The sequence below is a fragment of the Pelodiscus sinensis genome, unplaced genomic scaffold, assembly GCF_049634645.1.
Source record: "Pelodiscus sinensis isolate JC-2024 unplaced genomic scaffold, ASM4963464v1 ctg47, whole genome shotgun sequence".
Lineage (NCBI taxonomy): Eukaryota > Metazoa > Chordata > Testudines > Trionychidae > Pelodiscus > Pelodiscus sinensis.
Window position 1 is genome coordinate 338,698 of NW_027465886.1, and position 66,907 is coordinate 405,604.

The 66,907-nt window shown below is 64.3% G+C and overlaps 3 protein-coding genes across 8 annotated transcripts; 1 reads left to right on the top strand and 2 right to left on the bottom strand.

Annotated features, from left to right (window-relative positions):
* The first annotated feature begins 4,318 nt into the window (after window positions 1-4,318).
* On the top strand, window positions 4,319-39,891 carry EPS8L3 (EPS8 signaling adaptor L3). The gene is made up of 21 exons (XM_075916013.1): window positions 4,319-4,447; window positions 4,836-4,971; window positions 9,510-9,571; window positions 9,703-9,776; window positions 11,184-11,248; window positions 17,778-17,936; window positions 18,079-18,228; window positions 18,497-18,573; window positions 18,990-19,165; window positions 19,433-19,518; window positions 19,999-20,110; window positions 22,208-22,272; window positions 22,984-23,058; window positions 30,020-30,168; window positions 30,829-30,937; window positions 31,974-32,008; window positions 37,196-37,292; window positions 37,502-37,621; window positions 38,182-38,267; window positions 38,497-38,627; window positions 39,360-39,891. The coding sequence occupies exons 3-20, from the start codon at window positions 9,525-9,527 to the stop codon at window positions 38,612-38,614; spliced, it is 1,800 nt and encodes a 599-aa protein (XP_075772128.1). The 5' UTR covers window positions 4,319-4,447; window positions 4,836-4,971; window positions 9,510-9,524; the 3' UTR covers window positions 38,615-38,627; window positions 39,360-39,891.
* Window positions 39,892-40,091: 200 nt separating this feature from the next.
* On the bottom strand, window positions 40,092-50,436 carry LOC102459991 (glutathione S-transferase Mu 1). 3 transcript variants are annotated; one of them, XM_075916020.1, is made up of 8 exons: window positions 50,284-50,436; window positions 48,911-48,986; window positions 46,905-46,969; window positions 46,600-46,681; window positions 46,424-46,524; window positions 45,898-45,993; window positions 45,706-45,816; window positions 40,092-42,875 (listed from the first exon to the last, which is right to left on the bottom strand). In XM_075916020.1, exons 1-8 carry the CDS (start codon window positions 50,317-50,319, stop codon window positions 42,783-42,785), a joined length of 660 nt encoding a protein of 219 aa, XP_075772135.1. In that variant the 5' UTR covers window positions 50,320-50,436; the 3' UTR covers window positions 40,092-42,782. The 3 variants fall into 3 exon arrangements, with proteins under 3 accessions (XP_075772135.1, XP_075772136.1, XP_075772137.1); XM_075916021.1 differs by lacking the exons at window positions 48,911-48,986; window positions 50,284-50,436 and adding an exon at window positions 47,245-47,428; XM_075916022.1 differs by lacking the exons at window positions 48,911-48,986; window positions 50,284-50,436 and adding an exon at window positions 47,048-47,187.
* A 1,325-nt stretch (window positions 50,437-51,761) lies between these two features.
* LOC102460239 (glutathione S-transferase 2-like) lies at window positions 51,762-60,730 on the bottom strand. 4 transcript variants are annotated; one of them, XM_075916015.1, is made up of 8 exons: window positions 60,501-60,725; window positions 58,023-58,101; window positions 54,963-55,027; window positions 54,520-54,601; window positions 53,801-53,901; window positions 53,138-53,233; window positions 52,920-53,030; window positions 51,762-52,063 (listed from the first exon to the last, which is right to left on the bottom strand). In XM_075916015.1, exons 1-8 carry the CDS (start codon window positions 60,534-60,536, stop codon window positions 51,968-51,970), a joined length of 666 nt encoding a protein of 221 aa, XP_075772130.1. In that variant the 5' UTR covers window positions 60,537-60,725; the 3' UTR covers window positions 51,762-51,967. The 4 variants fall into 4 exon arrangements, with proteins under 4 accessions (XP_075772130.1, XP_075772129.1, XP_075772131.1 ...); XM_075916014.1 differs by lacking the exon at window positions 60,501-60,725 and adding an exon at window positions 58,971-59,111; XM_075916016.1 differs by lacking the exon at window positions 54,963-55,027 and having other exon boundaries at window positions 60,501-60,730.
* Between the last annotated feature and the right edge of the window lie 6,177 nt (window positions 60,731-66,907).

The following is a 66,907-nucleotide window of genomic DNA, read 5'->3' on the forward strand; positions in this document are numbered from 1 at the left end:
CACCCAGTGACCTAGGAAATCCACAGCCCACCCCCGGGCGCCTCTGGGAGGCCATGCTTGGCATTGATTTTGGGAGAACACACAGAGCTTCTCACCACAGCCATGAATAGAAGTCCTGCCCCATCTTCTCCACCTCTAGAAAGAGCTTTGCCCCATCCCTCCACCCCCATGCATAGGACCCCACTGGCTCTGCCAAGGGCTCTCCCATCTTCACTTCTGGGACTCTGGGGAGAAATGGGACCAGGGCTGTGATGCTGGCTGCAAGGACTGGCTGGTACCTACCGGAGCTCTTCCTAGGGCTGGCCAGGCAAAGCGACATCCCCGTGGACCTGGTGTTCCGCACCAGCCACAGCTGCTCTGTGACTACTGCCCCGACAAAACTTCCTTTGAACTAGTTGTCACATTACTGGATTTTAAGGAGAGCAGCCAGGTCATTGCTGCACCCATGGGGGGAGGGGTGCCCATAAGTCTGTACAAAGGAGGCCATGTGAAGTGTCAAATTAAAGCGTATGTTCTACTGATTCTATATGTGCTACTCATATAATGGCATGATGTCTGTATGTGGAGTTATGAAGATGGGCTCTGTGCTGTTGATGGAACGTTCTCTGCCTGAGATAGAGAGGTGGGCCAGGCCTGCCTGGCCCGAAGAAGGAATGTCCAGTCAATGACTGTGCTAATTAGCACAGCTCCAGGGACAATGGCTCTCAAGGTGGCCAATCCACACCTGAGGAATGTGTCTGGAACCTGCAAACCAGCCAATACCATGGCTGCTGACATGGGACACAGGGATAGGTCACTGGGCCATGTGACCCACTCCAGCTTGGAAGGTACCAGGAATGGATCTAAAGTGCCATGAGGCAAACTCCATCTTGTCTGCAATTCTGCTCCTGATCCCAGATGCAGCCTAGTGAAGGACAGCGAGCCGGGAAGAAGCACGGACCCATCCTGACATAGGATGTACACCAGAGACTTTTAAGCCAGCAGTTTGTAACATCTCTGCTGAGAGCCTGCATTGAGAACTGGGTGATTGGTGCATGTCATGTATTTTCTTTAACAACCTCACTCTCCACCTTTTCTTTCTTTTAGTAATAAACCTGTGGGCTGTGTCTACACTGGGCCACTTATTCCGGAAAAGCAGCTGCTTGCTTTTCCAGAAAAGCAATAACAATCTACTGTAAAATTGTCAGTGTTTTTCTGGAAAAACTGCTGCTCCCATTCGGGCAAAAGTCTTTTTCCAGAAAAACTGTTCCGGAAAAGGGCCAATGTAGACAGCACAGTAGTCTTTTCCGCAAAAAAGCCCCGATCGCGAAAATGACGATTGGGGCTTTTTTCCGGAAAAGCACGTCTACATTGGCCACGGACACTTTTCCGGAAAAAGTGCTTTTCCAGAAAAGCAGCCTGCCAATGTAGACGCGCTTTTTCCGGAAATACTTATAACAGAAAACTGTTCCGTTTTAAGCATTTCCGGAAAAGGGTGCCAGTGTAGAGACAGCCTTAGATTTTAGATTCTAAAGGATTAGCCCAGCGTGCTCTCATGGGTGAGATCCAAAGTGTAAATTGACTGGGAACTGTGGCTGGTCTTTTGGGACCACGAGGATCCATTCAGGATAGATGAGATTGGATTCTATAACCCCTTACCTGCGTGTTGGGCCCAGGGCTTGTTGTGGCACAGGGAGGGCTTAGGTGTCTGAGGGGTTTTGCTCATGTGGCTTGCTGGCTGGATTGTCAGCTGGAGTGTTCGGTGGGACTGGTTTGAGGCCTATTTGGGAAAGGCCTCCAGTCAGGGGCTGTAAGGAGCCCTGAGTTTGAGCAATTCACTCTGAGCGGACGCCCTCAATGGTGCCCAGACTCAGCCCGGTCCATCACACTAGCCAGCCCTCAGACTGATCAGGCCTTTGCTGAAAGGCTTTCCCTCTTCAAACTCAGAGGAAACAAACAGCTCGTAAAAGAGCCATGAACGGGACACCCACGCTTCTGGCAAGGTTTGGAAGAAACTAATTTCCATGAGCACTTCCCTGTCTCCTAGGCAGGCAGGCAGCCAGGAGAGGAGATAAGAATCCTGGAAGTTCAGATGTTACCTGGTTTTAACAGTTCACTTCTGCCCTGTTGCGGGAGGTACAGCCCCATTGTTTACTGCTGCTTTTGGCTGCACGTGTAGCCAACACACGGTTAAATACCAATCCAAGTGTATTCTGTCTGGTTTGAAAACATTCGCCCACTTTAAAACAGGGTTGGAAAAACACAATACTGCACAGAGGCCTATTTAACAAATATTAGACTGAGCAGCTAACCCGTGTTAGCGTTGCCCTCCCCTGGAATACATCAGAACTGCTCACTTGTAATCCGGATGTAGAGCCTTGTGCAGATACAACATTTGTATCCACAAAAATGAGCCGTGACTGTCTGCACCCACCTCCACAGATGCAGGGACCGCTGGCTATCAAGTGGCTACCCGTGGATTTGCTGGTGCTAGGGACAGGTTCTGCATAGCATCCCAATAGTTTCACAGGGCTTCTCTGTTGGCTCAGGTGGTGCGAGGGACCTGTGGTTTTGGAGCACGAGGATCAGGATTTATTCTTGCTGTCCTCCTCAATGCCAAGGGATGGGATGATTCACTTTGACCCTTCCACACAGACTGTCTGGGGACATCACAGCACAGGGCCATGCAGAGAAAGTTTCTAGAATGATTTCCGAGGGGGGTTGAAAAGTGCCTCGCCACACAACAACCACGGGAAAACTAGGCCACATTTTTTTTGTTTTGTTTATCAAAAAATGTAATTTCTGGCAAACAAACCCATATTCAAATGTTTGGTGGTGGGGAGAAGAGGTGAAGGATTTTTTTCCCATAGACAATTGCTACATCAACAATATGTCTTGAACACTTATGCCTTTACTGCGTTATTGGTGATTCTAGCATTTCCATCTAGTAATGGACTAATACCACTGTCAGCAATTTTTTCTTCCTAACTTAAGGACAATAAGGAGTTTTAAAAACAATGCTGCCGGCCGTAGTTTTTTCCTTGTGTCCCTTGGCTTCCCAAATCAATTTTCTACAATTTCTAACTTCTAGTTTATATTTCTTACTGTCGACTCCTCTTTTCTTCCACTTGTTGTGTTTTATTTTAATGTTTACAGCTGCCTCTCTTATCCTCTACACCAGCAGTTTTCTTCCTCAGATGTGGGATTGTGGCTTTTGGGGCATCTAGTAAGGTATCATTAAATTATTTACGATCAGTCACATTTTCTGATTACATTCTTCCTCCCAGCTGATGTAGCTCATAACTTTAAAATACCAGGCATATATATCACTGATCTGACTTTTATTCTGGTGATACATTTTAAATGTTAACAAGTCATGATCACTTGTACCTACACGATTGTTATCTCTTAGTTCTGTGAGCAGTTCCTCTTTATCTGTGAGGACAAGGTCTAATATAGAGCTGACTGCAACAGTCTTTGAGTTAGGAAATTGTCCTCTATAATATTTAGAAATTCAAAGATGGTTTAGTCCAGACACCATGCGACTGCAGCATATGTCATTCAAATTGAAGTCCCTATGGTTTCACAGGTTTTTTTCCTACACATTATAGATAGGGGTGTAAAGAGGCAGTCAACCTATTCCCTAGTAATTTTGAGGCTCTGTGGTAGACACCACTTAGTAACTCATCTTGCACGAGCTTCATACACATTCAGGATAACTCTCTTCCCAGGAATCAGTGACTGGAAACAGGTAATTCCATTTTTGACATCGCGTGCACTTCCCTCTCCATCTTTGCCTGCTCAGCCCTTCCTAAATAGGTGATAACAATTGGCTTCAACATTACAGCCATGTGACTCGTCCCGCCAGGACCTGGAAATGCGAACAAGGTGGAATTTATGCTCATAAATGAGCAATTCCCGTTCCCCATGCTTGTTACCTAGGCTCCTACATGGGCAGTTCAAGAATCTCTTTTCTTTTGCCCTGTGGCTCCTTAATTTTGTTTGCAACATCTTGATGTTTGTGCTGCGCACAGGTGAGGCGACAGACTCACTGGGCCACTGGGTAAGAGACCCAGTTCCATGTTGTTCCTGGAAGGGCTGAGCCCTGGGCAGTGGCAGGAGGGTGAAGGGGAAGGCTAGAGGAGCAGGTAAGCCTAGGAAGGGGAGGGGGAGGGTGGGCAGCAGGAGGAGAAGGGGAGGGCTTGGGAGGTGGTCTGCAGTCTGAGGCTAGCCCTCCCTCTACTCTGAGGCGCTGTGCAGCTCCCGACAGAGAAGCCAAGGCTGCTGCGTGCTCCTGGGACACTCCTCCGTTGCCCAGGTTGGTATTTGCTGGTTGTCAGGACAAGGCAGGTGCCGGCCTCCCCACCAACCCAGGAGCTCGGCCAAGGTCCAAGCCATCAGCAAGGGTGGAGAAGTGGCAGGGATGAGCCCTGGACAGCGCTGGAGGGGTGGAGACCCAGAACCACAGGTAAGCAGCGAGGAGGGGCAGAGCTGGAGACCCCGGGTTGCTGGGGGGCCACCAGGATGAGCGCAGTGAGGGGGGAGCTGTGGGGCTGGGAGAAGTGTGGGTCAAATGCTTGCCAGGAAGAGGGCAAAGTGGGTCCAGAGCCCAGCTCTGCAAGAGGAGGCATGAGGGTCCTGGCGGCAGATGAGGGGATCCCTTTGGGGGGCTGCCAGGGAGGGTGGTGGGGTGGGATAAAACCGGCAGGGGCGCTGCTGCGGGTGGGGGTTGCGGTGCCTCGGCAGAGGCCTGTGGGGTTGATGATTTCCCAGCACAAGAGACCAAAGAGCAGCAGGCGCGGTGCCTGCGTCACATGCCGGGCTGGCCACCCCCATTCTTACGCTTCACTCCGCAGGGCCAGTTACCAAGAGAGAGCCCGGCGCTGAGGAGATCAAAGTCTGCAGCGGGAGCCGGGGCTTGTCCAGGCCACAGCTGCTGGCCCTGGCGTTCCCCGAGGGAGAATGCCCCTGTGATCGCCCGGAGGAGAGTGGGTGAGCGCCGTCGCCCCGCCAGCCAGCCAGGTCACCCCCGTGCGGTGTCCCCTAGCAGGCAGGGCCGGGCTGGCCATGGCGCCCCGGGGAGACGGCTCCACAGGGCGCACTAGGAGAAGGGCCCGGCTGGGGGCCGAGGCTCAGGCACAGAGACTCTCCCTCCCCACCCAGGAGTGCGGCCTCCCCTCCCGCATTTCAAGCCCGGCAAGGAAAACGCCTGCTCTGGGCTTCCTGCAAACAAGATGGCCGACGCGCGCCGTGCGCTTCCGGTCTGTTTGCTGGACGGGGCTGGGAGGCGGCTGGCGGGGGGCTCGGCTGGACCGCGGCGCTTGTCTGATAACGGCCAGGGGCCGGGCCCAGCTACGGGCCGGATCAGGCGCAGGGTCAGCACAAGCCAAACGGTTGTGACACGAGCACGGGGCGGCCGCTGTGGGGCGGAGCAGGGGCCCCTCTGGCCTCGGCTCCCGGCTCCAGCTGCTTCCAAGGGAGGCGCGAGAATCCCTCCCTGCCCCAGCAGGCACTTGTGACATGTCCTGACCTCGGGAGTTGCGCCCTGACCCCCCGGCCGCGCGTTGCCAGCCTTGCCAAGTGCCCTGGGGGTTATTTCTGGGAGGGGAGGGGAGTCAGGCCGCTGGCCCAGTGTTGTCCCGGCCCTGTCGGGCGGACCCGAGGCGCAGGGGCTGGGGAACAAGACTGGGCCCCTCCGTGGGCTCCCCGGCCGTGGTTCCAGCCCCCAGCGCCCCGGGGCCTCCAGCCCTCGAGGGGCAGCCCTGCAGCAGCGCTGTGTCCGGGCAGGGCCAGGGTGTGCTGCGTCCAGAGGGCAGGGCAGGCGGAAGCAATGGCTGTGTGGGCATGGGTGCCGGCGAGGGGTCCCGCTGGGTTCTTCCACTGCTGCTGTGTAGGGCGGAAGGAAAACAGGCCCGAGCCCTCCTCCCCCCACGTGGGGCTGGCCGGGGCCGCTTGTCCGAGCCCCCCTTCCCCACGTGGGGCTGGCGTTTTGCTGACTGGAGCCCTGCCTGCCCCCCATGTGGGGCAGGGGCTGGTGTCTCTGTTTGCCGGAGCCCTGCCTCTCCCCTCTGTGTCCCCCCTGGTGTCCCCCCTCCGCCAGGCAGAGTCTTCTGCACCCCAAACCCTGTCCCCTTTGCTCTCGCCACCGGACCAATCGCAAGAGCTACCGGGACAGAGGCCCCCTCTTGCCAAGAGTCAGGCCGGCCAAGATGGGACTTAGAAGAGGGACTGCCCTGGCAATATTGGGACCTGCTGGTGCGGTGCCTCCGGGTGTGTGCGGTGGTCCGTTGTGCTGTGTGTGTGTGTGTGTGTGTGTGTGTGTGTGTGTGTGTGTGTCCCGTGGGTGTGTGTGTGTGTGTGTGTCCGTCCCGTGTGTGTGTGTGTGTGTGTGTCCGTCCGTCCCGTGTGTGTGTGTGTGTGTGTCCGTCCCGTGTGTGTGTGTGTGTGTGAGTGTCCGTCCAGTGTGTGTGTGTGTGTGTGTGTGTCCCGTGGGTGTGTGTGTGTGTGTGTGTGTCCGTCCCGTGGGTGTGTGTGTGTGTGTGTGTCCGTCCCGTGGGTGTGTGTGTGTGTGTCCATCCAGTGTGTGTGTGTGTGTGTGTGTGTGTGTGTCCGTCCCGTGTGTGTGTGTGTGTGTGTGTCCGTCCAGTGTGTGTGTGTGTGTGTGTGTGTGTCCGTCCCGTGTGTGTGTGTGTGTCCGTCCCGTGTGTGTGTGTGTGTCCGTCCTGTGTGTGTGTGTGTGTGTGTGTCCGTCCGTCCCGTGGGTGTGTGTGTGTGTCCGTCCCGTGGGGGTGTGTGTGTGTGTGTGTGTGTGTGTGTGTGTCCGTCCCATGTGTGTGTGTCCGTCCAGTGTGTGTCTGAGTGTGTGTGTGTGTGTGTATGTGTGTGTATCCCCGTCCCGTGTGTGTGTGTCTGTCCGTCCGTCCCGTGGGTGTGTGTGTGTGTGTGTGTCTGTGTGTGTGTGTCCGTCCCGTGGGTGTGTGTGTGTGTCCGTCCCGTGGGTGTGTGTGTGTGTGTCCGTCCGTCCCGTGGGTGTGTGTGTGTGTGTGTGTGTGTCCGTCCCGTGTGTGTGTGTGTGTGTCCGTCCATCCCGTGGGTGTGTGTGTGTGTGTCTGTATGTGTGTGTGTGTCCGTCCCGTGTGTGTGTGTGTCCGTCCGTCCGTCCCGTGTGTGTGTGTGTGTCTGTATGTGTGTGTGTGTCCATCCCGTGTGTGTGTGTGTGTGTGTCCGTCCCGTGTGTGTGTGTGTCCGTCCCGTGTGTGTGTGTGTCCGTCCGTCCGCCCGTCCCGTGGGTGTGTGTGTGTGTCCGTCCCGTGTGTGTGTCCGTCCGTCCATCCTGTGGGTGTGTGTGTGTGTGTGTCTGTATGTGTGTGTGTGTGTCCGTCCCGTGTGTGTGTGTGTGTGTGTGTCCGTCCCGTGGGTGTGTGTGTCCGTCCCGTGGGTGTGTGTGTGTCCGTCCGTCCGTCCCGTGTGTGTGTGTCCGTCCCGTGGGTGTGTGTGTGTGTGTCCGTCCCGTGTGTGTGTGTGTGTGTGTGTGTCCTTCCCATGTGTGTGTGTGTGTGTCCATCCCATGTGTGTCTGTGGGTGTGTGTTTGTGTCTGTCCCGTGGGTGTGTGGGTGTCCGTCCGTCCCGTGTGTGTGTGTGTCCGCCCCGTCGGTGTGTGTGTGTGTGTGTGTGTGTGTGTGTGTGTCCGTCCCATGGGTATGTGTGTCCGTCCATCCCGTGGGTGTGTGTGTGTGTCTGTGTCCGTCCCATGGGGGTGTGTGTGTGTGTGTGTGTGTGTGTCCGTCCCATGGGTGTGTGTGTGTGTGTCCATCCCGTGGGGGTGTGTCTGTGTGTGTGTGTGTGTCTGTGTGTGTGTGTGTGTGTCCGTCCCGTGTGTGTGTGTGTGTGTCTGTCCCGTGGGTATGTGTCCCCGTCCCGTGTGTGTGTGTGTGTGTGTCCCCGTCCCATGGATGTGTGTGTGTGTGTGTGTCCATCCCGTGGGTGTGTGTGTGTGTGTGTCCGTCCCGTGGGCGTGTGTGTCCGTACCGTGTGTGTGTGTGTGTGTCCGTCCCGTGGGTGTGTGTGTCCGTCCCGTGGGTGTGTGTTTGTGTGTGTGTGTGTGTGTCCTCGTGCCATGGGTGTGTGTGTGTCCCTCCTGTGTGTGTATGTGTGTCCGACCCATGGGTGTGTGTGTCCGTCCTGTGTGTGTGTGTGTGTGTGTCCGTCCCATGTGTGTGTGTGTGTGTGTGTCCCCGTCCCGTGGGTGTGTGTGTCCGTCCCGTGTGTGTGTGTGTGTGTGTCTGTCCCGTGGGTGTGTGTGTCCGTCCCGTGTGTGTGTGTGTGTGTGTGTGTGTCCATCCCGTGGGTGGGTGTGTCCGTCCCGTGTGTGTGTATGTGTGTGTCTGTGTCCGTCCCGTGGGTGTGTGTGTCCGTCCCGTGGGTGTGTGTGTGTGTGTGTCCGTCCCGTGGGTGTGTGTCCGTCCCGTGGGTGTGTGTGTGTGAGTGTGTGTCCATCCCGTGGGTGTGTGTGTCCGTCCCGTGGGTGTGTGTGTCCGTCCCGTGGGTGTGTGTCCGTCCCGTGGGTGTGTGGGTGTGTGTCTGTGAGTCCCGTGGGTGTGTGTGTGTGTGTGTGAGAGTCCCGTGGGTGTGTGTCCGTCCCGTGGGTGTGTGTGTGTGTGTGTGTGAGTCCCGTGGGTGTGTGTCCGTCCCGTGGGTGTGTGTCCGTCCCGTGGGTGGGTGTGTGTGTGTGTCCGTCCCGTGGGTGTGTGTCCGTCCCGTGGGTGTGTGTGTCCGTCCCGTGGGTGTGTGTGTCCATCCCGTGGGTGTGTGTCCGTCCCGTGGGTGTGTGTGTCCATCCCGTGGGTGTGTGTCCGTCCCGTGGGTGTGTGTGTCCGTCCCGTGGGTGTGTGTGTGTGTGTGAGTCCCGTGGGTGTGTGTGTGTGTGTGTCCATCCCGTGGGTGTGTGTCCGTCCCGTGGGTGTGTGTGTCCGTCCCGTGGGTGTGTGTGTGTGTGTGTGTGAGTCCCGTGGGTGTGTGTGTGTGTGTGTGTGTCCGTCCCGTGGGTGTGTGTCCATCCCGTGGGTGTGTGTGTCCGTCCCGTGGGTGTGTGTCCGTCCCGTGGGTGTGTGTGTGTGTGTGAGTCCCGTGGGTGTGTGTGTGTGTGTGTGTGTGAGTCCCGTGGGTGTGTGTCCGTCCCGTGGGTGTGTGTGTCCGTCCCGTGGGTGTGTGTGTGTGTGTGTGTGAGTCCCGTGGGTGTGTGTCCGTCCCGTGGGTGTGTGTGTGTGTGTGTGTGTGAGTCCCGTGGGTGTGTGTGTGTGTGTGTGTGAGTCCCGTGGGTGTGTGTGTGTGTGTGTCCGTCCCGTGGGTGTGTGTCCGTCCCGTGGGTGTGTGTGTCCGTCCCGTGGGTGTGTGTGTGTGTGTGTGTGAGTCCCGTGGGTGTGTGTGTGTGTGTGTGTGAGTCCCGTGGGTGTGTGTGTCCGTCCCGTGGGTGTGTGTGTGTGTGTGTGTGAGTCCCGTGGGTGTGGGCTCGCATGTGCCTGTTTTGCAGGGCCTGCTCGCTGGCATGAGGATGACGGAGCCCTCAGGCTCTGGGATGGACTCTCAGAACAGGTGAGTGTCCGTCCCTCTGTGCTGAGCTCCGGGGAGCAAGGGCCTGAGCTGGCGGGAGGGGGAGGGGGAGGGGGGAGAGGCCTTGACAACCGGGCAGATCTCAGGGCCAGGCCTGTCTGTCCTCTCCGCAGTGAATTCAGCAATGGCAGCCCAGGCCTCCTCGGACCCAACAGCACGTCCAGGCCCAGCAGCAAAGTCATTTACAGTAAGTCCCCCCCCCCGCCCTCCGGCTGAGCAGCCCCCCCCCCCCGCCCTCCGGCTGAGCCGTCCCCCCCCCCGCCCTCCGGCTGAGCCGTCCCCTCCCCGCCCTCCGGCTGAGCCGCCCCCCCCCCGCCCCTCCGGCTGAGCCGCCCCCCCCCCCCCGCCCTCCGGCTGAGCCGCCCCCCCCCGCCCTCCGGCTGAGCCGCCCCCCCCCCCGCCCTCCGGCTGAGCCGTCCCCCCCCCCCCGCCCTCCGGCTGAGCCGTCCCCCCTCCCCCGCCCTCCGGCTGAGCCGTCCCCCTCCCCGCCCTCCGGCTGAGCCGTCCCCCCCCCCGCCCCTCCGGCTGAGCCGCCCCCCCCGCCCTCCGGCTGAGCCGCCCCCCCCCCCCGCCCTCCGGCTGAGCCGTCCCCCCTCCCCGCCCCTCCGGCTGAGCCGTCCCCTCCCCGCCCTCCGGCTGAGCCGTCCCCCCCCTCCGCCCTCCGGCTGAGCCGTCCCCCCCCCCCCCCCGCCCTCCGGCTGAGCCGTCCCCCCCCCCGCCCCTCCGGCTGAGCCGCCCCCCCCCGCCCTCCGGCTGAGCCGCCCCCCCCCCCGCCCTCCGGCTGAGCCGTCCCCCCTCCCCGCCCTCCGGCTGAGCCGTCCCCTCCCCGCCCTCCGGCTGAGCCGTCCCCCTCCGCCCTCCGGCTGAGCCGTCCCCCCTCCCCCCTCCGGCTGAGCCGTCCCCCCCCCCCCCGCCCTCTGGCTGAGCCGTCCCCCCACCTGCCCTCCGGCTGAGCCGTCCCCCCTCCCCGCCCTCCGGCTGAGCCGTCCCCCCACCCGCCCTCCGGCTGAGCCGTCCCCTCCCTGCCCTCCGGCTGAGCCGTCCCCCCCCTCCGCCCTCCGGCTGAGCCGTCCCCCCCTCCCCCCTCCGGCTGAGCCGTCCCCCCCCCCCCCCGCCCTCTGGCTGAGCCGTCCCCCCACCTGCCCTCCGGCTGAGCCGTCCCCCCTCCCCGCCCTCCGGCTGAGCCGTCCCCCCACCTGCCCTCCGGCTGAGTCGTCCCCCCCCCCGCCCTCTGGCTGAGCCGTCCCCTCCCCGCCCTCTGGCTGAGCCGTCCCCCCTCCCCGCCCCTCCGGCTGAGCCGTCCCCTCCCCGCCCTCCGGCTGAGCCGTCCCCCCCTCCCCTCCTCCGGCTGAGCCGTGCCCTCCCCACCCTCCGGCTGAGCCGTCCCCCCTCCCCGCCCTCCGGCTGAGCCGTGCCCTCCCCACCCTCCGGCTGAGCCGTCCCCCCCTCCCCGCCCCTCCGGCTGAGCCGTGCCCTCCCCACCCTCCGGCTGAGCCGTCCCCCTCCCCACCCTCCGGCTGAGCCGTCCCCTCCCCGCCCTCCTGCCTCCCCTCGACTGCCCCCATGTCACGTCTCGCGCCCCTCTCCCCTGCAGGCCAGCGCAAGAACTATGCCGTCACCCTGCTGAAGCAGCAAAGCAACTTCCAGCACCAGGTGGAGGTAGGAGAAGCCCCTGTGGCCAGTCCCCTCACCCCCGAGGAAGTACCCCCGCCCCCGTGGCCAGTCGCCCTACCCCTGAGAAAGTGCCCCCGCCCCCGTGGCCAGTCCCCCCACCCCTGAGGAAGTACCCCCGCCCCCATGGCCAGTCCCCCTGCCCCTGAGAAAGTGCCCCCCGCCCCCGTGGCCAGTCCCCCCTGCCCCTGAGAAAGTACCCCCGCCCCCATGGCCAGTCCCCCCACCCCTGAGGAAGTACCCCCCGCCACCGTGGCCAGTCCCCCACCCCCGAGGAAGTACCCCTGCCCCCATGGCCAGTCCCCCCCGCCCCTGAGAAAGTGCCCCCGCCCCCGTGGCCAGTCCCCCTGCGCCTGAGAAAGTACCCTCGCCCCCCGTGGCCGGTCCCCCCACCCCCGAGGAAGTACTCCTGCCCCCCGTGGCCAGTCCCCCCGCCCCTGAGAAAGTGCCCCCGCCCCCGTGGCCAGTCCCCCTGCGCCTGAGAAAGTACCCTCGCCCCCGTGGCCGGTCCCCCCACCCCGGAGGAAGTACTCCTGCCCCCGTGGCCAGTACCCCCCACCACCAAGAAAGTACCCCCACCCCTCTGACCAGTCTCCCTGCCCCCCGAGGAAGTACCCAGTGCACACGGGCCCACTGGAGCCTGGCTAGCTGCCTCCACACTGTCATTCTGCTCCCGGGGGAGGGTGGCTGGTGTGCCAGGACGGGCAGTGCTGATGCAGGCTGCTCAGGCTGGTCTCACACCCTGCCTGGGCTCCCCTTCTCCCGGCCTCAGCGCTGCTGCGCTGCCACCTCGCCCCTGTCCCGGTCAGGGGGTGCCTGCCCTGGGTTATAGACTCCTGGGGCTGGTAGGGACCTCGAGACCCAGTCCGGCCCCTGCCCTCACCCAGGACCAAGCTCTGTCTAGACCGGGCTGGGCAAGAACTTTTTGCCAGGGACCACTTCAGAAATTTGTGAAGTGGCTCAGAGCTGCTCTGGAAGGGGCGTGGCCTCAAGCAGAAGGGGCGTGGCCTCAAGCAGAAGGGGCGTGGCCAGGATACTTCCTGCTTCTCCACCCACAGACCAAGACTGGTCTAGGGGTGGGGGAGCACGGGAAGTCGTTGCCCCCCAGGGGTTCCCCTCAGGCGCCCATGGCCCTGGCGGTGGGAGGAAACCGCACGCGGGGCCGTCCCTAGGCATGCGCAGCGTGCGCGGCTGTGGGACCCCGCCGGGCCGGGGGAGGGGGAAGGGACAGCGGCACAGCCGCGGGAGGCGCGAGCATGCGCCGTCAACCCGGGCTGCGCCGGGGGCGGGGCCACGGCGGCGTGACGTTGCGGCTCCATGGGAAGGAGCCTCTCTCTCCGCCTTCCTGAGGCCCCACCTGTGCCCGGGCGCGGCTAGTGCAGGCTCCAGCCATGGCTGCGCTGGGGGAGATGCTGAGGAAGAGGAGGGGCCCCCCCAGGCACCCAGCCATGAGGAGGGGGAGCAGGTGCCCCCCCCACTTCCCGCTGCGCCCGGGCGCCTTCTGGCTGAGCAGGATTGTGCTGCTCTACTGAGTCTCTGCGCCCACCGCAAGCGCCGGCCGCGAGCAGCTCCCCCCCCCGAGTGCACGGGGGCGGGGGGTGTCCCGCAGGCCAGGCTGCCTGCTAGGAGGAGCCCTGCTGGCAATGCAGGGGCCGCCCCTTCCCAAGCACATGGGGGGAACTTTGCTCACCTGCGCCCTCTTGTTGGGGGGGGAGTCTCTGAACCCTGCTCTGTAGGTGCCCCCCATGTCTAGCCAGAAGTGCGGGGACTTCTGGGGCCCAATTGCAACAGACTCCAGCCCTGAAAACTGGAAGGCAAAAGGGGGGGTGCAGGAAAAATAGGGGGGAAAGGTGTGAGAGGAAGGGGCTTGTGCTGATGGGAGCGGGAGCAGGTCAGGAGAAGAAAGGGGCAGGCACCAAGGGACAGGGTGGAGGAGAGAGACAAATGGGGGGGCAAGTGGAGACAATGAGGAAAAGGGCAGGAGGGGAGGTGTCAGTGGGAGGGAACCAGGGTGATGCTGGGAGAGGAGAGGGGAAGGGCACTGGGGACTGGAGGGGGAGGTGCTGGGAGAAGGCTTGAAAGGGGTGGGCATGAGGAAGGCAGGGATGGAGCAAGGCATGTGTGAGGGCACAGGGGGCAGAGGGTGGGTATCAGGGAAAAAGAGGGCAAAGGAGGCAGGGGCAGTGAGGGAAGGGGGAGGCACCAGGAGGGTGCAGGGGTAAGGAGATTCTGGGGGTGGAGCAGGAGGGCAGACACCTGCAGGGGAGGGACCAGCACCAGAGGAGAGAGGCAGGGCAGGTGTGCAGAGGGAGGTGTTAGGAGAAGGGATGAGGAGGGGTAGCTCGCATGAACAGAGTGGGGCTACTGGTGGAATGGGCACGGGGGGAGAGAAGGGCTGGTGGGGGGCAGGTCGCAGGAGGGCTGAGGGCAGTGAGAAGGGCAGGAGTCAGGACAGCAGAGGAGGGTGAGGGGTTGGGGGGGGGCAGCCTGCCCTCTAGGGTGCGCAGGCTGGCCCCTGGGACACACGGCGCATGCACGGGCCGGTCGTAGGGAGTGGGCCTGCCCTCTAGGGTGCGCAGGCTGGCCCCTGGGACACACGGCGCATGCACGGGCCGGTCGTAGGGAGTGGGCCTGCCCTCTAGGGTGCGCAGGCTGGCCCCTGGGGCACACGGCGCATGCACGGGCCCGCTCGCAGGGAGTGGGCCTGCCCTCTAGGGTGCACAGGCTGGCCCCCGGGGCACACGGCGCATGCACGGGCCGCTCGTAGGGAGTGGGCCTGCCCTCTAGGGTGCGCAGGCTGGCCCCTGGGGCACACGGCGCATGCACGGGCCGGTCGTAGGGACTGGGCCTGCCCTCTAGGGTGCGCAGGCTGGCCCCTGGGACACACGGCGCATGCACGAGCCCGCTCGCAGGGAGTGGGCCTGCCCTCTAGGGTGCACAGGCTGGCCCCTGGGACACACGGCGCATGCACGGGCCGCTCGTAGGGAGTGGGCCTGCCCTCTAGGGTGCGCAGGCTGGCCCCTGGGACACACGGCGCATGCACGGGCCTGCTCGTAGGGAGTGGGCCTGCCCTCTAGGGTGCACAGGCTGGCCCCTGGGGCACACGGCGCATGCACGGGCCGGTCGTAGGGAGTGGGCCTGCCCTCTAGGGTGCACAGGCTGGCCCCTGGGACACACGGCGCATGCACGGGCCGCTCGTAGGGAGTGGGCCTGCCCTCTAGGGTGCACAGGCTGGCCCCTGGGGCACACGGCGCATGCACGGGCCGCTCGTAGGGAGTGGGCCTGCCCTCTAGGGTGCGCAGGCTGGCCCCTGGGACACACGGCGCATGCACGAGCCCGCTCGCAGGGAGTGGGCCTGCCCTCTAGGGTGCACAGGCTGGCCCCTGGGGCACACGGCGCATGCACGGGCCTGCTCGTAGGGAGTGGGCCTGCCCTCTAGGGTGCACAGGCTGGCCCCTGGGGCACACGGCGCATGCACGGGCCTGCTCGTAGGGAGTGGGCCTGCCCTCTAGGGTGCACAGGCTGGCCCCTGGGACACACGGCGCATGCACGGGCCGGTCGTAGGGAGTGGGCCTGCCCTCTAGGGTGCGCAGGCTGGCCCCTGGGACACACGGCGCATGCACGGGCCGGTCGTAGGGAGTGGGCCTGCCCTCTAGGGTGCACAGGCTGGCCCCTGGGGCACACGGCGCATGCACGGGCCTGCTCGTAGGGAGTGGGCCTGCCCTCTAGGGTGCACAGGCTGGCCCCTGGGGCACACGGCGCATGCACGGGCCTGCTCGTAGGGAGTGGGCCTGCCCTCTAGGGTGCGCAGGCTGGCCCCCGGGGCACACGGCGCATGCACGGGCCGGTCGTAGGGAGTGGGCCTGCCCTCTAGGGTGCGCAGGCTGGCCCCCGGGCACACGGCGCATGCACGGGCCGGTCGTAGGGAGTGGGCCTGCCCTCTAGGGTGCGCAGGCTGGCCCCCGGGGCACACGGCGCATGCACGGGCCGGTCGTAGGGAGTGGGCCTGCCCTCTAGGGTGCGCAGGCTGGACCCCGGGGCACACGGCGCATGCACGGGCCGCTCGTAGGGAGTGGGCCTGCCCTCTAGGGTGCGCAGGCTGGCCCCTGGGACACACGGCGCATGCACGGGCCCGGTCGTAGGGAGTGGGCCTGCCCTCTAGGGTGCACAGGCTGGCCCCCGGGGCACACGGCGCATGCACGGGCCTGCTCGTAGGGAGTGGGCCTGCCCTCTAGGGTGCGCAGGCTGGCCCCTGGGGCACACGGCGCATGCACGGGCCGCTCGTAGGGAGTGGGCCTGCCCTCTAGGGTGCGCAGGCTGGCCCCTGGGGCACACGGCGCATGCACGGGCCGGTCGTAGGGAGTGGGCCTGCCCTCTAGGGTGCGCAGGCTGGCCCCTGGGACACACGGCGCATGCACGGGCCGGTCGCAGGGAGTGGGCCTGCCCTCTAGGGTGCGCAGGCTGGCCCCTGGGACACACGGCGCATGCACGGGCCGGTCGCAGGGAGTGGGCCTGCCCTCTAGGGTGCGCAGGCTGGCCCCTGGGACACACGGCGCATGCACGGGCCTGCTCGTAGGGAGTGGGCCTGCCCTCTAGGGTGCGCAGGCTGGCCCCTGGGGCACACGGCGCATGCACGGGCCGGTCGCAGGGAGTGGGCCTGCCCTCTAGGGTGCGCAGGCTGGCCCCTGGGACACACGGCGCATGCACGGGCCTGCTCGTAGGGAGTGGGCCTGCCCTCTAGGGTGCACAGGCTGGCCCCTGGGGCACACGGCGCATGCACGGGCCGGTCGTAGGGAGTGGGCCTGCCCTCTAGGGTGCGCAGGCTGGCCCCTGGGGCACACGGCGCATGCACGGGCCTGCTCGTAGGGAGTGGGCCTGCCCTCTAGGGTGCGCAGGCTGGCCCCTGGGGCACACGGCGCATGCACGGGCCGGTCGTAGGGAGTGGGCCTGCCCTCTAGGGTGCGCAGGCTGGCCCCTGGGGCACACGGCGCATGCACGGGCCCGCTCGTAGGGAGTGGGCCTGCCCTCTAGGGTGCGCAGGCTGGCCCCTGGGGCACACGGCGCATGCACGGGCCGGTCGTAGGGAGTGGGCCTGCCCTCTAGGGTGCGCAGGCTGGCCCCTGGGGCACACGGCGCATGCACGGCCCGGCTAGGGCTGCTGGCGCGCAGCCCGGGGCTCACCACTAGGACGCACGACGCAAGCGCGGCCCAGTCCAGCCCAGTTGTTGCTGCTGGCCCCATGGCCATGGGGGGAAGGGCGTTGCTGGCCGGCGCCGCGGGGATGCGGGCAGGCAGGCACTGTAGGAGCTGCCGTCAGGCACCGCGCGCCCCTTATAGCTGCCATCAGGCGACCCCCATCCGTTGGCTCCCTGGGCAGCTGCCCGGCTCGCCCCTGCCTCCGTCCGGCCCTGACGGCCCTGTTTGCACACACCTCCTTCTGCCCCCAGGCCAATCAGGGCTCGGGGGCAGGTGAGTGTGCAAAGCCTCCTCCCACCCTGCCAGGAGCGTGTGGCACTTCTAAGCACCATGTGCTCCTTGTAGGGCGGGGGCAGGATGAAGGTAACTTTGTGCGCTTCCCCCTGCTCCCAGCCCCTGATTGGGCAGAGGCCCTTTTCCCCACCCCTGGTCTAGACCATCCCTGGTGGATGTCTGTCTAACCTACTCAGAAATATCCCCAGGGATGGAGATTCCACACCCCCCTGGCGATTTATTCCAGTGTTTGACCCCCCTGACAGGCAGGAAACTTCCTGATGTCCAACCTAAACCTCCCTGGCTGCAGTTTAAGCCCCTTGCTCCTTGTTCTGTCCTCAGAGGCCAAGGAGAAAACATTTCCCCCTTCCTCCCTGTGACACCCTTTTAGATTCCTGAAAACGCCTCTCAGTCTTCTCTTTTCCAAACTAAACAAGGCCAGTTCTTTCAGTCTTCTCTCACAGCTCATGTTCTCTAGACCTTTCATCATTCTTGTTGCTCTTCTCTGGACCCTCTCCAATTTCTCCACATCTTTCCTGATACGTGGTGCCCAGAACGAGACACGATACTCCAGTTGAGGCCTGACCAGCGCAGAGCAGAGCGGGAGAATGACTTCTCGGGTCTTTCTCACAGCACACCAGTTCATGCAGCCCAGAATCGTGTTTGCTTTTTTTGCAACAGTGTCACACTGTTGACTTATATTTCACTTGCGGTCCACTCTGACCCCTAGATCCCTTTCTGCAGGTCTCCTTCCTAGACAGTCGCTTCCCATTCTGTGTGTGTGAGACGGATTGTTCCTTCCTCAGTGGAGCACTTTGCATTTGTCCTTATTAAACTGCATCCTATTGACCTCAGGCCATTTCTCCAGTTTGTCCAGATCATTGTGAATTCTGACCCATCCTCCAGAGCAGTTGCAGCCCCTCCTAGCTTGGGATCATCTGCAGACTTAATAAGCGTACTTTCTATGCCAATATCTAAATCATTGATGGCCACGGGGTGCCCCCTGTGTTCCGTGGGAAGGCCTGGACCCTGGGCTTTGTATCCCCAGCACCTGCTCACCATCCAAGTGGACTCCCGGGATGTCCGTGGACTGGAGGACTGTGTGGAGCGGCTGAAGATGATGGAAGCGCAGGGCCGGGTCTGGGGACAGGACATGATCCTGCAAGTGAAGGGCCAGGAGCTGCTCTTGAGTGACATCGAGACCAAGGTGTGTGGGGGTCTCCTGGCTCGTCCCAGCCACCTCCCCACACTGGGGGCTAACCCGCCACGCCCAGCCCATGAGCTCCCCACATGGCTCAGCCCACTGCCCCGCTGACCTGCCCTGCTCGTCTCTCCCTGCGCGGCGGCAGGAGGAGCTGGAGCGCTACCCCCTGGTGAGTGTCCAGGAATGCGCCGCCGTCCTCAACCGCTGCGTCTACAGCTCCATCCTGGCCATCACTCTCAGGGAGCAGAGCCAGCGCGGGAGCAGCATCATCCTCTTCCAGTGCGAGCAGCTCGGGGTGAGCACGGTCCCAGCTCCATGCTGCTGCATGCTAGCGGCCTGGCCTCCGCCTAGCACGGAATGGGGACTACCTAGCACTGCAGCCCTCTGCTGTGTGCCATTGCCCCCAGACTGCTAGGGAGATTCTCCCATAGCACCATGGCAGTTGCTTTCCGAGCTGGATGCTCTGGCGTCTGTCCCTGTGTGGCTGCAGGGTGCATGGGGGGCACTGCTCTCTGCTGCTCGGCTGTGGAGGGGGATTCATGCTCCTCTTCCCTTCCCGCCAGGCAGAGCTGCTGAAGGCCAGCCTGGAGAAAGCCATCAAGGAATGGAAAAGAGAGCAGGAGAGTCAGGACATGCTCAGGTAGTGGGGTGCCGAGGGCCTTTGTCAGCAGCCCCCCTCTGCGCCCATGACCATCCCTTCTGGGCACTTCTTTGTCTCCCAATCCATGATTCCTGGGGTGGGGGGGTCCCTCTGCACCCCTGGATTTCTGATGAGGAAACCCCCCCATAAAGGTACAAAGAAAATCCCCCAGGGGCTGATGGGAAACAGCCCTCACCGCAGTGCTGGACGGGGCCTTGGGCCCTCTGTAGATTGAGGTGCTCCTAGCCTGTCGTGCAGAGCACCCAGGGGTGCAATGGATTCCCAGGGGGCACCAGGTGTTTCTCCTCAGTGTCCCTGGGGGGTGCAGCCCAGCAAGACATGCTCCCCAGCCCCTCTGCTGGGGCTGCCCTCGGTGCTGTGTTACCAGAGGATCCCCTGCTTGTCCCCTTCCTCAGAAGCGACTTGGAGATCATGCTGGCCCAGCAGAGCCGAGGGCCCCTCCATGGCAATCCCCCACCTGCCACCCAGGACAGCAGGGCTGGGCCTCCGGAGCCAGACCCCTTCATCCCCCCACCCCCACAAGGGTGGCATAGCCAAGAGCCCCGGAGCCCCCCCGCCTCCATGGATGATGGTAAATGGCCTTGGGGGGAGGCAGGGCCGGGCTGGTGAGCGGGGGAGGGTGGGTGCGGTGGAGGATTCGGCCCCAGGACTCCTGGTCCCCTTTGCAGCCCTGCCAGTGACTGTAAGACGGGGCTCCCGGTGCTCCGCGGGCACTGGTGGGCGCTGGGTTTGCTGCGGGAGGGCTGGAAGTCTGAGCCCAGGCGGAGAAGGGCATGGAATGGCAGGTCCCCCATGACCCCTCCCCGCTGCGACTGATCCCAGCCCCTGCGCATTGCAGCGCCCGGCCAGCCACAGCCCCCGAAAGCCACAGGCGAGTGGACAGATCCCGGCTTGCGGCCGCTGCAGGACGTGGACAGAGACACTGTAAGTGCCCCAGGGCAGCTCCCATGCTCCAGCACCTCCCTGATCCCAGCCCCCCAGCAAACGCGCAGCGGGGCAGAGCTCGCTGGGCCTCGACTGACGCTGCTGGGCTGTGCACGGAAGCCGCCTCCATGCTCCTGCCAGGCCCAAGCAGAAGAGGGAAGCTGGGGGAGTTTTAGCCTACGCAGGGCGGCCGGCCGGCTTAGGGGACAAGCTGTGAGGTCCCAGCCTCGCCCTGGGGAGCTATGGTCGGCTGCGAGGGAAGGGGACAAGCCAGAGGAGGGGCGGGGAGACCCAGGGCGAGAACTGGGCCCCCTTTGGAGGCCAGGCGGACTGGTCCCTATGCAGCACCTCGAGCCCCGCAGGGCACTAGCATCTGGGCAGAGGCGCTCTGGGCACTGTCTGCTGCTAGGGGGGCGTTCTCCCCAGAGACACGGGGCCCGCCGGGCCGCTGACACGGGGCGGCTACGTCTGGCTCTGCAGGAGATCCTCAACCACGTGCTGAGCGACGTGGAGCTCTTCGTGGGGAAGCTGCAGGAGGTGAGTGGCCCGCTACTTGCCAAGAAGCTGAAGAAAAAGGACAAGGAGAGAGGAGGTGAGAGACGGAGGGACAGGAGAGGTGGCTCTGGCACAGGGGTGGGCCCGGGGGCGAGGTGGCTCTGGGGCAGAGGTGGGTCTGGGGGAGAGGTTGCTCTGGCGCAGGGGTGGGGGCCCGGGGGAGAGGTGGCTCTGGGGCAGGGGTGGGCCCGGGGGTGAGGTGGCTCTGGGGCAGGGGTGGGGGCCAGGGGGCGAGGTGACTCTGGGACAGGGGTGGGCCCGAGGGCGAGGTGGCTCTGGGACAGGGGTGGGCCCGGGGGAGAGGTGGCTCTGGGACAGGGGTGGGCCCGGGGGCGAGGTGGCTCTGGCGCAGGGGTGGGGGCCTGGGGGCGAGGTGGCTCTGGGACAGGGGTGGGCCCGGGGGCGAGGTGGCTCTGGGACAGGGGTGGGCCCGGGGGCGAGGTGGCTCTGGGACAGGGGTGGGCCCAGGGGCGAGGTGGCTCTGGCGCAGGGGTGGGGGCCTGGGGGCGAGGTGGCTCTGGCGCAGGGGTGGGGGCCTGGGGGAGAGGTGGCTCTGGGACAGGGGTGGGCCCGGGGGCGAGGTGGCTCTGGGACAGGGGTGGGGCCCGGGGGCGAGGTGGCTCTGGCGCAGGGGTGGGCCTGGGGGCGAGGTGGCTCTGGGGCAGGGGTGGGGCCCGGGGGCGAGGTGGCTCTGGGGCAGGGGTGGGGGCCTGGGGGCGAGGTGGCTCTGGGGCAGGGGTAGGGGCTCGGGGGCGAGGTGGCTCTGGGGCAGGGGTGGGGGCCTGGGGGCGAGGTGGCTCTGGGGCAGGGGTAGGGGCCCGGGGGCGAGGTGGCTCTGGGGCAGGGGCGGGGGCCCGGGGGCGAGGTGGCTCTGGGGCAGGGGCGGGGGCCCGGGGGAGAGGTGGCTGTGGGGCAGGGGTGGGGCCCGGCGGCGAGGTGGCTCTGGGGCAGGGGCGGGGGCCCGGGGGAGAGGTGGCTCTGGGGCAGGGGTGGAGCCCGGGGGAGAGGTGGCTCTGGGGCAGGGGTGGAGCCCGGGGGCGAGGTGGCTCTGGGACAGGGGTGGGGGCCCGGGGGCGAGGTGGCTCTGGGGCAGGGGTGGGGCCCGGGGGAGAGGTGGCTGTGGGGCAGGGGCGGGGGCCCGGGGGCGAGGTGGCTCTGGGGCAGGGGCGGGGGCCCGGGGGAGAGGTGGCTCTGGGGCAGGGGTGGAGCCCGGGGGCGAGGTGGCTCTGGGACAGGGGTGGGGGCCCGGGGGCGAGGTGGCTCTGGGACAGGGGTGGGGGCCCGGGGGCGAGGTGGCTGTGGGGCAGGGGTGGGGCCCGGGGGAGAGGTGGCTCTGGGGCAGGGGTGGAGCCCGGGGGCGAGGTGGCTCTGGGACAGGGGTGGGGGCCCGGGGGCGAGGTGGCTGTGGGGCAGGGGTGGGGCCCGGGGGAGAGGTGGCTGTGGGGCAAGGGTGGGGCCCGGGGGAGAGGTGGCTGTGGGGCAGGGGTAGGGGCCCGGGGGTGAGGTGGCTCTGGGGCAGGGGTGGGGCCCGGGGGTGAGGTGGCTCTGGGGCAGGGGTGGGGGCCCGGGGGAGAGGTGGCTCTGGGGCAGGGGTGGGGGCCTGGGGTCGAGGTGGCTCTGGGACAGGGGTAGGGGCCCGGGGGAGAGGTGGCTCTGGGGCAGGGGTGGGGGCCTGGGGTCGAGGTGGCTCTGGGACAGGGGTAGGGGCCCGGGGGTGAGGTGGCTCTGGGGCAGGGGTGGGGCCCGGGGGTGAGGTGGCTCTGGGGCAGGGGTGGGGCCCAGGGGCGAGGTGGCTCTGGGGCAGGGGTGGGGCCCGGGGGAGAGGTGGCTCTGGGGCAGGGGCGGGGCCCAGGGGCGAGGTGGCTCTGGGGCAGGGGTGGGGCCCAGGGGCGAGGTGGCTGTGGGGCAGGGGTGGGCCCAGGGGCGAGGTGGCTCTGGGGCAGGGGTGGGGCCCGGGGGCGAGGTGGGGGGACCAAGGGAGAGCAGGGCGACGGGGGGACAGACGGACTGGGCCCCACTCCCAAGCAGAGCTGCGTGGGCCAGTCTGTCTGTCTGCCTGCTGGTGTCTCTGGGGGGCAGGCGTAAGGGCCCCCCGGCTGACGCCTCCCTCCCCTCTCTCCCCTCGGCCCCGCAGTGCTGCCCCCACAGCCCGAGTTTGAGGCCTGCGTCCAGAAGATCAAATACGCCTTAAACCTGCTGGTAGGTCGGGGCGCCGGCGGGGGGCAGAGCAGGCCAGGGAATCCCAGCCCCCGCCCCCGCCCCCCCCGCCCTGCCTGGCTTTTGCACGCGACCACAGGGCTCCCAGCGCCTATCCCAGCCCCCCTCCCAGTTGCTCCCCCGCCCCGCCAGGGTTCCGTCCAGCGCCCAGCCGGGAATACAGAAGATCCCCACATTGCACGTTGCACGTGTCTGGTATTTTCTGAATTTTTTCTACCGGACAGAGGGCGCAAATACTGGACTTGTCCGGTAGAAAACCGGACCCCTGGCAATCCTAGCTGGGGGAGGCTGCTGTCCTGGTGGGGCAGAGCAGAGACCCTCCGGCCCGGGCTGTGCGGAGCGGGGGAGTCCCAGCCGTGGGGCGGGACAGGCCATCCCGTTGCTGAGCGGCTCCTGTCTGGGACAGCTGATCAGCGGTGAGGTGGGCTCCCCTGCAGCTGGGTGCTGATCGTGCTCCTTGCAGCCCTAGACAGGCATGTCTGCTTTGCCCACCCAGCCCCACAGCCTGCCCCACACCTTTCACTTGGGGTCAGCCGCTACAGCAACCCCGCCTATGGCACAGCCCTGCAGTGGGGGTGCTGCTCCAACTCCCCAGCCAGACCCTCTGTGCGCACGCTGCCCCGCGAGCCGGCCCCTCCCTGGGCAGTGGGGCAGCGAGGAGAAAAGCCTCCCCCACGTTTTGTGTCTGCACAGGGGAAGCTAAAACCTCACATGCAGCAGCCCAGTGCCCCGGAACTGGTTGTGCTCATCTTCTCCACCCTCTCGCAGGTGAGTACAGCCGGCCGGGGGCCGCACACCGACTGCTCGGCGGGCCGGCTCCCGCATGCCTGCTGGGCTGGCCAGTACGTCTGCCAGGCACAGTGCCCTGACACTGGCCTTCGTTCTGTCTCCGTGGGGTCTGCGGAGCGGGTGTCAACTGGCTTAGCTCCACCCGCATCGGGAGAACCGCGCCCCACACTGACTTCAGAGGCACAAAGCCAGCCAGCTCCCGGGGAAGAATGACCCCCAACCAGGAGCTGGATTGGGGGCTCCAGGAAAACTGTGTCTAGACTGGCCAGTTTTTCCGGAAAATCAGCCGCTTTTCCGGAAAAACTTGCCAGCTGTCTATACTGGCCGCTTGAATTTCCGCAAAAGCACTGACTTCCTACTGTAAGAAATCAGTGCTTCTCGCGGAAATACTATTCTGCTCCCGTTCGGGCAAAAGGGCCAGTGACGACAGCTCAGTTTGTTTTCTGCAAAAAAGCCCCGATCGCGAAAATGGGGATCGGGGCTTTTTTGCACAAAACTGCGTCTAGATTGGCCACGGATGCTTTTCTGCAAAAAGTGCTTTTGTGGAAAAGCGTCCTGCCAATCTAGACGCGCTTTTCCAAAAATGCTTTTAATGGAAAACTTTTCCGTTAAAAGCATTTCCGGAAAATCCTGCCAGTGTAGACGCAGCCTGCGTGTCCGTAAGTACCTGCAGTGCTTTCCACCGCTGCAAAGCTGCACAAAGGGTGGAATCCCACTCCCCTGGACTCACTGGTGCTTGCGAGGTGCTGGCTCTGGATCTCCCTGTGGAGACCAGCATGTCTCAGCTTGCGTCCCGACCCGAGAGGGGGGTTGCAGGGAGGCCGCAATGTTCTTCAGTGGGATTGCGGGATCGCTGCCCTTACATCTGCGCCCTTCCGAGCTGGGGGGCAGAAAGTGGCAGCTGCTGGCCACAGGCAGCAGCAGCAAAGTAAGAGTGGCAACACCACCCCAGGCCATTGGTCCTGCTGTGCCGCGGCTGGAGGAGGCTCGGCCAGCGCAGGGATCCCAGCTAGCCAGCGACGGTCTCCAGCTGCCCAGCCCTAAACGCAGCAGCGCTGCCAGCAGCACAGAAGGAAGGGGAGCGATTCGGGAGCAGCACAGAAGGAAGGGGAGCGATTCGGGGGCAGCACAGCAGGAAGGGGAGCGATTCGGGGGCAGCACAGCAGGAAGGGGAGCGATTCGGGGGCAGCACAGAAGGAAGGGGAGCGATTCGGGGGCAGCGCAGCAGGAAGGGGAGCGATTCGGGAGCAGCACAGAAGGAAGGGGAGCGATTCGGGGGCAGCACAGAAGGAAGGGGAGCGATTCGGGAGCAGCGCAGCAGGAAGGGGAGCGATTCGGGAGCAGCACAGAAGGAAGGGGAGCGATTCGGGGGCAGCACAGAAGGAAGGGGAGCGATTCGGGGGCAGCACAGCAGGAAGGGGAGCGATTCGGGGGCAGCACAGAAGGAAGGGGAGCGATTCGGGAGCAGCACAGCAGGAAGGGGAGCGATTCGGGGGCAGCACAGAAGGAAGGGGAGCGATTCGGGGGCAGCATAGCAGGAAGGGGAGCGATTCGGGAGCAGCACAGAAGGAAGGGGAGCGATTCGGGGGCAGCACAAAAGGAAGGGGAGCGATTCGGGGGCAGCGCAGCAGGAAGGGGAGCGATTCGGGAGCAGCACAGAAGGAAGGGGAGCGATTCGGGGGCAGCGCAGAAGGAAGGGGAGCGATTCGGGGGCAGCACAGCAGGAAGGGGAGCGATTCGGGGGCAGCACAGCAGGAAGGGGAGCGATTCGGGGGCAGCGCAGCAGGAAGGGGAGCGATTCGGGGGCAGCGCAGCAGGAAGGGGAGCGATTCGGGAGCAGCGCAGAAGGAAGGGGAGCGATGCGGGAGCAGCGCAGCAGGAAGGGGAGCGATTCGGAGGCAGCACAGCAGGAAGGGGAGCGATTCGGAGGCAGCACAGAAGGAAGGGGAGCGATTCGGGAGCAGCGCAGCAGGAAGGGGAGCGATTCGGGGGCAGCACAGAAGGAAGGGGAGCGATTCGGGGAGCAGCACAGAAGGAAGGGGAGCGATTCGGGGGCAGCACAGCAGGAAGGGGAGCGATTCGGGAGCAGCGCAGCAGGAAGGGGAGCGATTCGGGGCAGCACAGCAGGAAGGGGAGCGATTCGGGGGCAGCGCAGAAGGAAGGGGAGCGATTCGGGGGCAGCACAGCAGGAAGGGGAGCGATTCGGGAGCAGCACAGAAGGAAGGGGAGCGATTCGGGGGCAGCATAGCAGGAAGGGGAGCGATTCGGGAGCAGCGCAGCAGGAAGGGGAGCGATTCGGGGGCAGCGCAGCAGGAAGGGGAGCGATTCGGGGGCAGCGCAGAAGGAAGGGGAGCGATTCGGGGGCAGCACAGCAGGAAGGGGAGCGATTCGGGAGCATCACAGAAGGAAGGGGAGCGATTCGGGGGCAGCATAGCAGGAAGGGGAGCGATTCGGGGGCAGCACAGAAGGAAGGGGAGCGATTCGGGAGCAGCACAGAAGGAAGGGGAGCGATTCGGGGGCAGCACAAAAGGAAGGGGAGCGATTCGGGGGCAGCGCAGCAGGAAGGGGAGCGATTCGGGGGCAGCGCAGAAGGAAGGGGAGCGATTCGGGAGCATCACAGAAGGAAGGGGAGCGATTCGGGGGCAGCATAGCAGGAAGGGGAGCGATTCGGGGGCAGCACAGAAGGAAGGGGAGCGATTCGGGAGCAGCACAGAAGGAAGGGGAGCGATTCGGGGGCAGCACAAAAGGAAGGGGAGCGATTCGGGGGCAGCACAGAAGGAAGGGGAGCGATTCGGGAGCAGCGCAGAAGGAAGGGGAGCGATTCGGGGGCAGCACAGAAGGAAGGGGAGCGATTCGGGGGCAGCACAGAAGGAAGGGGAGCGATTCGGGGGCAGCACAGCAGGAAGGGGAGCGATTCGGGGGCAGCACAGAAGGAAGGGGAGCGATTCGGGGGCAGCACAGAAGGAAGGGGAGCGATGCGGGAGCAGCACAGCAGGAAGGGGAGCGATTCGGGGGCAGCGCAGCAGGAAGGGGAGCGATTCGGGAGCAGCGCAGAAGGAAGGGGAGCGATTCGGGAGCAGCACAGAAGGAAGGGGAGCGATGCGGGAGCAGCGCAGCAGGAAGGGGAGCGATTCGGAGGCAGCACAGCAGGAAGGGGAGCGATTCGGAGGCAGCACAGAAGGAAGGGGAGCGATTCGGGAGCAGCGCAGCAGGAAGGGGAGCGATTCGGGGGCAGCACAGAAGGAAGGGGAGCGATTCGGGGGCAGCACAGCAGGAAGGGGAGCGATTCGGGAGCAGCGCAGCAGGAAGGGGAGCGATTCGGGGCAGCACAGCAGGAAGGGGAGCAATTCGGGGGCAGCGCAGAAGGAAGGGGAGCGATTCGGGGGCAGCACAGCAGGAAGGGGAGCGATTCGGGAGCAGCACAGAAGGAAGGGGAGCGATTCGGGGGCAGCATAGCAGGAAGGGGAGCGATTCGGGGGCAGCGCAGCAGGAAGGGGAGCGATTCGGGAGCAGCGCAGCAGGAAGGGGAGCGATTCGGGGGCAGCACAGCAGGAAGGGGAGCGATTCGGGGAGCAGCACAGCAGGAAGGGGAGCGATTCGGGGGCAGCACAGCAGGAAGGGGAGCGATTCGGGAGCAGCACAGAAGGAAGGGGAGCAATTCGGGGGCAGCACAGCAGGAAGGGGAGCAATTCGGGGGCAGCACAGCAGGAAGGGGAGCGATTCGGGGGCAGCATAGCAGGAAGGGGAGCGATGCGGGAGCAGCACAGAAGGAAGGGGAGCGATTCGGGGGCAGCACAGAAGGAAGGGGAGCGATTCGGGGGCAGCACAGAAGGAAGGGGAGCGATTCGGGAGCAGCGCAGCAGGAAGGGGAGCGATTCGGGAGCAGCGCAGCAGGAAGGGGGGGCAGCACAGAAGGAAGGGGAGCGATTCGGGGGCAGTACAGCAGGAAGGGGAGCGATTCGGGGGCAGCACAGAAGGAAAGGGAGCGATTCGGGGGCAGCACAGCAGGAAGGGGAGCGATTCGGGGGCAGCACAGCAGGAAGGGGAGCGATTCGGGAGCAGCGCAGAAGGAAGGGGAGCGATTCGGGAGCAGCGCAGAAGGAAGGGGAGCAATTCGGGGGCAGCACAGCAGGAAGGGGAGCGATTCGGGGGCAGCACAGCAGGAAGGGGAGCGATTCGGGGGCAGCACAGAAGGAAAGGGAGCGATTCGGGGGCAGCACAGAAGGAAGGGGAGCGATTCGGGGGCAGCACAGCAGGAAGGGGAGCGATTCGGGGAGCAGCGCAGCAGGAAGGGGAGCGATTCGGGGGCAGCATAGCAGGAAGGGGAGCGATTCGGGGGCAGCACAGAAGGAAGGGGAGCGATTCGGGGGCAGCACAGAAGGAAGGGGAGCGATGCGGGAGCAGCGCAGCAGGAAGGGGAGCGATTCGGGGGCAGCGCAGCAGGAAGGGGAGCGATTCGGGAGCAGCACAGAAGGAAGGGGAGCGATTCGGGAGCAGTGCAGCAGGAAGGGGAGCGATTCGGGGGCAGCACAGAAGGAAGGGGAGCGATTCGGGGGCAGCACAGCAGGAAGGGGAGCGATTCGGGAGCAGCACAGCAGGAAGGGGAGCGATTCGGGGCAGCACAGAAGGAAGGGGAGCGATTCGGGGGCAGCATAGCAGGAAGGGGAGCGATTCGGGGGCAGCACAGAAGGAAGGGGAGCGATTCGGGGGCAGCACAGAAGGAAAGGGAGCGATTCGGGGGCAGCACAGAAGGAAAGGGAGCGATTCGGGAGCAGCGCAGCAGGAAGGGGAGCGATTCGGGGGCAGCACAGCAGGAAGGGGAGCGTTTCGGGGAGCAGCACAGCAGAAAGGGGAGCGATTCGGGGGCAGCACAGCAGGAAGGGGAGCGATTCGGGAGCAGCACAGAAGGAAGGGGAGCGATTCGGGGGCAGCACAGCAGGAAGGGGAGCGATTCGGGGGCAGCATAGCAGGAAGGGGAGCGATTCGGGAGCAGCACAGAAGGAAGGGGAGCGATTCGGGGGCAGCGCAGAAGGAAGGGGAGCGATTCGGGAGCAGCGCAGCAGGAAGGGGAGCGATTCGGGGAGCAGCACAGCAGGAAGGGGAGCGATTCGGGGGCAGCGCAGAAGGAAGGGGAGCGATTCGGGAGCAGCGCAGCAGGAAGGGGAGCGATTCGGGGGCAGCGCAGAAGGAAGGGGAGCGATTCGGGGGCAGCACAGCAGGAAGGGGAGCGATTCGGGGAGCAGCACAGCAGGAAGGGGAGCGATTCGGGGGCAGCACAGAAGGAAGGGGAGCGATTCGGGGGCAGCGCAGAAGGAAGGGGAGCGATTCGGGAGCAGCACAGCAGGAAGGGGAGCGATTCGGGGAGCAGCACAGCAGGAAGGGGAGCGATTCGGGGGCAGCGCAGAAGGAAGGGGAGCGATTCGGGAGCAGCGCAGCAGGAAGGGGAGCGATTCGGGGGCAGCGCAGAAGGAAGGGGAGCGATTCGGGGGCAGCACAGCAGGAAGGGGAGCGATTCGGGGAGCAGCACAGCAGGAAGGGGAGCGATTCGGGGGCAGCGCAGCAGGAAGGGGAGCGATTCGGGGCAGCACAGAAGGAAGGGGAGCGATTCGGGGGCAGCACAGAAGGAAGGGGAGCAATTCGGGGGCAGCACAGCAGGAAGGGGAGCGATTCGGGGGCAGCGCAGAAGGAAGGGGAGCGATTCGGGAGCAGCACAGCAGGAAGGGGAGCGATTCGGGGAGCAGCACAGCAGGAAGGGGAGCGATTCGGGGGCAGCGCAGAAGGAAGGGGAGCGATTCGGGAGCAGCACAGAAGGAAGGGGAGCGATTCGGGAGCAGCACAGAAGGAAGGGGAGCGATTCGGGGGCAGCGCAGAAGGAAGGGGAGCGATTCGGGGGCAGCACAGCAGGAAGGGGAGCGATTCGGGGGCAGCGCAGAAGGAAGGGGAGCGATTCGGGAGCAGCACAGAAGGAAGGGGAGCGATTCGGGGAGCAGCACAGCAGGAAGGGGAGCGATTCGGGGGCAGCACAGCAGGAAGGGGAGCGATTCGGGGGCAGCGCAGCAGGAAGGGGAGCGATTCGGGGGCAGCACAGAAGGAAGGGGAGCGATTCGGGAGCAGCACAGCAGGAAGGGGAGCGATTCGGGGGCAGCGCAGAAGGAAGGGGAGCGATTCGGGGGCAGCGCAGAAGGAAGGGGAGCGATTCGGGGGCAGCATAGCAGGAAGGGGAGCGATTCGGGAGCAGCACAGAAGGAAGGGGAGCGATTCGGGGGCAGCGCAGAAGGAAGGGGAGCGATTCGGGAGCAGCGCAGCAGGAAGGGGAGCGATTCGGGGGCAGCACAGAAGGAAGGGGAGCGGTCCCCCTACGGTACCTTTACAGCCGCCCTAAGTACACCGGGTTTCAGGCTGTTCTGTTTGCAATCCCGCCTGGGGACATTCGGCTTCTGTAGCCAGTGCCTTGCCGCACTCTGCAGGAGGACCTGCTGCATCATGAGCCTGTCGCTTTGGCCAGGAACTCCACAGCTAGGCCCCTTCGTCTCAGCGGGGCCGGGGCAGCCCACAGTGGGTTCCATGACGACTTTTCCCCATGACACGCAGGTGATCCCTGGCAGTGATATTCTCAGGACGTGGCCTTGTGGCTCCCTGTGATAGTGAGGGCTAGTGGTTAAGGCACAGGCCTGCTTTTAGTCCTGGCTTGCCACTGGTTTGCTCTGTGCCCGAGAGCGAGTCACTCTCCCTCTGTGGGACTCCACACCCCCATCTGTAAAGCAGGAGTCCATCCCCCAGGGCTGTGGGGGCGGCTGCTCACAGGGCACATGGGGGTGATGCTGCACAGGGGGGTTGAACCGTCCCCTGCCCCCAGCGTCGAGGGCTTCCAATTCCAGCTCTCCCTGCAGAGCAGCCCAGAGCTCCGCACCCGCCCTAAGCGCCCCTTTCCCCAATGCAGATCCTTGCCAGCTGCCCCTGGCCCACCCTGGCCTCCAACATTGTGTCCCCCCTGCTGACGGAGGCCACCATCGCCCTGCTGGAGGAGTGTCTGGAGAAGAAGGAGCGTGGCACCTGGAAGAGCCTGGGCAAGGCCTGGCACACGACGAGGTGAGGGAACCCTTGGGTCCGGAGTGGCCAGTAGGAGCCTGAAAGCCCTCGCCCTGGGACCCAAGGGCGCCACCTTCCCCTTCAGTGGCAGCCTGGGTTTTAGTTGCTGGTCTGAAGTGGCCACACGTCCCCGTGCTGCCCAGCCTCGCTAGGCCTGAGAGGGGCGCACCGGAGACCGGCACAGCCAGCTCCTCCCAAACGGGCCTCAGACACCGAACAACATCGGCCCTTACCAGCCTGCGCCAGAGCTCAGCAGCAGTGTTCTAATTGTCCCCCGCCACGTGCGGAATGATTGTATATGCGTCCAGGCGTGTGCAAATGTGCACCACCACGAGCTCCACAAACCCTCGCTGGGGGCACTCTGCTAACCAGCAGGGTGGCAGTGGACTAGCCCACAGAGTGCCCGGCTGACGGGGCGCACTGAGCGGTGGGGTTGTAAGAAACTGGTCCCGCACGCATTCACCGAGCTTTCTGGCACCTCCCCCTCGCCCTGGCCCGTGGACCCTCCTTCCCAGGCCGGACCTTGAGCTGGGCCCCGGGACCTGTTCTTTGCTCGTGCAGCCTGCTTGCTGTCAGGGCTCAGGGCAGCCCCCGCCACGTGTTAATGGTCCACTTTGGAGGCCAGCACAGCCAAGTCCTTTCTCTCTCCCCCACCGGCAGGGCCGAATTCCCAGACGGCCAGTTCATCCCTCCCTATATCCCCGTCTTCTCGGACGGGTGGGTGCCGCCCCTGCCGACCCCGCGGGAGAGCGCCACGCACATGGAGAGGGTGAGTCTCCACAGCGGCTGGGTGGGGGGCACGCTTTCAGCACCATTGCCCCCACTCCCCTTTCAGCACAGCCATTGGAAAGCGGGCACAGCTGAAGGTACAGCTAACGGGCTTATCTCACAGAAGCAAAACTAAGAGGGCAGTTTGGACCCAGACCCCCTTGTAAGAGAGGGGATTGTCTAGTGGTTAGAGCACTAGCCTGGGCCTTGGGAGACCCAGCTGTGAGCTTCTGCTTTGCCACTGACAGCCCATATGACCTTGGGCAAGTCACTTAGGCACAGCTCCTCTCAGGTATTCAGGTGCTTCACTCCCATGGGGGTTAGGTGCCTAAATATGGTTGAGGCGTTCATGCCTCGATTTCCCATCTGCAAAGTGGGAGTAGCCCAGCCTTGTCTCCCCAGGGGGTCTCCGGGCTGATGCATTCGAACCACGGACCACCATTGGCGCATAGGGCATGGCGGGGGCAGGGGCAGATGGGCAGCTCTGCAGGAGCCAGTCTTTCCCTTTGCCCTGGGCTGCAGGTCGTAGCCAGGCTGCTACTTGTGCAGTGTGTCTCTGGGGGAGGGTGACGGCCCCTACTGGGGCGTGCTGAATGTGCACCTTGGCCCCTGCTGATGGCATGTGCTGAGCTGCTGCCCCGGGGCAGGCAGGGGTCAAAGCCCTGCTATTGCTAACGGGCGGGGGAGATTCTCCCAGAGCTTGGCAAGACAGGCTTCAGGGTGCAGCCACCAGGGTGCGACATGCTGCGTAGCCAATCCAGGATGTGCCCATGTGGGCACCACGAGGGGCTCTTGTTCCGCCTTCGGTGTCCCTGCGTCACCCCGAGTATAACCAGGGCCAGATTAAGGGGGAGGTTTGCCAGGCAGCTGCCCGGAGCGCCAACTATGGGGGGGCGCCCGATGGCAGCTGTAAGGGCTCAGTGCGCCGGCGGGCGGGGCCACGCATGGGTCGCGCGCCCGCTGCCCGGGATGCAGGAATGGCTCGAGCCGGCCCTGGGCGTAACTAACACGTGTCTGTCTGTCTGCTCGCCCTGCAGCAGCCCAGCGCAAGGCAGAACCGCTCCTCGCCCAGGTACGTGTCCCCGCACGGGCACGGCGCCCTGCTGAGGCTCTGGGCAGTGCGCCCCGAGCACTTGCCCCTTGACAGCTGTGTGAGCGCTGCAGCACGGGGCACCAGCTGCGAGGGCAGATAATGCCTGCTCAGAATGTGCTGGGCTTGCTGCTTGGGACCACGGGCACGCCACGCCACGCACCCCGCACACCACACGCAGGCCACACGCACGCCACGCACTCCACGCGCACGCCACGCACCCCGCACACCACACGCAGGCCACACGCACGCCACGCACTCCACGCGCACGCCACGCACCCCGCACACCACACGCAGGCCACACGCACGCCACGCACCCCACGCGCACGCCACGCACCCCGCACACCACACGCACGCCACGCACCCCACGCGCACGCCACGCACCCCGCACACAGGCCACACGCACGCCACGCACCCCACGCGCATGCCACGCACCCCGCACACCACACGCACGCCACGCACCCCGCACACCACACGCACCCCGCACACCACACGCACGCCACGCACCCCGCACACCACACGCACGCCACGCACCCCGCACGCCGCGCACTCCACGCGCACGCCACGCACCCCGCACACCACACGCAGGCCACACGCACGCCACGCACCCCACGCGCACGCCACGCACCCCGCACACCACACGCACGCCACGCACCCCGCACACCACACGCACGCCACGCACCCCGCACGCCACGCACCCCGCACACCACACGCACGCCACGCACCCCGCACGCCACGCACCCCGCACGCCACACGCACGCCACGCACCCCGCACGCCACGCACCCCGCACACCACACGCAGGCCACACGCACGCCACGCACCCCACGCGCACGCCACGCATCCCGCACACCACACGCACGCCACGCACCCCGCACACCACACGCACGCCACGCACCCCGCACGCCACGCACCCCGCACACCACACGCACGCCACGCACCCCGCACGCCACGCACCCCGCACACCACACGCACGCCACGCACCCCGCACGCCACGCACCCCGCACACCACACGCAGGCCACACGCACGCCACGCACCCCACGCGCACGCCACGCACCCCGCACACCACACGCAGGCCACACGCACGCCACGCACCCCACGCGCACGCCACGCACCCCGCACACCACACGCACGCCACGCACCCCGCACACCACACGCAGGCCACACGCACGCCACGCACCCCACGCGCACGCCACGCACCCCGCACACCACACGCAGGCCACACGCACGCCACGCACCCCACGCGCACGCCACGCACCCCGCACACCACACGCACGCCACGCACCCCGCACACCACACGCACGCCACGCACCCCGCACGCCACGCACCCCGCACACCACACGCACGCCCCGCACCCCGCACGCCACACACCCCGCACGCCACACACCCCGCACGCCACACGCACGCCACGCACCCCGCACACATGCACCCCGCACACGCCACGCACGCCACGCACACGCCACGCACCCAACGCACACGCCACGCACACGCCACGCACCCCATGCACACGCCACGAACCCCGCATGCCACGCACCCCGCACACATGCACCTCGCACACCACACGCACGCCACACACGCCACGCACCCCGCATGCTATGCACCCCGCACACCACACGCACGCCACGCACCCCACGCACACGCCACACCCCCCGCACGCCACGCACCCCGCAAACATGCACCCTGCACACCACACGCACGCCACGCACCCCACGCGCCACGCACCTCGCACACAACGCACCCCGCCACGCACCCTGCACGCCACGCACCCCGCACACATGCACCCCGCACACACCCCACGCACACGCCACACACCTCGCACGCCACGCACCCCACACACATGCACCCCGCACACCACACGCACGCCACGCACCCCACGCACACATGCACCCCGCACACCACACGCACGCCACACACCCCGCACGCCACGCACCCCGCACGCCACACGCACGCCACGCACCCCGCACACCACACACACGCCACGCACCCCACGCACACGCCACACACCCCGCATGCCACGCACCCCGCACACATGCACACCGCACACACGCCACGCACCCCGCACACATGCACCCTGCACACCACACGCACGCCACACACGCCACGCACCTCGTACGCCACGCACCTCGCACGCCATGCACCCCGCACACATGCACCCCGCACACCACACTCACGTCACTCACCCCACGCACGCCACGCACCCCGCATGCCACGCACCTCGCACGCCACGCACCCCGCACACACACCATGCACCCCGCACACACGCCATGCACCCCGCACCCCGCACGCCACGCACCCCGCACACACCCCACGCACACGCCACGCACCCCGCACGCCATGCACCTCGCACACATCCACCCCGCACACCACACGCACGTCACGCACCCCCCGCACACGCCACGCACCCCGCATGCCACGCACACTGCACGCCACGCACCCCGCACACCACACGCACGTCACGCACCCCCCGCACACGCCACGCACCCCGCATGCCACGCACCTCGCACGCCACGCACCCCGCACGCATGCACCCCGCACACCACACACACGCCACACACTCCACATACATGCCACACACCCCGCATGCCACGCACCCCGCACGCCATGCACCCCGCACACCACACCATGCCACGCACCCCACGCACACGCCACGCCACACCCCGCACACATGCACCCCGCACACCACACGCACGCCACGCACACGCCACTCACCCCGCACGCCACGCACCCCGCACACCACACGCACGTCACGCACCCCGCGCACACTCCACGCACCCCGCATGCCACGCACCTCGTATGCCATGCACCTCGCACACCACACACACGTCACTCACTCCACGCACACGCCATGCACCCCACATGCCACGCACGCCACGCACCCCGCACACATGCACCCCACACACACGCCACGCACACGCCATGCATGCCGCACACATGTACCCCGCACACCACACTCACGCCGCACACGCCACGCACCTCGCACGCCATGCACCCCGCGCACACGCCATGCACCCCGCGCACACGCCATGCACCCCGCGCACCACGCGCACACCACGCACCCCGCACACACTCCACGCACACGCCATGCACCCCGCATGCCAAGCACCTCGCACGCCATGCACCCCGCACACATCCACCCCGCACACCACACGCACGTCACGCACCCCCCGCACACGCCACGCACCCCGCATGCCACGCACCTCGCACGCCACGCACCCCGCACACCACACGCACATCACGCACCCCACGCACACGCCACGCACCCCGCATGCCACGCACCTCGCACGCCACGCACCCCGCACACATGCGCCCCGCACACCACACGCACGCCACGCACTCCACGCGCACGCCACGCACCCCGCAAGCATGCACCCCGCACACCACACACATGCCACGCACTCCTCGTACATGCCACACACCCCGCACCCCACGCACCCCGCATGCCACGCACCCCGCACGCCACGCACCCCGCACGCCACGCACCCCGCACGCCACACCACGCCACGCACCCCACGCCCACGCCACGCCGCACCCCGCACACATGCACCCCGCACACCACACGCACGCCACGCACACGCCACGCACCCCGCGCTCCCCGCACACCACACGCACGTCACGCACCCCGCGCACACTCCACGCACCCCGCACGCCACGCACCTCGCACGCCATGCACCCCGCACACACGCCACGCACCCCACGCACACGCCATGCACCCCGCACACCACACGCATGCCACGCATGCCGCACACGCCACGCACCCTGCACACACCCCATGCGCACGCCACGCACCCCGCATGCCACGCACCTCGCACGCCATGCACCCCGCACACACCCCACGCACACGCCACACACCTCGCACGCCACGCACCCCACACACATGCACCCCGCACACCACACGCACGCCACGCATGCCACGCACTCCACGCACACGCCACGCACCCCGCATGCCACGCACCTCGCACGCCATGCACCCCGCACACCACACGCACGTCACGCACCCCACGCACACGCCACGCACCCCGCATGCCACACACCTCGCACGCCACACACCCCGCACACATGCACCCCGCACGCCACGCACTCCACGTACACACCACGCACCCCGCACGCACGCCTGCACCACATGCACGCCACGCACCCCGCACGCCACGCACCCCGCACGCACGCCTGCACCACACGCACGCCACGCACCCCGCATGCCACGCACCCCGCATGCCACGCACCCCACACGCCACGCACACACCACGCACCCCGCACGCCACGCATACCACGCGCATGCACCCCATATGCCACACCCCCCCCGCGCATGCACCCCACATGCTGCAACACACACCACACACGTGCACACATGCCACTCACACACGCCACTCACACCACACAGTGCGCGCGCACACACCACACGCACACACACACACAGTCTATGTTCCCTGCATCCTGCACACACGGGTGCTTTCTGTCCCACCTGCAGAGGCTGGTCAGCCTGCCAGCCGAGCTGTGCGTTTCAGTGGGTGGGGGCCAGGGCAGCTTGTTGCAAAGAGGCCCCCTTGCCAGGCAGGCTGGGCACAGGCTGCTGTGATGCCGGGGAGGGAGTTGGGGGTGCAGCGGTTCCCGCGGTGTCAGAAATGGGGCCGCATCTCTGGAACAAAAGCGAGTCTGAGAGAGACAGAAGGACAAACCCAGCGAGCCAGCAAGCAAGTCTGGCTTGGCACACGGCGCCAGCATTTTATTGGCTTGCTGCATGACTGCCTCTGAAAATGGGTCACCCGCCCCTGGCCCGAGGGCTGTCTCCGCGCCATCCCGCCTCCCCCGCCCGCTCTGGGGGCAGGCCACAGTCCCTCTGGCACCTTTGGCCCCTGCGGGCTGCTCTTGAGCCTGTCAGAGACTGTTCTCACAATCGTACCCGGCTCCAGGCCTGGCCCTGGAAGGTGCCGAGTGCCCCGGGGGCAGCACCTGCCAGGCCCGGGGACGACGAGCGCGAGGGCCCTCGGCGCCATTCGGGCCCAGGCCCCCAGCTGTGTCTAGAGGGGACCCCGCGGGCTCAGCGCTGCCCTGGGCGTGATACCGGGAGCAGGGTGCGCGCCGCGCTGAGCTGAGCTGCGGGAGGGACCCTCGGGCAGAGACGGCACAGAGCTCCGTTCTCCTGGCTCTAACTCCGTGCCCGGTCTCCTTGCAGCAGTCCGTCGCAGCCCCCCGCGCTCATGCAGGCCATGTTCGATTTCCAGGCCAGGAACCACAAGGAGCTGACCGTCACCAAAGGGGAGCTGCTGGAGGTAAGGCCGGGACTGGGAATTGTCGGCTCAGAGCCAGGGCCTGCCCGCTGCGCGCTGGGCTGTGGAGCGGCTGGCCCGGGGCACCCTGCCCTCGCCTCTCGCGCTGGGCGTGGCTGGGCTCTGTCTGGCCTCCGGGGTAGCACGCGAATGGCCGAGAGAGGCCCTGGGGAGTGCGGCCCTGCCATGGGACTGACGCTCTCCCTGCTCAGATTCTAGACCAGCGGCGGAAGTGGTGGCTGGCTAGGAGCCGGGCCGGCGAGCGGGGCTACATCCCCAACAACATCGTGGGGCCCACGGACCAGGCGCCGCCGGAGAACGGCGCAAACCAAGTAGGTCGGCCGCCCGCTCCGAGGGGCAGTCGTGCACTCAGAGCCGGGGCATCCTGGCCTCCTGCTCCTGCTGCCCAGAGCCCCACTGCTGGGCCTGCTGCTGACCAGGAGCTTCGCTGCCAGCTCCTGGCTCCCGTCCTGCTGCTCCGCCCTCCCTGCACTCGGGCTCAGTCACAGGGTCCTGGCTGCTGGCAGGGGGGGAGGGGCGCACACGAGTAGGGGTGAGCTCAGCACCCCCACCCCAAATGTGTTCCAGCACCACTGAACGTGCAGGGCCTTCCTGCTGCGCTGGGATGGGGGCGCTGGGCCCACCCCCTTAGGCCAGTGGCTACCACAACTAGCTGGCTGCTGGCTCCACCTACTGGCTGGCGAATGGGGCCGTGGCACGTGGGGGGCAGGGGATAAAGTGCTCCCCATGCCCACTGGCTGGCGAGTGGGGCTGTGGCACGTGGGGGGTGGGGGAGCAGGAGCTCTCCCCATGCCTGTGGGGCAGAGGTGCTTTGATTAACCTGCTCGTTGGCCGTGAGACTCCTCAGTCCCCTTCTCTCCTCTGGGTCTAGATGCCGAGAAGCTCCCCGGGGCTCCAGCCGAGCTCCACGCCAGCAGAGGTGACGGCCTGGCTGCAGGACATGGGCTTCTCCAAGATGTGAGTCCCCTCAGTGCTGGAGCCCGGCCCCGGCCCCCACCCTCTGGTCTCCGTGCATCGCAGCAGGCCCCCAGCTGGTCCTTTGCCCACAGAGCCAGTCTCCCGCTGCGGCTCCCCCAGAGATGTGGCTGTTTCCTCAGCCCCTTGTCTGTCTCTGCAATCCCTCCTTGGAGGGGTCGCTGAGCTCAGGGCTGGTAGCCCCCCTCACCGTCCGTCCGTCTCCCCGCAGCACCGTGAAGTGCCTTGGTGTGCTCAGCGGTCACCAGCTGCTGGGAATGGGCGAGGAGGAGATAACAGCCGTCTGCCCGGAAGAGGCGAGACGTCTTCTTCAAGCTCTGCGCCATTAAATCGACCCTGGAGGTGAGTCCGCTACCGACTGGCTGGATGCCCCCGGCCAGCCTCCCAGGGCCTGACTGCATCCTGCCCAACAGGCTCTGCAGGGCTGTCTCCAGCACCCTGGGCCGGGGCAGCTGAGCACGGGGCCCTGGCTCAGGGATTCACACCTGGCTTGCGGCATGGCCAGTCTCCAATACCGGCTGCTTTGGGCGGCCCGGAGCCCCTGAGGCTCAGATCCACGACAGTGCTTATTGCCCAAGGTCCAGCTGTGCTCTCCAAAGCCCAGCTCAGCTGCCACAGCAGCCCACGGACCCCTGAACGTGGTGCCGCAAAAGGTCCCGCGGTCTTTAACTGTCCGCCTCTGGGTGCACACACCGGCCCAGCTCCCGCCTGCCCCTCCAGCTGCACAGCAAGGCAGGGAGAGGAGCCCCAGGCGGGCCAGGGCTGTGGCAGCGCTGAAGCCGCCGGACACCGACCGCATGGAACTGAACCAACACGCTCGCAGCCGGCTCTCGTCCAATGGGGGCTTGCCAGCCTGGGCTTCATTCCAGTCTCACAGTGCAATTGGGGGGAAGGGAGGGAAACCCCCACAAACTGGGGCCCATCCATGAAAAGGTCCCTCTGGAGTGACCCTAATGGACCTTTTCTCCTGGGCTGGCTACACTGGCTCTGAGGACGAGCCTGGCCTGAGCACCGCACGGCCCAGTCCCGGGACCAAGGAGCCTCCAACACCTCCGCTTCTCTTCCTTCTTCCAGCTTGGCCCTCGCAACTAGCGGGCTCCCCCTGCACCGTCTCCCCAGGGCAGCAGCAGCGCCATGAGCGACGCCGGGCCGGAAGAACAGCCGATCCCTTCCAGCATCAGCCCTGCTGCTCTTCTAGGGTTTGCCAGAGTCTCTTCCCCTGCCCCGTGCAGAGACCCCACATCTGTCACTCCCTGGTTTTGTTCAGCGCTAGCCCAGTGGGGCCTTGGCCTGCTAGACACGCCAGCTCCACCGATCCTATTTATTCTCTCCCAGACACCAGTGCTCGGCCCCAGGACAGAGGGGCCAGTCTCCAATAGCTCAGCTGTTCAGCACCAGCCCCAAGGCACGTAACCCAGCAGACACCTCTCCCTGCTCCTCTGCCGTGAGAAGAGACTTGGGCACAGGCCGATCAGAATCAGGCTGCTCCCTACCTAGGTGTAACATCAGCGCCGGTTCTGCCACCCCGGGCCACGTTTCCTCTCCTTGGCTAGCAGCTGGCATGGAAAGGGAGGTCCTGATTCCCCCAATAAAGTGATTGAATCAACAGCTGGTCCCCATCCCCTGATGGGCAGATTTGGGAAGGGGACTGGGAATGGGGGACAACCCCTCACCTCCCTCCTGCAGCAGGCTTGGTGCCCGGCCACTGACCCTGGCCATCAGGTGGGTGAAGTGGCGATCAAGCAGAGGGAAAGTGTGTGTGGCCGGGGGGGAGGGGGAGAAGAGAGGAAGAGAAGAGGAGAAACGTTCCCCACCACACTGAACGTTTTTATTTGGGGAAAATCGAAGCCTAGGAATGTGACTCACTTCACTAGCTCCTACAGAACCCTCCCTAGTGCACACGCACACCTGCACCTCTCCCCCCTGCTCTGGCCTGCATGGCGAGGAAGCCGGAAGGGCCAGTCAGTGAGCAGGGGAAGCTCCTGCAGGCCCAGGGCAAGGCAGGACTCTCCCTCCATTTCATACTGCATCGCTGGCAAGCCCATAGTTTCTTTAAAGAGGGCGTTTGCCTGGGTCACCTAAATCCAGGCAGCTTTGGTGCAGAACAAGGCCGTGCCCAACACACTAGTCCCGGCTGCTTGCTCAGCCAGCGGTGCATTTCTAGGGAACACTGGGAGCCTGGACAGCCCTGCCTTGACCAGTGCAGCTCCCTAAAAAGCAAAACCCAGGCCTGTCTCAAGGCTGGTGCACGTAGGCGAGGCAGGGGAGGCAGGAATGTTTTGCATGACAGTGCCACTTAAGCGCGGTACGTGAGACCATGGCCAGAACACACGGCAGCCACTGGGGACGGGCACGTCTCTGATAAACAGAAGTCATGGATGCAGCCAAACTGAACTCTGCCCATAGTTTTTGCAACATGCTGAATAGCAGGATCGCCCCCCCCCCCCGACAGAGCATTGGCCATACCCTGCACAACATGGAATCATTTGGTAAATATTGTTAGCGCCACCCAGTCTCGCTTTGCTATAAAATGGGCTTAGTACGAAGCACTGACAGAAGGGAGTGAGCAGGACTGACCCACAGAGCCTGCTCTGTTACTAGAAGTAACTAGGCCCTTCACAGCAGTGACCCCAGTGCATGGCCTTCTGACAGGGGAAAAAAATCAAAGGAACCACAACCTCCTGCCCAGCCCCTGGGGGTAGCATACGGGTGAAGTGTAAATGAACTAAATTCTGTTAGGCTGTGTCTACACTGGGCCACTTATTCCAGAAAATCAGCCGCTTTTCTGGAATAAGCTGCACGCTGTCTACACTGGCCCTTGAATTTCCGGAAAAGCAATGACGCTCCACTGTACAAAATCAGCCGCTATTCCGGAAAAACTATTCTGCTCCCGCTCGGGCATAAGTCCTTATTCCGGAACACTGTTCCAGAAAAGGGCCAGTGTAGACAGCCCAGTAGTCTTTTCCAGAAAAAAGCCCCGATCGCAAAAATGGCGATTGGGGCTCTTTTCCGGAAAAGCGCGTCTACATTGGCCACAGACGCTTTTCCGGAAAAAGGGCTTTTCCGGCAAAGCAGCCTGCCAATGTAGATGCTCCTTTTCCGGAAAAACTGAAACCAGAATAGTATTCCGTTTTAAGCAGTTCCGGAAATTCATGCCAGTGTAGACACAGCCTTAGTGTATAGAGTAGATCTCTGCATTGCTCTGTGCTGTAGCAGTTGCTTTAGAATTGATAGTTTAAACCTTAAATACTATAGTCATTGTTTTTAAGGCTTGGAACATTTAAATAACGTGAACTGCTTAGAGCTTGCAAGAAGAAAGGGGTTAAGTCGCCCTAGCGTGTCCTGGTTTCCCTTGGATCAAGCCCCACAACAGGGTGGAGCCTTGTAATTAAGGCACTTGGTGCACCTCTAGCTAGGAACCCTCTAGACCCAGCTACTCTTGATCTTTTAGTGCTCTGGAAAAAAAAATAAAAAAACCCACCAAGGCCTGCCAACCTATTTCCTAATGTAGCATCAAGTCTTCCACCACCAGCTCCCCACCAACTCCCAGTCACTAAAGCTGACAAGTAGATACAACAATGGGCCCCTGCAGAGAACTAATGGCGGCCCAGGAGAACTCCCCTGCAGGTTCAGAGGATGCAGGTCCTTTAGTTCCCAGGGCAACCCAGCCTGGTCATCACTGCCCCCACACTCCTCAAGGCAAGAGGGACCAGGGACAGCATTTGGGCACCAGGAAGCAGGGCTCTGAACACCAACAAGCATGGAACAAGAAACAGGCCAGAGGCTCTTCCCTTGGCGGGGATCTACACTAACAGCCCGTTGCAGCCACCCTGCAACACTGGCTGGACAAGTCGGGCTGGAGCCCTCAGGCGGATGCTGTTAGGCTGAGAGTGTCAACCAAAAAGTTCACCTTAGTCTGTAAGTTTAAAAACACGAGTCGCTCTGTAGCATCTTCGAGAGTAACAAAAAATACAGACGTGGCAGAGCCCATGAGACAACCTCTGTATTTTGTTAGTCTCGAAGATGCTACCAGACGACTTGTGTTTTTAAACTTACAGACTAACAGCTGCCCCCCGAGACTTAGCTACCAAGAGCATGTTCTCCCCGAGAAACGCAGCATCCGTTTGGTTCTTCCCGTGCTGCTCTCCTGCTCCTGCAGAGCTGTGAACGCCAAAGCAGGACTTGGCTGTGCTCCCGTCAGAGCTCCACTGTGGGGTTGGCTTCATGGCTCTTTGCCACTCTATTAACTCAGACGCTGGTTTCCTCCCAGGGAGACGATGGCTATTCAGCAAGAGGGAACCATTGTGCAATTCCTAAACGTTTACTGGCCGGTCGCTACAGAGCAAGGCTGCCGCAGGCATTTGGCGTCTGCAATTCACCAAAGCTGCCGCTTCGTACTCAACTTCCACCCCCCTCCCCCCCAGAGCCCATCTGCAGGAGCCCCCCCCAAACAGCGCTCAGGCGCTCCAGACTGGCCCTGTCCTCCACACGCATCTTCTACTTCTGGTTGCTCCACTTGGCCATCCTGTTGTTGACAGGCGTCTTCATGTAGCGGCTGGAGCACATGTAGGCCGCAATCTTCTCCAGGGCCTAGGGGAGAGCAGAAGGTGTGTGAAGCAGAGGGGAGACCCAGTCAGCTTCCCAAAGCGCCTCCCAACACGGCCTCAGCCCCCTGAAACTAACACAAAGCCACGCAAAGGACACCCCCGACCAGGAATTGGCTCAGGGTTCCAGCTAGTGAGTCCCTGATGTACCAGCTGGCTCTCTGCAGGGGGAAGGGGGGGGAAGAGGGGTCGGTCATCTGACCTTTGTGTCGCTGCACACAGAGCCCACCACTCCCCCCCCCCCCCCCGCCATTGCAAGCCAGCCCTTGGGGACTGCTGCCTCCTGGCACAAGTCAGAGCAGCCCCAATGCTGCTCCCTGCTCGGCCCAAGTCCGTGCCCGGAACCCACAGCCCGCTCCCTGACACTGCCTAGCGCCTCGGCAGCCCGGCCCACGGCTCCGATCCAGGAACCCACAGCCCGCTCCCTGACGCTGCCTAGCGCCTCGGCAGCCCGGCCCACGGCTCCGATCCAGGAACCCACAGCCCGCTCCCTGACACTGCCTAGCGCCTCGGCAGCCCGGCCCACGGCTCCGATCCAGGAACCCACAGCCCGCTCCCTGACACTGCCTAGCGCCTCGGCAGCCCGGCCCACGGCTCCGATCCAGGAACCCACAGCCCCCTCCCTGACGCTGCCTAGCGCCTCGGCAGCCCGGCCCACGGCTCCGATCCAGGAACCCACAGCCCGCTCCCTGACACTGCCTAGCGCCTCGGCAGCCCGGCCCACGGCTCCGATCCAGGAACCCACAGCCCGCTCCCTGACGCTGCCTAGCGCCTCGGCAGCCCGGCCCACGGCTCCGTGCTCGGAACCCACAGCCCGCTCCCTGACACTGCCTAGCGCCTCGGCAGCCCGGCCCACGGCTCCGATCCAGGAACCCACAGCCCGCTCCCTGACACTGCCTAGCGCCTCGGCAGCCCGGCCCACGGCTCCGTGCTCGGAACCCACAGCCCGCTCTCTGACGCTGCCTAGCGCCTCGGCAGCCCGGCCCACGGCTCCGATCCAGGAACCCACAGCCCTCTCCCTGACACTGCCTAGCGCCTCGGCAGCCCGGCCCACGGCTCCGATCCAGGAACCCACAGCCCGCTCCCTGACGCTGCCTAGCGCCTCGGCAGCCCGGCCCACGGCTCCGATCCAGGAACCCACAGCCCGCTCCCTGACACTGCCTAGCGCCTCGGCAGCCCGGCCCACGGCTCCGATCCAGGAACCCACAGCCCACTCCCTGACGCTGCCTAGCGCCTCGGCAGCCCGGCCCACGGCTCCGTGCCCGGAACCCACAGCCCGCTCCCTGACACTGCCTAGCGCCTCGGCAGCCCGGCCCACGGCTCCGATCCAGGAACCCACAGCCCGCTCCCTGACGCTGCCTAGCGCCTCGGCAGCCCGGCCCACGGCTCCGTGCCCGGAACCCACAGCCCGCTCCCTGACGCTGCCTAGCGCCTCGGCAGCCCGGCCCACGGCTCCGATCCAGGAACCCACAGCCCGCTCCCTGACACTGCCTAGCGCCTCGGCAGCCCGGCCCACGGCTCCCATCCAGGAACCCACAGCCCGCTCCCTGACACTGCCTAGCGCCTCGGCAGCCCGGCCCACGGCTCCGTGCCCGGAACCCACAGCCCGCTCCCTGACGCTGCCTAGCGCCTCGGCAGCCCGGCCCACGGCTCCGATCCAGGAACCCACAGCCCGCTCCCTGGTGCCTCGGCAGCCCGGCCCACGGATCCGATCCAGGAACCCACAGCCCGCTCCCTGACGCTGCCTAGCGCCTCGGCAGCCCGGCCCACGGCTCCGATCCAGGAACCCACAGCCCGCTCCCTGACGCTGCCTAGCGCCTCGGCAGCCCGGCCCACGGCTCCGATCCAGGAACCCACAGCCCGCTCCCTGACACTGCCTAGCGCCTCGGCAGCCCGGCCCACGGCTCCGATCCAGGAACCCACAGCCCGCTCCCTGACGCTGCCTAGCGCCTCGGCAGCCCGGCCCACGGCTCCGATCCAGGAACCCACAGCCCGCTCCCTGACGCTGCCTAGCGCCTCAGCAGCCCGGCCCACGGCTCCGATCCAGGAAACCACAGCCCCCTCCCTGACGCTGCCTAGTGCCTCGGCAGCCTGGCCCACGGCTCCGATCCAGATACAACATCTCACGTGTGTCCCCGAAGCCAGGACGGGAGACCACAGCAAAGTGACAGGCAGGGACTTGGCTTTGAGCCAGCGTTTGCCACTTCAGCCATTTCCACAGCCAACAACAGCCACTGGCACCCGGAGCAAGGGCCCAGCAGGGCAGGAGCCAGGGTGCCATGGGCTCCCAAGAGACACTGCTCAGGAAAGCTCACAGGACAGGCACGTGGCATCCTAGCTTCCAGGGCCACTGGAAAGGGTCTGCCTGGAGCACCAAGCAAGCAGGGCACCAAGATGTGGCCATCTTTCCATCAGAGAGGGTAGCAAGTCCCCCTTAGAGGCCCCCAGGTACGTGGCTAAATGGGGAGAGAGAGAGAGAGAGAGAGAGAGAGAGAGAGAGACTGACTTCCCTTTTCCTCAAGGCCCCCAGTCAGGCCTGCAGAAAATCTTTAGGGCACTGGGGAGAGGAAAACACCTATGTGCTCCCAGAGCAGAGGGGACGGGCCCCCTCCCCGGCAGTAACAATAGCTCAGGGAGAGAAGACGATTCTTTGCCTGTTGCTAAATGCCTGGGCAGCCATGTTCTTTGCAGAGTCTGCAGCTGGACGGGTCAGACTGAGGGCACCGGGGGGAGGCGTTCTGGGCCCGTGCCCTGAGGCAAACAGGCTGTGCCTGAATAACCAGGGAGTCGCATGTTACAGGAGTCACAAACCTCACCTCAAAGCGGTCGAGAAAACCCTTCAGGTTTTGGAAAGGATCCAGGCACTTGGGCTCCAACATGCGGTTCTGATCCAGGACGTCGTACATGAGGAAGTCGACAAAGGTGATCTGGGGAGAAGTGACACAGGGCAGTTGAGTTGTTCCCAGCCCCTTCTCCTTAATCACCCTGCCCACCCTCCCGCCACTCACCTTCTCCCCAGCAAACCACTTCCTCTCCCCCAGGAACCGGGAGAACAGCTTCAGCTTCCCCGGCAGCTGCTCCAAGTAGCCAGGCTTCAGTTTCTCCTGCAGAGAGCAAGGCAGGGGGGCAGGATTAGAGCAAGGCAGCCCCTGTGCCCACTCAACACATGGAAAATTCTTGTAGGGGGAAAGGCACCTGGAGTTTGAGGGGGCAGCATCATGCTTCAGGGCAGGCTGCCTGCTAGGGTCAGGAAGGAATCCCCTTGGACAGTACTGTGCAAGGGATAGAGCCATTGGACAGTTTGGGGCCACCACCCTGGGCCCTGCTCACTTTGGTCCCACAGAGCCCCCAACTGGGGGGCCTGATCCCAGCAGCAGGGGTTGTGCCCCTGTCCACACTCACTGGCAGTAGTAGGAAGCGGAGTGACCCAGCTCTCAGCCATGGCTCTTGGGGAGCAGGAAGGGAGCCCCTGCTGCTGGAACCAGGAAAGCCCCGTGCAGAGCGGATCTGGCCGGGCAGCAGGGCTGTACTCACAAACTCAGGGTTGTAGCAGATCATGACGAGACTCATGCGGAAATCCATGGCCTGGTTCTCCAGCATGTCCACTCGCAGCATCTCCTCCTCCGTCTCCCCGCCTGCGGAGCAGAGCAACGCTGAAGTGCCCCAGCGGCTCCCCAGCCACGGCCCAGCCCCCTGCCCCCGCTACTCACCCAGCTTGTGCTTGCGTGCGAGGTAGCGCAGGATGGCGTTGCTCTGCGTGAGCTTGGTCTTGCTGTCGATGAGGTAGGGCAGCTGGAAGGGCAGCCAGAGGATCAGCCAGCTATCACTGCCCCCTCCCCCCACTCTCCTCTGGCCACATGCCCAACCCCGTCACCACCACCCTACCCTGGGGGGCAAGAACCCATCGGGACCCCCACACTGTCCCTACTCAGAATCCACCCTCATCAGTGAAGTCCCCCCCCAAGCCCACCGAGGGACCCACCCCTGCTTGCCCACCCCCAGCAACTCTACATACATTCGGGAAATCCAAGCCCAGCTTCTCCTTCTCGTTAAGCCACTGGCTCTTATCATAGTCCGGAGCTGGATGAAGAAGAGAGCGTCAGTCCCCCGCCACTGCCAGCACGGCCAGCTAATCCCGCCCCTAGCATTGGAACACACCTGGGGGCAAACGTACCCTGGTGCAATGCACCATCAACTCATGGCCAGCAGAACATGCCAGGGACTCAGCGCTGCAGGAAGTCGGGTCCTCGGTCGGAGAGCCCCCATCCTTCCAGGCCAGCTCCCCCTGCCCCCCTTGGAATGGCCACTCCCACACAAGTCTGCACAGTTTTACAACTGCAGGTGCAACATCTAACCTGCTGCCTGAGCCGGGCGGCGCCTCTGCTCTGCTTTCAGCTGGTGACCCATTGTTTCCGCACAACGGAGACAAGAGCCCTGGCACAGCCCTTTGCACCAGTTTAATCATCACCGTAGTTAAACCGGGTGCCTCTGGCTTCCGCACGGGTGCCCAGTTTCAGAACCTGCTGCAACCTGAGTTGCCTGCCAATTAACACAAGAGCACCCTGCTGAATTATTGACGGGGCTGTAAATAATCAGCTGAACATTCACCCTTAGCCAGCTCAGTTGCACGCATCCTGGACCTTGGCCTGGCTGACACCAGGGTGCAGAGACAGCGGCTACACCTGCCGGAAATGCAGGTTACAAGAGCCTACCCGGGTAAGGGCAACTAAACCTTCTTGGTTTCTCGGGGCAACGCTGAACACAAAGCCTCACGGCCACCTAGCGTCGTGTGGCTGAAGAGAGCAGCCTCTCGAGCAAGTCTCCAACCCCGGGGTGTGACAGGGCAGCCCCCCGTCCCATGTAAGAGGTGCACAACGCAGGGCGCTCGTGGGTGCTGGAACGTGGTGACACCCGTTGGAGTTTGGCCAGACATGAGAACACGAACGGGGCCGTCACAGCCAGACAATCGTTCTTCCTACGGTGGCCAGGCAGCAAGTGTGGAAACTCAGGACCGGGAGGTGGGGGTGGAAGGCAGAGCCCCAAATATCCAGCCTGTTCCTAGAAACATTGGGACATTTTTCGCTCCCACAAGTTAAAACCCTGGTGCAGGCAGACACGGCTGTGGTGGATTCATATTGGTCAACAAGCTGACTGCAAAGACCAGAGGGGAGTGCAGTGTCAGTCTCCCTGATAACCTGCGTTAGAACCACAATCGCCCTGGCTAGGAAGTTCAGACAACTAGAGGAGTCAACGCTGTCTGCGGGGAGAGCGGCCCGGCTTGACCCTTCACCCTCGTGGCTGGAAGTACGACGTCCTGCCTCGCTCCCGAAGACGGAGCCCCCCGATCCAACAGGAGCCCACCCCAGCCCATAGAGCCGCATGCCCCATGCGGGATACAGCCGCCACTTGCTATTCCAGCTGTGCGCACTGCCCCGAGCCCCAGGGACAAGGCGAGAGGGGGGCTTCGCAGCAGCAGCAACCACCTCAGTTGCTGTTCACATGTTCAGAGGCCGACGCGCCCCACAAGCGCAGTGAAGATGTGGGGAGATCTCGTGGGGCCCGTGCGGCAGGCACCACGAGGGGACTCCTGCAGAGCCCCAGCCAGGGATGGAGGGTTAGAAACCCAGCTAACGTGCATGCAGCCTCCAGTGAGTTCCAGTGGGCAATCACGGGGGACAGGGAGCAGGACAGGAGGGATGGGGCACTTCCCCCTCCCAACTGGCCGGGGGGGAGGGGAGGGAGACAGACAAGCTGGCCAGGGGTGCACCAGAGAGCAGGGGCTGGGAATAGGGGCTTGCCCGGCCCCACCACCTGCCCCGAGCTCCAGCCTGAGACCGGGGTTCCGATGCCAACTCTAGCCCCGTGGCTCCTGCAGCCCAGGCTGGCGCGCCGTGGGGTGGGCCGCACCCAGCAGGTCACTGGCCTCTCGCCTGGGCAGGGGGAGGGGCCCTCCACAAACCAGCGGTCGCAGGCCCTTGCAGCAGCTCTCTACTAGCTCTGCTCCCTGCCGGCAGCTCTCACCTTCCCCGCAGCTGTACAGCTTGTCCTCGTAGGCCGTGCCCGTGTACTCCAGCAGCAGGCGGATGGAGTGAGCCAGCTGCGGGGAGAAGCGCACGGCAGGGTGAGCGCCCGCACGGACCAGCGCCTCACGCCAGGATCCGCCCACCTCGGGGCTCCCAGCAGGCGCCACACTCGGAGACCCGGGCGTGTGAATTCATGGGGGCGGCGGACAGCACGTCATTCCCAGCCTAGGACCCCCAGCAAAGCCACCCGGCCAGGCGTGACTCTGGCCTGCCACTCTGCTCAGCCCAGTGGGGAAGAGCAAGTCACCCAGGTTAGTAACGTGCTGCCAAGAGCCCCATGAGACTGGACAGTCACTTGCCCCCCACGAGCCCCAATCTGGCCTACGCGAATTGTTTAGCCCCAGCGCGCGGCTTGAACGACACCTGGAAACCCAGTCAGACATTCCTTTGAGGAAGGGGAGGTTCTCAGGCATCCCCGCTGCAAACCTGGCCAGGAGCTTGCAGGGGGGCGATGCCCCCTGCTGGGGTCCCATCACCCCTTGATTTCTCTCTCAGGAGCTAGGTCTCTGCTCCCTTCATTGCTGCACCCACAGCACTTTCCCTTCCACCAGTCACTAGAGCACTTACCAGGGCCGTTAGCCAGGCTGGGCCCCTGTTCTGCTCACTCCCCCTGGGGCACCTGGCCGCTGACAGGACTGGCCCTTGTGCTGACCCAGTCTCACCGTGCTTATGCTCTTACTCCGCCCACACAAAAGGCAGGCCAGTTCACCCCTCCCCCCTTTATCGACGGGGAAACTGAGGCAGCGATTAAGCACTAGTTTCAAAGCTGGTCTCTGAGCGTGGGTGCCTGCCTGAAGCGAACTCTCCCAGACACCCTCTAAGCAGCCTGCCCGGGGCCAGCCAGAGACACGGGCTAGAGCGCACCCTCCTGCCCCCGGACAGCCCCCCAGACAGGCAGGGCTCAGCACCTACCCCCCAGCCACAGACGAGCCTTACCCAGCCGCCCCACCCCCCGGCGGCTCCTGGCCATGGAAGGGCGCCGCAGGGAGCCGGCGGGGTCTGTCTCTGGGGCAGTTTGGGGCCTTCACTGCTCGGAGCAGCCGGGCGGTCCCGTTCACACGGGAGGGGGATCGATAACGGAGCCAGCTCCTGCCACGACGCGCCGCGCCGCGCCCCCTCCAAGCCAGTGGAGCCTGGGGCTTGAGCTTCCTGACTCCGGAGCGCAGCAAGCCCGGCCAGCGCCAGCCGGGGCCTCGCTACTGCGCTTTTCCGGGCCGCCCTGAAACAAGGCAGGGCAGGAGCTGGAGGGCGGCGGGGCAGCGGCTCTCCAACCCGGCTAGGGAGCGGGATCGATCCCGCCCGAGCACTCACCCCGCGGATATCCCAGTACCCTAGAACCACCGGCATCTTGCGCCGCTTCGCTTCCCTGGCGGCCGGAGCGCGGCGGGCCCGTTTATACGCAAGGGGCGCGGCTCCCGAGCCGACCAAATGCGGAGTCGCCGTTTTTAAAGGGGCAGCAGCACCTCAAAGGGGGGCGGGGCTTCTGCAGTTGCCCCCAGCCCACCCCCCTCCCTAGCCACGGGCCAGGCCTTGGGTGGCTGAACGGGCAGTTCTGGGGCTGGCAGCTCCCCAGGCTCACACCCCGGGTGCGGCGCGGGCGTTTGCACGGGCACGGCATCCTGACGGGCGACTGGCCGCAGGGCCCGAGCCGCCCGGCCCGCTCCCGTGGCAGTGGCATGGCGGGGCGTGGGAGCGTAACGCCTCGGCTCGGAATCCTGATTAGTTTGGGTTTGACCCGGGCCCTGCCTCTTTAAATGAGTCAACCCCGGGGGCTTGGGGCGGAGCCGGAGCGGGAGCCGGGACCAGCTGTAGGATGGCTCGAGCGCTGCCAGGGGACTCAGCCCAGCAAGTAACCCAGCTTGACCCTAGCACGGCTCCAGTTCCTCCTGATCTGCACCCGGTGCAGGAGGGCCAGGGGGTTACTCCTCATTCACACCCAGGGACCAGAGTCAGACCCACGCTTCCCACAAGCAGCAAGATGAAACTGAGGGGAATTGCTGGGCACCAGCTGCAAGGGCAGGAGGGATCCGCGTAGCCAGAGTGGGCCCGAGCCGGCATCCTTCCGGCACACCCCGCCAGGGCCAGCACTCAGCAAGCAGCCGATACCCCCTCTCCCCAGGGGCTTTCACGCAGCCCAGACCCCCGGCCTTTCCCCTGCTACGGCCAGCACCACTTCTTTGTATCGGCTCTGTTGTAGCCCCCTTCCCTTTGGCCTCTGTCACAACATGGGCTTGTCCGGTCAGCAACAAGGCTCCTCCGCATCTCTGCTCCCCTAGGGGCCCGTTTTCCTTTGGCTGCATGCTATTGTTGCTGGCCCAGGGCAAAGCCGTGTTGTGTGATGGTTGCAGAGGGGGTACACGCCTCCTTTGCTAGAGCTTGGAGGAAGCATCAGAGAGACCTGGCTCAGCAAGAGAGGCAGTTGCACTGTGTAACACCCTGGCTCTGTGTACATAGGAGTGAGGGTGACCCTCTAATGAGTGGACCTGCTACCTCTGCCAGCTAAGGGAGCTCTCCTTTAGTAAGCAGCAGAAGCCTGTGGGTTTGGAGGCTGGAAGGCCAAGGATTTACATGAGCCTCAAAACCTCCGCCCAACGGGAAGGGCTTTGTCAGAGCGCCACTTGGGCACCTGAAGAGTGCCAGCAGAGGCAGGAATGGGCCTGGGATAAATGCTCCAACTCTGACACGGTTTAGCATTAAGATTCAGCACGTCCCTGCTCATCAGAACTCTCTAGAGAGCTGGGGTTTCAAAACAAACAGAAACCAGGAAAGTCACTAACCCGAGGCAACTGTCCAATCTCCAAAATATTTATATTAGCCAGTAGCTGGGAAATGGCGCAGCTAACTTAGGATACAACAGGGCTTGCGGATTTAGGCTATTTGTGGTTTGGTCTTTAATGGGGAGTAGCAGGCTAAAAGGGTCCCCCCGTCTCTTTCTCAGATGCTCAACGGGCCCGTGGGCACCAAAGCCAGGAGAACTTGCTCAGCTCCAGCGGAGCTACTCCTTCTTGTTGCACCACTGAGCAGTTCTCCAGAAAATGGGGGTCTTCATGTAGCGACCAGAATGCATGTAGGCAGCGATCTTCTCCAGGGCCTATAGGGAAAGCAAAGGGAGATCCATCAACGTAGAGAGACACCAGCGCCTCGCAAGCCCTCTACCCATCCGCACCGCCAGAAATTCAGCCTGGACTGCAGCCAAACAGCTACTAGGGAACTGCTCCCCATTGCAAACCACAAAGGCACGAAGCTACGTCGTGTCAGACACGTCCTTGATCTTCTGGGGGACCCAGGGCCTGATCCAAAGTTTGCTGAAATCAAGTGAAGCCTTGACACACACTTCAATAGGCTTTGGATCAAGCCCCAAGGATGCGATTTTCCAGAGCTGCTGACAGCCAGGCCCCAACCTTCCTCAGCTGCTCCAGGGTTAGGAGCAGATAAAGCACTTTCTGAAAGCAGGAAAACTTCTCAAAGCTCCACCTCTCAAAACCAGTTTGTCTGACTGTTCCTCAAATCAACTCTGCCCAAGAATCAAGCCTGAGAAAATCAGGACTGGAATGATGTGCACTTGCAATGTATTTTTCAGCTACTAGTGACTTTGTGGTGTTCACCAGTTCCCTGTCTAGAGCTCTTTACAAGGGAGACAATGCTGGAACTTGAGCTGTGTGGAAACTCATTTCTATGTCAGTGTGTGATTGTTTTCTATAGTGAATGCCTCCTGTTTATGGTGAACCCCAATTCCATATATTGTGAAAAGAACCTAGCAGTAAGTGATTGATTTCACAAGAGAAAGGAGCACAAAGCTTAGAATGGAAACCATCCATCAACCTTATTTGGGAAAAGTAACTGGGCCAAAGGTGATGTGCTGCAGACACTGCAGAAGTGGAACCAGCTTGGCCAGCCCTGGAGATCCAGAAAGCTGCATGTCGCCGGGGAGTGAAAGCCAAGCTTACTTCAAAGCGGTTAAGAAAATCCTCCAGGTTCTTCAGCTGATCCAGGCACTTGGGCTCGAACATGCGGTGCTGATCCAGGACATCGTACGCAAGGAAGTCGACATAGGTGAGCTGGGAAATTAGAATGAAAATAAGCAGATTAGAACCCTCCCGATCTGCATGGCCCTCCTCTGGCCTCTAACACGGAGCAGTAACACGGTCCCTCGTTAGCCACACACCTTCTCCCCGGCAAACCACTTCCGGTCCCCCAGGAACCGGGACAACAGCTTCAGCTTTCCTGGCAGCTGCTCCAAGTACTCTGGCTTCAGCTTCTCCTGCAAAAGGGTAAACAGAATCAAGGGTGCGGGGTTCAAACCCTCATGTTCCAACTCAGTCTCTCTAATGTGGCCCAAAGCGGCGGGGAGGGTCATTCATAAACTGATCCTCTGATGGGCTCTCCTGTGCCAGACACATCAGCCTTGCGTAACTACTTGGGTGCTTGACAGAAATTATTCACCTGCCTTTGAAGGAAGAGGCTGTGTCTGAAGAGGGGCAGTGGGTAATGGACTTCACGGACTGGTCTGCTCAGACACACAGCCCCTGGGACCAGTGATTTCACCTCTCTGTCTCTGGCAGCATGAGTTAGGGGAACAAGCAGTGTTGAAACTAGGAAGGTCTCAGATTCTAATCATACCTCTGCTACTGGTTTACTGTGGGACCTTTGGCAAGTTACTTCACCTCCTCTTGCTGCCCACTGTAAAATGAGGATAATTCTGCCTCTTCCCATGTAATTAATGGAGGCTTGTAAAACTTTGGCTTATCTCTACACCTGTTATCCCCATGTGACACCCTCCCCGAGCCCTCTCCGACCCACACCCCCAGAGGAGCAGGGAAGTACTCACAAACTCAGGGCTGTAGCAGATCCTTGCAAAGCTCAGGCGGAAATCCATCACCTGGTTCTCCAGCATGTCTGCTCTCTGCATCTCTTCCTCGCTCTCGCCAGCTGGCATCCAGAAGAACACACACACAGTCAGAGAGGCTCAGCACCGGTTTAAATTAGGGAGGTAATTGTATAGTCAATTAACCGATCAGCAAAAGCATATAGATAAATGCTGTAGACTAGATGCATTCCCCTGCCCACATTCCCTGACAGTACATTTTTTAGAAGGCTGGTCAGCAACCCAGCTCAGGCCAGGTCCGGAAGCTCAGACACCCTTCCACCACCCTGACAAGGGTGGCTACTACCCAGTGGTGCTGCCTCTGTATCAGAGGCAGCAGCATAGGGCAACAGGCAGCCGGTCTGTGAGGGGAGCTGGTTTTTAAAAGTTACAGAGGCAGCAGTGCAGAGTGGTGGGGGGTTCCTCAGGAGGGGGGCCGGGGTGCACAGGCTGCCGGCTCTATCCCGGGGACTATCGAATAGTCAAGTAACCAATCAGAATTCATGAGCTTACTCGACTCTTCAATTAACCGATATTTAACATCCCTAGTTTAAATCTCGACTAGGCACTCAGGGCTTGTCTTTCCAGGGGAAATGGCCCTGGCTCTTCTACCCTAGCGGCCCCTCACTCTGCCCGTGGGACCGATTCCTGCGGAGCGCGTGCAGACCCGCGGCAGCACTCACCCAGCCGGTGCTTGCGCGCGAGGTAGCGCAGGATGGCATTGCTCTGGGTGAGCCTGGTCGGGCCGTCGATGAGGTAGGGCAGCTAGGAGGGAAGGAGAGGGAATCAGAGAGTACCACAATACCCGGTACCGGCAGGAGGCCAGAGCTAGCGTCTCTCGAGCCAGCCCTGTACAGCGCTGGAGCCAGCCACTCCCTGCCCCTGCATTTACCCTGCAGGTGGACAACAGGGCCCCAGACTCACTGTTCAGGGCTACGTGCGACCATCATGCTGCCTGGGCACGGCAGCCCTGCACCCGCCACGGGGCCCTGGAAAGCCGGGAGCCCTTCCCTCGCCCACGGCCTGGCTCCACTCAGCACCAGCAGCCAAACTACTCGTCTCCAGCTGCCCTGAACTCTTCCCCCTCCGCCCCGGCCCAGTCACAGCCAAGGAGGCGGCTACATACGTTCGGGAAATCCAGCCCCAGCTTCTCTTTCTCGTTCGTCCATTGGCTTATGTCGTAATCTGGGCCTGGGGGAAGGAACAGGAGGTGGGTCCTATGGCACGGAGACCTGCCCCCCCACTTCATGGCTCTCACCACCAACCCTCCCCCACATCTCCTAACCACGCTCACTTCCCCACACGCACCCCCCCCCCCCAAGCCCAAGCGCCCAGCTCATAGGGACCCTGCCCAGCACCCCGGTCCTGTGGAAATCCTTGGGACCTACAGCTGCTCATGCCTCTGGGAACAACGCTGCTAGCTGCCTACCACCAAGCTCCCCCCCCCGATCCCTTTGGCCCCCGCCCCCACCGGCCTCTCATTTCCCACCCTTCCCGCCAGCCCGGAGGCAAAGCTCCGCCAGGACCACAATACGGCTTCAGCCGAGAACGGGGTGCGAGGTGCCACACAACCCAGACTCAGGGAGCCTTCTGCAACAGCATGGCTCAGTCGGCAGAGCCCGGGCATGGGGAGTTGGGCAGATCTCTGCCACAGGCTCCATAGGTTCCCCCGGGCACATCACTTGGCCGCTCTGCGTGCCAGGGGCCAGCTGTAAAACAGGGATCCAAGACTCGCCACATTCCTTCTCGCCTCGGGGCAACGTGAGGCTAAAGCCTGCATGGAGCTGGGATACCATGATTCTGGGGGCCAGCCTGTACCACCTATCCCAGGTGCCTAACAGGGATTGTCTGCAGCCCCAACAAAAGCTTTAGCTCTACTTGGATCCCGCAGAAACCTGCTTTGGGTCACCTGAAACCTGCCCTTTCCTCTTAGGACTTTGGCCAGTACCTCGGCTCACTGCCCACGTGCTGAATCTGGATTTAACCCCTTCCCTGCTGGCTCGGGTCCCCTTGACATGAGCCCAAGATAGATCAACTTACCGCCACGTCAGTTCAACACAGCGTGATAAGCAAAGCTGCCCTGGCTGTCTGCAGCCTGGCCTCCCTGACCAGCATATCACGGTCTGTGTACACGCAGGGGCCATGGGGCCCATGAAACAGGCCGGTCCATCCCCACCACTGCAGCCTTACCTTTCACAAGAGCAGGGGTGGGGGTGCTCCAGCACCTGGGACCTGCTGTCTGTCTACAATAGGCTGCAGGTTTGCATGTGGTACGTGAGCCAGCTAGAGACGCATGCTGCAGCCACACGCCCAACTGTAGCAGACAGACCCCAAGCGGGTTTCCCGGGAGGGTCTACAACCAGCAGACTCAGAGGAGAGTGGCAGGGCAGACCCTCACTTCCACGGATACAAACCCACAGCCGCCCCTGGAACACTGCCCATTGGCACCCACTTTACACCAGTGCTAGGAAGTCGGGCCCAGTTGCTGGCTAGCACTGGCCCAGCCCCGCAGGAATCCTTCCCTCTCCCCAGCCACGAAAGGCAGGTATTGAGTGGTTACTTTCTTAACTAAGGCAAACGACATTTCTGCTTGCGACAAGCACCTCCTGGTACAGGTCCCAGCCCTGCTCTGAGTCCCCGCCAGAGCTGTGATCAGCCTCCGGGGAAGGGCTACCGGCTGGAATTTGATTTCCCTGTCCTGTGTACAGCTAGTTCTTTTCCAGAGACAGCACATCCTAGTGGTGAGAGCACAGGCTTGGGCGTGAGGGCACCTGGGTTCCACTGGCTTCCTGTGGCTTAGTCTTCACAAGAAAGGGGGGTTGTGCGCTGCCACGGTGATCTCAGTGTCAAATATTGTGGAGGCCAGGCCAGGCCAGGCCCTGCCGTTCTCCCTCGATGGCTGAGTGAGCAGAGGCCTCGCTGGGCGGTAACGCAACTCAACTAACCGATTGCAGGTAAAAGCTCCAGTCTTGTCTCGGCCGCGAGTTTACAGAGACACTTGTAGCACACGCGCCTTTCTGAGGGGGGACAAAGCCGGTGCCCACGTTCGCCCAAAGCCGCTCGCCCACTCTGAGCTGCCGTGGGGAGGGGCCGTGTATTTTCACAACGCCCTGGGAAGCTGCGAGGCACAATTTTATGGGGATTCTCAAGGGCCAGAAACGTGCTGTCACCGTACTAAAGGATCCAGGCCCCAAAGCAACCTGACCTCTCCCTCCCCCGCAGCCTCCCCGCCCCCGCACTAATCCACTTGCGGGGACAAAGGGATTTTCTTCTCTTATGGCCCATGACAAAGGGCAGCCCCGCGCCCTTCAGGGTGATGTAACCAGCCCCAAGGGTGCGTGACTCAGCAAGAAACCCAGGTGGGAAATCAGTCTCTGCAGCCACCCAGGAGTTAACCGGGCGGGGAACGGGAAGTGGCTGTTACTTGACACAGGCGGGATTGAGCAACTCTCCCTCTCTCCCATTGGCCCCTCCAAGGGCGGACCCTTCCAGCCCAGAGGCACTGTCCTGTGCAGGGCTGGTGGGAAGCAGGGGAACTGCTGTCTCCTGCCATGGGCAGGGCTGGGCCCGCAAGCCACCCAGACCTCGGAGAGGAATGAACTGAAGCAACAGGGAGAAGAGGGTCTGACCCTCCTCCCCGTTAATGCCCCTCCCTTCAAGCCCCCCCACCCCTCAGTCACTGCACACCCAGATGCTTCACCCTCTGTTCCGAGTCTACTGCCCCAGAGCCAAACACCCCACCCAGCTTCACCGGGGCAGCCCCCTTGGCTGTCAGGGGGCACTGGGGTATTCCCAGAGGGGCTGTGCAGGGGGCACCCCAGGACTGACCTTACCTCCCCTGCCCAGCTAGAGAGTCCAAGGCCCTTTCTAAGAGCTGCTGAAACCTGAGCCCCTCCCCGAGCCCCCTGCTGACAGGCAGGTAAAACTCTTTCCATCCCTCGCGCGGCAGAGATGCCCTGCTTAATTCCTGGGCGGGGGAGGGCAGAAAAATCTGGCTGGATTCCCTTGCAATTTCCAGCTGCAATCCAGGTATGAGCCAGCCTCAGCCTCGATTGCCTGCCACAAGCCAGACCCTCTGCCTGCTCTAAGGTGACTCCGGGAGCCAAGACGCCAGCCCAGCAAGGCAAGGGGCTGGGCACCTACTAACACTCTGGAGCGCGGACCTTAACGCGCCCTGTGGCCTTACCATCCCCACTGGGGGTGTACTGCTTGTCCTCGTAGGGTGCGCCCGCATGTTCCAGCAGCAGTCGGATGGCATGAGCCAGCTGCAGAGAGGAGCACAAGAGAACGGACGTTGTGGGACCCTTCCAGTTCCACTGGGTGAGCCCAGAGAAAGCCAAAGCAAGCCAGACCCATGGACTCCCCCCCCCCCCCAGTTCTGCCACTGGGCACAACTGCTGGAGCCCAGGACTGAACGCAACTGGTGCATGAGGGCTGGACCTCCGCCAACGCATCACTCAGGGGGCCAAGCAGGCACTCCTGTCGCTCGGGCTGTAAGGCCAGAAGGGACCATTCCTCATCTAGCCTGGGCTCCTGCATCTCCAAGACCACAGATCCTTCCCGGCCCTCTCCGGGAACAGATCAGTTGAACCCTGAGAACGTGAGCAAGATCCCCCCGGCTGACTCCTGGGAAAAAATTCGCTGGAATTTGCCCTCCCCATCTGGCGTCCCATCTCTGGCCACGGGGGACTTCTGCTAAATGCGGCTTCTGAAGGGCCACGGGCCATCTCAGGCCATCCCCCCCAGAAAGGTAGCAAGCGCCGTTTGGAAGCCAGGGAAGTATTTTGCCCCCACTGCCCTCCTGGGGAGGCTGATCCAGAACCTCTCTCCTCGACGAGGAGACCTCTTCAGCTAGTTTCAAGCCTCAGCTTGGAGCCATTTCTTCTCGTGTCTACACTGGTGTCTCACTTACATAACGTCCCGCCCTCCTTGGTATTTAGAAAGGCTGGGTTGGCTCTGTTGGCTAGACAAGCCATGCTCCTTAAATCTCCTCTCCTAAGGCAGGTCCCAAGTGCCCTTCTCTGCATCTGTTCCTGTTTGAATCCGTCCATCTTGAACTCGGGAGACCAGAACTGCCCCAGACGAGGTCTCGCAGGCGCCGAGCACATTCCCGCCTCTCCTGAAAATACGTCACCTGGTGCATGCTAAGACAGCCTTTTCCACCCTCGTCACGCTGGGGGCTCGTGGTCACCCTGCGGCCAGCCCAGCTAATCACAAACATTCTTCTTGCTGGTCCCCATGCTCATGTTCTTCTACTTTCATCCCATTCCTACTGCTCCAGCTCTCAAGCTCCTCTAGCTCTCCTGGCCTACCCCGATCCTGCCCTGTATCGGCAGCCCCTCCCCAGAGCGTGTCAGCCAAACGCTCCCACTTTTGGTGCCAAGGTCACGAGTTAAATGTGAAATAAGATCAGTCCCAACAAACCAAGCAAGTCCCAACAAACCAAGCACTGGGAGCCGCCCTACAGTACCACCCCTCCCAAAAGCCAGTGCTTTCCCATCTAGCAATCCCCAGCTGCTCAGCCACTGGGGAGATTACACCCCCAACACCTGCAGTTGGGAAACAAAACTTTGAATGACAGACCACTGCAGATACAGGCCCAGCTGGGGCCTGGCGTGGGAAGGGTTAATTGGCATGTGACTGCGGAGGGACAAGGGGGACTTACTGCAGGCTTGTCCCACCCCCCCGCCCCCCAGGCGTTAAGGGAATGAAGGGGCAGGTCATGTTACAGGGCCCATCCCCCCAGCGCAGGTAGCCCAGGGTTGTACTGGGTGCGGGCTGGTACTCTTGGCTCTCACAGTGATCCCAAGCCAACCCACACATTTCCCTAGAGACCCATGGGGGGGCTGCCTGCCCCGCCCCTTCCCCTCGCCGGGGGCTGCCCGCCCCGCTCCTGCCCCCCCGCCCCTTCCCCTCGCCGGGGGCTGCCCGCCCCGCTCCTGCCCCCCCGCCCCTTCCCCTCGCCGGGGGCTGCCCGCCCCGCTCCTGCCCCCCCACCCCTTCCCCTCGCCGGGGGCTGCCCGCCCCGCTCCTGCCCCCACCCCCGCCCCTAGCCCCTCGCTGGGGGCTGCCCGCCCCGCTCCTGCCCCCACCCCCGCCCCTAGCCCCTCGCTGGGGGCTGCCCGCCCCGCTCCTGCCCCCACCCCCGCCCCTAGCCCCTCGCTGGGGGCTGCCCGCCCCGCTCCTGCCCCCACCCCCGCCCCTAGCCCCTCGCTGGGGGCTGCCCGCCCCGCTCCTGCCCCCACCCCCGCCCCTAGCCCCTCGCTGGGGGCTGCCCGCCCCGCTCCTGCCCCCACCCCCGCCCCTAGCCCCTCGCTGGGGGCTGCCCGCCCCGCTCCTGCCCCCACCCCCGCCCCTTCCCCTCGCTGGGGGCTGCCCGCCCCGCTCCTGCCCCCACCCCCGCCCCTTCCCCTCGCTGGGGGCTGCCCGCCCCGCTCCTGCCCCCACCCCCGCCCCTTCCCCTCGCTGGGGGCTGCCCGCCCCGCTCCTGCCCCCACCCCCGCCCCTTCCCCTCGCTGGGGGCTGCCCGCCCCGCTCCTGCCCCCGCCCCCACCCCCGCCCCTTCCCCTCGCTGGGGGCTGCCCGCCCCGCCCCTGCCCCTCGCTGGGGGCTGCCCGCCCCGCTCCTGCCCCCCCGCCGGGGGCTCCCTCCGCCCCGCGCTCACCCCGCGGATGTCCCAGTAGCCCAGCGTGCTCTCCATGCTGCCTTTGCGCTCCGCGGCGCCTGGCTGCGGGGCGGGGCCCCCCTCGGAATCCGGTTCTTCCCGTCCAGCCAATCCCGGTCCGGTCCAGCCCGGGGGAGGGTCCCGGGTCCCGCCCTGACGAGCGCGTCGCCGTGGGCTCGCTGCCTGCCGCGACTCCAGGGCTGGGGCACTTGGGGGGATTCCGACCCGCCCTGGGCGGGGGCAGAGAGGGGCCCGCCCACTTTCTCTTCCCGAGCCCGGCCCCGCCCACCCTGCTTCCCCTCCCAGCCAGGCCCCGCCTGCCCAGTTTCTCCTCCCAGCTTGCCCCACCCACCCAGTTTCTCCTCGCGAGCCCGGCCCCGCCCACCCAGCTTCTCCTCCCAGCCTGGCGGGCGGGGCCAAGCTGGGAGGGGAAGCTGGGCGGGCGGGGCCAAACTGGGAGGGGAAGCTGGGCGGGCGGGGCCTGGCTTGGGAGGAGAAGCTGGGCAGGCGGGGCCTGGCTGGGAGGGGAAGCTGGGCAGGCGGGGCAAGGCTGGGAGGGGAAGCTGGGGGGGCGGGGCCAGGCTGGGAGGGGAATCTGGGCGGGCGGGGCCTGGCTGAGAGGGGAAGCTTGGTGGGCGGGGCCAGGCCGGGAGGAGAAGCTGGGTGGGCGGGGCCGGGCTCGGGAGGGGAAGCAGGGCGAGCGGGGCCAGGCTGGGAGCGGAAGCGGGGGGGCGGGGCCAAGCTGGGAAGAGAAACTGGACGGGCGGGGCCAAACTGGGAGGGGAAGCTGGGCGGGCGGGGCCAGGCTGGGAGAGGAAGCTGGGCGGGCGGGGCCTGGCAGGGAAGAGAAGCTGGGCGGGCGGGGCCAAGCTGGGAGGGGAAGCTGGGCGGGCGGGGCCTGGCTTGGGAGGAGAAGCTGGGCAGGCGGGGCCTGGCAGGGAGGAGAAGCTGGGAGGGCGGGGCCAAGCTGGGAGGGGAAGCTGGGCGGGCGGGGCCTGGCTTGGGAGGGGAAGCTGGGAGGGCGGGGCCAAGCTGGGAGGGGAAGCTGGGCGGGCGGGCGGGGGCTGGCTCGGGAGGGGAAGCTGGGCGGGTGGGGCCTGGCTTGGGAGGGGAAACTTGGTGGGCGGGGCCAAGCTTGGAGGGGAAGGTGGGCGGGCGGGGCCTGGCTCAGGATGAGAAGCTGTGCAGGCGGGGTGTGACGTCACGTTGGTGGTTCCCCGTCTCCTGCACCCCGAAATGGCACAAACAGACTGCACCAGCCGGTGGAATAGAGGAAGTTTATTGCCTCTCCAGGATACAGCACAGCACAGATGGAATCTGGTCACAGAGCTGGGCTAGGATGCCTCAGCCCCCCTTGAGATGGGGGAGACTGGGCCCCTAAACTCCAGTCCCTTCCCCTAGGCTCTCCTCCATGCTCTCAGACCGTCTAACTAAATTCCCTTCCAGCCCTGCCCCCCAGTCAGGGCAGCATTCCACCTTCCTTTGTTCCTCTCCATGGGGGGTGTCTGGCCACTGGTTCAACAAGTTTGGCATTACCTCTGCCTAGCGAGGTTTTCCCTGCTGGGTCTTGCTCCAGACAGCAGGGGTCACCACAGCCCAGCAAGTACCCCCACTACGTCACAGTTCTGCCCCCTCCGAGAGCGAACTGAGCAGGGTCACTCCGCTTGTGATCTAGGGAAGTTTGGGTCCTCTGCGTGGGAACCCGCCCCAGGGACATGGGTGCTCCCCTTGACTCGGGCCGGCCGTGGCAAGGCCCCACATGAGCTGGCTTCCCTCTGTCCACTCGCCGCCCCGCTCCAGGGCGACTGGCGCAGGCCTGTCCTCGGGGGTCACACCCACCCTTCCGCTGGCCTTGATCTCTGGCCAGGGTCTCTCGGGCCGGGGCCATGAGCCCAGTGAGCCTTCTCTGGACAGCCAGGGTGGCTTCCACCCCTGAAGCTCCATCCAGGGAGGTCTTCCCCTCCCATAACTCTCTCAGCAAGCCCAGAGGGTCTATCTGGGGTAGAGACCCCCAAGCCGCTTTCCTCCTGTCTTGGGCCTTCCCGCCCCTCTGGCAGGAGTCGCAGGACCGGCAGTACCGCTGCACGGCTGTAAAGATTCCCGGCCAATAGAAGTGCTGGAGCAGCTTCAGCAGGGTGCTCCGGATCCCCCGGTGGCCCCCAACGGGGACATCGTGGGCCAAATACAGCAGCTTGAGGCGATACTTTCGGGGGACGAACAGCTGCCGCTGGACCCCCCCATGCCCTCGCCTTCCTGGGGGGAAGCCATTCACGGAACAGGAGTCCACGCCCCCGCAGGAATCTCTCCTGGCCACCTCTCCCCGGGGGCCGAGCTGCACGGAGGCCAGCCTGGTCCCTCAGCCTCTGCAAGGAGGGGTCTGCCTGCACCTCAGCCTGGAATTCAGCCGCTGAGGCAGGGATCGGAACCTGTCCCCCACCTTTGCCTAGGTCCGGAGTCCCAGCCTGGCTGGACCCCGTGTCCACTGGGATGGGACCCTGAGGACGCTGCCAGGAGTCCTTCCCTGGACCCATGTTGTCAGCCCCCCGCTGGCTCTGGCTCCGGGTAGTGACTAGAGCCCGCTGAGATTCATGGGGCCACTCCTCTAGGTCATTCCCCATCAGCACCTCGGTGGGCAAGTGCGGGTGCACCCCCACTTCCTTGAGGCCTTCCTTCGCCCCCCATTTCAGATGCACCCTGGCTACAGGCACCTTAAACGGGGACCCGTCTATGCCTTTCAGGGTCAGCTGGGTGTGGGGTAGTATCCGCTCTGGGGCCACTATATCGGATCGGGCCAGCGTCACCTCTGCCCCCGTGTCCCAGAAGCCCGTCACCTTCCTACCATCCACCTCCAGGGGTATGAGGCACTCGCTCCGCAGGGGCCGTCCTGCCCCCACCCGGTACACGGAGAAATCCGCCTTCCGAGGGTCAGACCTCCCAGGGGAGGTGCACTGAGCATCCTTCCCCTCTCTCTGAGCTGAGGTTTGCCTGCCAGCCCCTGCCTCTGGGGCAGCCTGCCCTTCCTCCCGCCCCAGCCAGTTAACCCTGGAAAGTCCCCGGTCCTGGGACCTGGTGCACTGAGCCCTCTTGTGGCCTTTTTGCCCACAGCGCTGGCAAGTTAGGCTTTGGGCTGTCTCTGTCCAGGCCCTGGCTGGTTCTCTGGGGCGCAGACGACCTGTTCCTTGGTCTCGCCCCGTAGTTGACTCCCTCCGTCGCTCAGCCGAGATCCGGTCTCTGCGCGGCTCCCTTTCTCTCCGGGACTCCCGTTCACACCCGGACCGGCTCTCCGTGAACTCATCCGCCAGTCTCCCGGCCTCCTGGGGGTTCTCTGGTCTCCAGTCCTTGAGCCACAGCCTCAGTTTGGGTGGGCACGCTTCATTGAACTGCTCCATCATGACCAGCTTGAGCAGCTCCTCTGCGGTCTGGGCTCCGACTCCAGACACCCACTTGCGGCAGTATTGCGCCAGGCGGGAGGCCAGGTCCACATAGGTCTCCCGTGGCCCTTTCTGTACCCCCCCGGAACTTCTTTCTGTACATCTCGGGGGTCAGCCCGAACTTGTGCAGCAGGGCCTCCTTGACTCGGTTGTAATCCCCTGGCTGTAGGTCCTCCAGCTGACTGAGCACTCCGGCCGCCTCCTGGTTCAGTGCGGGGATGAGCTCCTGCAGCCAGTCAGTTGGGGGAACCCGTTGCAGTCCACAGGCCCTCTCAAAGGAGCTGAGGAACCCGTCTATGTCACCCATGTCCTTCAATTGGGCCACCACGAGCCTCTCCAAGCATCTGGCAGTCCTGGGACCCTGTGGCCCATCCACTCTTGGCACAGCCGGTGCCCCGCCGGTTCTCCGCTCTGCCATGGCAGCTCATGCTGCCGCTGCCTCTCTCGATCTTGGCGGTCCCTCTCTAGGTCCTCTACTTCCAATTCCTTGATCCGCAGCTGGATCTCCAGCTGCCGCAGCTCTGCTTGGCTGGCCCCTGCCCTAGATGGGCTGCAGCTTGCAGGCCTCCTGGGGGAAGCTGTCTCATCTCTCCGGTGAGTTCCAGCACTCCTCCCCCTCTCTGAGCCTGACACACTCTCAGGGGGGGGTCTGGCTGCTTCCCCTGGGGACAACATCCTGGCCCTGTGGGTGGTCGTTCTCTTCTAGCTGAGCAATCAGCTGGGCTTTGGTTGCTTTCTGCACAGGCAAGCCCCTCTCTCTGCACAGCCCCACCAGCTCTGCCTTCAAGAGTCGGGCGTAGGCCATCTGCCCGCTGGTCCCCTCGGTGCAGACTCACCAGTCTAGTGCTGCAGCGCCCCACGATTCCCAGGAACCGCTTCGCTTTGTCTCCAGCACGCCTGGCTCCAGGGCTCTTGCTTCTACTGCGCCTTGTCGCTTGCCGCTGGAAGCTCCATCCACGGGGTGCAGTGCATCCCACTTCTGACACCAGTGTGATGGCGCGTTGGGGGTCCCCCGTCTCCTGCACCCCGAAATGGCACAAACAGACTGCACCAGCCGGTGGAATAGAGGAAGTTTATTGCCTCTCCAGGATACAGCACAGCACAGATGGAATCTGGTCACAGAGCTGGGCTAGGATGCCTCAGCCCCCCTTGAGATGGGGGAGACTGGGCCCCTAAACTCCAGCCCCTTCCCCTAGGCTCTCCTCCATGCTCTCAGACTGTCTAACTAAATTCCCTTCCAGCCCTGCCCCCCAGTCAGGGCAGCATTCCACCTTCCTTTGTTCCTCTCCATGGGGGGTGTCTGGCCACTGGTTCAACAAGTTTGGCACTACCTTTGCATAGTGAGGTTTTCCCTGCTGGGTCTTGCTCCAGACAGCAGGGGTCACCACAGCCCAGCAAGTACCCCCACTACGTCACACGGGGCCAGGCTGGGAGGGTGTGACGGCGCGTTGGGCGTCCCCTGTCTCCTGCAGCCCGAAATGTCACAAACAGACCGCATCAGCCGGTGGAATAGAGGAAGTTTATTGACTCTCCAGGATACAGCACAGCACAGATGTAGTCTGGTTACAGGGACTGGGCTAGGATGCCTCAGGCCCCCTTGAGTTGGGGGGAGACTGGGCCCCTAAACTCCAGCTCCTCTCCCTAGGCTGTCTCCTCCATGCTCACCGACAGCCGCACCAACCAACTAACTAACTTCCAGCCCTGCCCCCCAGCGAGGGCAGCATCCACCTTCCTTTGTTCCTCTCCATGGGGGGTGTCTGGTCACTGGTTTGCATAGTGACTCATTCTGTTTTGCTGGGTGGTGGTACCCACGGCAGCCAGTGGGGGTTCCCCCAGAGCCAGCAGCATAGAAACCAGCCAGCTACCCCGACTAGGTCACAGAGGGGAAGCGGGCAGGGCGGGGCCTGGCTCAGAGAGGAAGGTGGGCGGGCGGGTCCAGGCTGGGAGAAGAAGCTGGGCGGGCGGGGCCGGACTCGGGAGGGGAAGCTGGGCGGGCGGGGCCAGGCTGGGAGGGGAAGCTGGGGGGGCGGGGCCAAGCTGAGAGGGGAAGCTGGGCGGGCGGGGCCTGGCTTCGGAGGGGATGCAGGGCGGGCGGGGCCAGGCTGGGAGGGGAAGCTGGGCGGGCGGGGCCTGGCTTCGGAGGAGAAGCTGGGCAGGCGGGGCCAGGCTGGGAAGGGAAGCGGGCCGGGCGGAGCCTGGCTTGGGAGGTGAAGCTGGGCGGGCGGGGCCTGGCTTGGGAGAAAAAGCTGGGCGGGCGGGGCCTGGCTCAGGAGGAGAAGCTGGGCAGGCGGGGCCAGGCTGGGAGGGGAAGCTGGGCGGGCGGGCGGGACTAAGCTGGGAAGGGAAGGTGGCTGGGCGGGGCCAGGCTGGGAGGGGAAGGTGGGCGGGCGGGGCCAGGCTGGGAGGAGAAGCTGAGCGGGCGGGGCCGGACTCGGGAGGGGAAGCTGGGCGGGCGGGGCCAAGTTGGGAGGGGAAGGTGGGCGTGCGGGGCCCGGCTGGGAGGGGAAGATGGGCGGGCGGGGCCTGGCTCCGGAGGGGAAGATGGGCGGGTGGGACTAAGCTGGGAGGGGAAGGTGGGCGGGCGGGGCCAACTTGCGGGGAGAATCTGGGTGGGCGGGGCCAGGCTGGGAGGAGAAGCTGGGTGGGCGGGGCCGAGCTCGGGAGGAGAAGCAGGGCGGGCGGGCCGGGAACAGGAGGAGAAACTGGGCGTGCGGGGCCTGGCTGGGAGGGGAAGCAGGGTGGGCGGGGCCGGGCTCGGGAGGAGAAACTGGGCGGGCGGGGCCAGGCTGGGAGGAGAAGGTGGGTGGGCGGGGCCGGGCTCGGGAAGAGAAAGTTGGCGGGCGGGGCCGGACTCGGGAGGGGAAACTGGGCGGGCGGGGCCTGGCTGGGAGGGGAAGCTGGGCGGGCGGGGCCTGGCTGGGAGGGGAAGCTGGGCGGGCGGGGTCAGGCTGGGAGGGGAAGCTGGGCGGGCGGGCC

Coding starts and splice junctions, on each gene's coding strand:
- LOC102460239 (XM_075916014.1), bottom strand. CDS start 59,057: ATGTTTGTGATTAGCTGGGCTGGCCGCAGGGTGACCACGAGCCCCCAG. Junction 55,028..58,022: donor GTACACCCCCAGTGGGGATG/GTAAGGCCACAG, acceptor TCCTTCCCCCAG/GCCCAGATTACGACATAAGC. Junction 54,602..54,962: donor TGGGGCTGGATTTCCCGAAC/GTATGTAGCCGC, acceptor CTTCCCTCCTAG/CTGCCCTACCTCATCGACGG.
- EPS8L3 (XM_075916013.1), top strand. CDS start 9,525: ATGAGGATGACGGAGCCCTCAGGCTCTGGGATGGACTCTCAGAACAG. Junction 32,009..37,195: donor CAGAACCGCTCCTCGCCCAG/GTACGTGTCCCC, acceptor GTCTCCTTGCAG/CAGTCCGTCGCAGCCCCCCG. Junction 37,622..38,181: donor CGGAGAACGGCGCAAACCAA/GTAGGTCGGCCG, acceptor CTCTGGGTCTAG/ATGCCGAGAAGCTCCCCGGG.
- LOC102459991 (XM_075916020.1), bottom strand. CDS start 50,319: ATGCCGGTGGTTCTAGGGTACTGGGATATCCGCGGG. Junction 46,525..46,599: donor CGCACGCAAGCACAAGCTGG/GTGAGTAGCGGG, acceptor TCTGCTCCGCAG/GCGGGGAGACGGAGGAGGAG. Junction 45,994..46,423: donor TCTGCTACAACCCTGAGTTT/GTGAGTACAGCC, acceptor TGCTCTCTGCAG/GAGAAACTGAAGCCTGGCTA.